Below are 51,031 nucleotides of genomic sequence, written 5' to 3'. Positions count from 1 at the left end.
TGAATTTTGTGCTTCATATATTTCTTAATATAGCTACTTGAATTGTAATGTCAATTTTGTTTCAACTAATTTTTGTGAGTCTACAGGTGTTATTTGAAACAATGGCACATGTGAAATTCTTGTCTGTGTTGGTTAGGGTTGCGAGTTTGAGTTATTTTACTCTAGTTATCTCAATACACTTGAGTTCTTAAGTATATGACGGCTCAAATTTGGTTTGTATTGTATATTAGGTATTTCTTGTATGATCATTTGGTGGTTATTATGGCACAATCAACAAGAGCTTCCCGATCAAGACTGACATATTCATGTTCATCCCTAGGACTCATGGTGGGACCAGAAATCTTATTCATGGAAGTTGTTCTCTCACTCCACATCTTTGCTGCACACACACATATGTTCACAAAAACTCATAAAAATGTATCATATATGCTTTGCTCTAAGGAAAAGTTTCGGCGTAACTTTGCCCCTTTGGTGTCCTCTCACCTTAAGATGGAAAGGGGTGCTGTTTAGTGTTCCAGGAGACCATTCGTCTAAATGAAGACCATTCGGGGCGTCTCTGTGTTATAGCCATTGTGACTTCTACTGTTAACAATGTGTCTCTGAAATTTCTCTCAGTCATGGACCTATTTTGTCAGCCTAAGTTTGTGCTTCACAGTGCCTTCAAAGTCAGGATCCATGGATACATCTCCCCTTCTGCCCAACATTCCTGTATAGAGGATCTTTCTACCAAAGCCAATTACCCAAAACAGCATGTGTATTTTTCTAGCTGTGTCTGACTCAAAGTTTGTGATCCCTGATTGCTGCCTTTTCTCTACTTGCCCTGTGACTTCTGTGCAGTTTGAGTCGACTCACACTCTCTGCCCCACAGTGGCATATTGTCCTCAGCTCTCTTCTTCTTCTTCCTCTTCTTCTCCTCCTTTTCCTCTTCTTTTTTTAAATTATTTATTTATTTATCTATTTATTTATTTATTTATTTATTATGTATATATCACATGTGACTGTAGGCCAGAAGTGGGCGACCAGATCTCATTACTGATGGTTATGTGCCACCATATGGTTGCCTGAAATTGAACTCAGGACCTCTGGAAGATCAGTAAGTGCTCTTGACCTGGCAGCCATCTCTCTAGCCTCCTTAGCCATCTTCTTGTACCCCACTCCCTGGGAGTGCTCACCATATCTTCATAACATCAGCACTCACACAACCTGTGGTGTTTGTTTGCTTTTTAGCGCCCTATATCCAACAAGGTAGCTGCTCTCATTTCAGTGGATTCATCAGAAAGGCTTTTTTGTTGAGCAGTGTGCACATGGCCAGAGGTCAGAATCTCAAGAATCCCCAGATATCAACATCAGAAGACTCTAAGATCTGTAGTAAAGTGTAAATATCCCAGTTTGTCCCTGTCAGATATAAGTGTTTGAGTTTTTTCCCAATACTACTTTTGTGATCAATATTTTTCACTGAGTGCTTGCTGTGCCTGAAGTTGGGAGGTGGAAATACAGACCAGAAGACACAGTGATAGCAAGTGATTGCAGTGCCTCTGATTGCCTGTTAGTTACCCAGAAGTTCGGACTTACAGATATTTATCCAGTTTTACTTTAGTAGTGGATACTGCAAACTCTCTGTCTTTGTCCATTTCAAAATTGAGCAGAAGAGCCTTGAGGGGTTCTACCACATAATAGAGGTTCAGTACTGCCAATGTGTATAATTACTCATTTAATTTTTGTATGGTGATGGAGGCTCCATGGTGGATGTCATTTGTCTCTTGAATTTTCTTTGCATTGAATATTTTGTTACTTTTTTTTCCCACTTTCCTAGAGAGAAGATACTGACGTTGTTGGTGGCATTGAACTGAAATTGTGGTGTCACTTGAAATGAAATCAAAAGAAGGAAGTGTTGTCATCCCAGTGGGGAAGCAATAGCAACAACTTTCTGCTGCACATTGGTACAGTGTCCTCAGCACTCTTCTTGTGCCCCATTCCCTGAGAGTGCTCACCATATCTTGATGACATCAGTACTCACACACAGAGTGGTGTTTGCTTCGTTTCTAACCTCATAAATCCTTGAAGATCACTGCTGTGGTTTCAGTGGACTCATTCGAAAGGCTTTTGTGTTCAGCAGTAAACACATGACGAGAGGTCAGAGTGTCAAGGATCCCCAGATGTTTTGCTTTTCAAGAGTTGCCATGGTCATGTTTCTCTTCACAGCAATAGAAACTAACTAAGATGCTCTCTTCACATCATGGTCCTGTGTCAGTTTCTTTATTCCTGTCTCTTGATTCCCCAATTCTATTGAACCAAAGCAGATTATTATATCTAACATGTAGAAAATGATATGGCTGTACATATTTTCTGGGCAAGGTGATAGTATGGAACTGCTTTAAAATAATTTATACTATTATGTAAACATAAAGATGATTAATGTTACCTTCAAAATAAGGACCAAGGAAAGAATGCAGAAAGTCATGTCTAAAAGATATTGCACAATGTTACACAGACTCTGGTTTATCCATAATCATACTCCCTGACAAAGTCTTCTACAATTACAAGCTCTGCAGATCAACTTGGTATCAATCAATTTTCCCCTAATACGTGCTCCACAGTGTGTGTCCCTATATATTGTATAATCCTTTCTCTATTCCTGTGATTCTCCTGATGACTCCAACATGGCAACCTTCATGTGGGCATGTCCCACAAACAAAGTAACAATGACAACTTTCTCCTGACCATGAAGTTGAGTGGCTAGACCTGACAGAAGGAAGGACTTTGTAATTGATAAGTTACTCTTAAGAAGGAGTTGATGAGACATATTGACCTGAGTTACTCCTGCAGGCCATGTCTGGGTCCATAGTCCTGCTGCACTGGTGTGTGTGTTGATGTCCATGGCCACTGTCACCACAGAGGTCCATAAGAACTGTACATGTTTTAATCCAAGGGCCATGCTGGGCCCACCCTGCCCTTCACTGATCCTGGAATGACTAGCCCTGCCCCTCTCTGGACACTGCAACAGGAGAGCTTCCTCAGTTCCTCTTGGGATGTATAGTACCACACCCCTGACTGTGGGCACAGGAGAGGAGTCCCCAATGCAATTGGTGTAGGAAAGCTGTCTCTAACCCCGACCTGAGGAGGCTGGTCCCAGCTGCCCAAATGAGGAGCTCAGCTGTAGCTAGAGTTTTTCTGCCATGTCCACAGTCAGGACAAATCTTTGAGTCCCAGAGCCGCTCAGAACCAACCAAGTAAACACAGAGACTTATATTGCTTACAAACAGTATGGCCGTGGCAGGCTTCTGGCTAACTGTTCTTATAGCTTAAATTAATCCATTTTTATAAATCTATACCTTGCCACATGGCTGGTGGCTTACCAATGTCTTCACCTGCTGCTGTTCATGGCGGCAGCTGGCAGTGTCTCTCTGCCTCAGGCTTCTGCTTCTCATAATTCTCCTCTCTCCTTGTCAAACCTACTTCCTGCCTGGCCACTGGCCAATCAGTGTTTTATTTATTGACCAATCAGAACAATCTGACATACAGACCATCCCACAACACTCAGCTACCACTTAAATCCACATCCTTGCCCTTGGGTTGGCCCCCCCTATCATCTATCCCATTTATGACCTGATGACTGGTCCTACAGAATATTAACCTGTAGCTGGAGTTTTTTCCAGTTCTGCCTGCCCCATGGTCAGGACAAATCTCTCTCACTGGCCTGTCCCACAGCCACTGAGACTCAACCAAGTAAACACACAGAGTCTTTTTTTTTTTTTTTTTTTTTTTTTGGTTTTTTGAGACAGGGTTTCTCTGTGTAGCTTTGTGCCTTTTCCTGGAACTCACTTGGTAGCCCAAGCTGGCCTCGAACTCACAGAGATCCGCCCGGCTCTGCCTCCCGAGTGCTGGGATTAAAGGTGTGCGCCACCACCGCCCGGCCACACAGAGTCTTATATTGCTTACAAACTGTATTATTGTGGCAGGCTTCTTTCTATCTAATTCTTCCCCCTTAAATTAACCCATGTCTCTTAGTCTATAAGTTGCCACATGGTTCTTGGCCTTCTGCTACCTTATATCTTGCTTGTCATGGTGGCGGCTGGCAGTGTCTCTCTGCCTCAGCCTTCCACTTCCCATAATTCTCCACTCTCCTTGTTCCACCTATACTTCCTGCCTGGCTACTGGCCAATCAGTATTTTATTTATTAACCAATCAGAACAACACTTTAACATACAGAACATCACACAGCAATAACCCCAGGATCTCTATGACTGACTTGGGGAAATAACAGGATATTAGGGGAGTTTCTATATGTAGGGTCCAGTAATGATGGTGTGCCAGAGGCCAGAAGTCTTGAACCAGACCAATGACTCATTGCAAAGAACATTTGAGGGTGAGCCTGATTGAAGAAATAGGTATACTTTGTAACATACTGAATCTCCTGATGTCATTAGGACAAATGAAGAAGGGTTGGGGAAGTGGGAAAGACAGTGGATTGAGGTGGATTTATATGTGTTTCATTTTGTTTTTAATTAATTTTTGTCATAGGTCATTGCTGAAGGGGTGAGTGATAGATATGGGAGTGCTGTGAAGGTTGCAGGATTGGGGTGCATGATGTGAAATTCCCAAAGTATTATATATATATATGTATATATGAAGTGGATGAATCTCTAGGGTTACTCTTGTAGCTGTACCTACAGATGGCATTGTCTTCCTCCCTTATATGTCCTGAAGAATCCAAAGGGGCTGTTGGGTGAAGATACTCTGGGCTGTTGATCTGTGACCCTGCAAAACACAGATCTCAATCCAGTGTGAATAAGAGCTAGTTCACTCTGTACCGGTTAAGAGTGACTGTAATAATTGTCTGTAACAAGGATTCAGATTGCGCCTCGTGACATGATCTATCGTGGTGAGGTAACCTGAACTTTTGAAGTCACCCTTTAAACAACAGTCATAAGTCAGTGCATTTCCCAAGTCCAGTGTTGCTGGTCTCAGTAGGCAATGCAGCAGGGAGAGAATCTCCTTTGAGTGTTCAGACATTATTTTACATCATTCCAAGCTGGGGCATGGTTTGCTCAGTTACATGACACATTTGTTACATTACAAATGTTTAAGCTACTGGTCAAAATGATGTGAGGTGAGACACAGAGCTTGGTTGTAGTTATCAACTGAGGGGACTATATACAGATTTCTCCTTCTCCAGAGAACCTGCTCTGGAGAAGACTAGAGGGAAAAAAGCCTTAGTGACTGTTTTGTGCATGTTGAGCAGACCACTGTCCAGAAGGCATGACCCGTGTGGACCTGGGAGGGGGCTCCCTCCCTCAGGTGAGAAGTGACGGGAATTGAGTCTTCCAAACTGATGTCAGTTTTTCTGGGGAAAATTCCTGTTTTAGTTTTGGAGAAAAACTCTTCTAGGAAAAAATTTCTAAAGAAAACACACCAGAGTAAAACTGTTTCTTCTTTGAAAGTGATGGCCTGTAGGGGGCTCTCTTCCTCTCTAAATGTTTGCCAGCTTGGCAGATTATTTCCTCTGTCCCTGCCCCTCTCCCTCCTCCTCCCCCTGCTCCTCCCCTTCTCTCTCCCACTGCCTATTACTAGCTCCACCCTACCCTTCCACCTACCCCTCTCTGTTTTTGGCCATAGTTAGCTATGGTTCTTTAGAAGAACACTCTCATTTAAATAAAACAAAAAACAAAAAGAGGAAACTCTCTCACAAAACTTGAATTGCTTCATATTCTATTTCAGCTGGTGGTTATGCATTTCCATAAATATAATAATCAGAAAGCAAGATGTAATAGATATCAGTTGTAGAATGGCAGAGCTGGTTGATGAGGACAGAATGAGGAGCAAACACTGTGTCTTCCCATATCAGGGAGGAGGAAACCAGGGATATGAGGCTAAAATATGGGGTCTGGGAAAGCAGGGAGGGACTGTGAGTATATCAGAAAGAAAGCTGTGTGCACATATATGTACATTATTATATATAGCATGTGCTATTATTAAATAGTGCATCATATATAATATATACGTTTATACATACTTCCCCTTCAGTGTTGTGTTAGGACACTGTTCCATATATAAAGTATTTGTAAACCATCAATTCCTTACTGATTTCAGTGGCTAATACTCAGTTCTAAGGGGACTAATTGTAGTGAGGTTCCGGCTATTTTCAAAGACAGGGAAGGCTTTCAGTACTTCAACTGTCTATACTTTTCCAGTCACTCTTCCTCTCCTTTCTTTAAGCATTGGTTTGACGATAGATGTCTCCATACCCGCTGTGTTTTTCTTTTCTTCTTTCCTCGGAAGAAAAACCTGATGTTGGCCATGGCAATGAACCAAAAAATATGATGTCATTGGAAAATCAAAGCTGTAGAAAGAAACCGGTGTGTCATCCAAATGAGACAGGAGCAGCAATAACATTACCTACTAAGATTCAGTGGAAAAGATCTATGTTGATTAAATACAATGATGCTCTGAAAGTGACTCTATATCCTAGGGATCTTCAGGTTCAATGCAATCTGTCTTAGTTAAGGTTTCTATTGCTGTGAAGAGACACCATGACCACAGCAACTCTTTTTTTCCCTTTATTTTATTTTATAATACCATTCAGTTCTACATAACAGCCACAGATTCCTTTATTCTCCCCCTTCCTGCCCCCTCCCTTTCCTCCCCGCCAACCCCCAATTCCCACCTCCTCCAGGGCAAAGCCTCCCCCGAGGACTGAAAGCGACCTGGTAGACTCTGTCCAGGCAGGTCCAGTCCCCTCCTCCCAGATTGGGCCAAGCATCCCTGCATAAGTCCCAGGTTTCAAACAGCTAACTCATGCATTGAGCACAGGACCTGTTACCACTGCCTAGATGCCTCCCAAAGAGATCAAGTCAATCAACTGTCTCACCTATTCAGAGGGGCTGATCCAGTTGGGGCCCCGACCTACTCTGGTGATGGGATGGCCAAACACCCTAATAGTTTTACCAGAAACCCCTCCAAGGACTAAGGAATCTGGATGCAGACATCTTCGGCTAGGCCCCGGGTGGAGCGCTGGGAGTCTAATTAGCAAGAAAGAGCAGGGTTTATATGAGCGAGAATTGTTGAAACCAAGGTTGGATAAAGCACAGGGACAAATAGCCAAATGAATGGAAACACATGAATTATGGACCACAGCAACTCTTTTTTTTTTTTTCCATCACAGGCAATTTATTTTGTTCTATTCATTCACAGTTAATACAGAAAATACTTGGAAACATTTCCATATAATGTTTGACACAGAAATCATCAAATAGAAGTATACAATGTTGACAGGAGGCAGTACATTTATAATTTATAACCCCAAATGTATTTATAAATTAGAAATGGAAAGATCTACAAATGAAATCATGAAGGTTCACCAAAGTCATTTAATCTGTCAGTTTCTCATTCATTTTTATGTCTTAATAATATTCTATTGTATGAATAAGCCACATTTTATTTCTCTCCAGTATTTGATAGCTATTTAAGTTGTTTTAACTTTTTTACTATTAGCAACACACTGCTGTAAACCTTCATGTACATGTTTCATAGGTGCACATTTTCAGTAGTTTGAGGATATATTCCTAAGGGTAGAATTGTTGAGTAACAGAGTAACAATGTTTTGCATTTTCACCAACTACCAAACTGTTTTGCCAAAGTGGCACACCATTTTATAATCTCACCAAATCCTTGTTTTTAAGGCTCTGATTTTTGTACAAAAGCATTCAATCATTCTGTCAGACCAAACCAGGAAAAGTAAGCTATAGTTCGGAGCTGTTCTATTCCATTTACTATGCAAAGCCATTCTTGGCGTTTGCAACTCTCAGCCCTTTTGAGTATTCTTGCAGTGTTCACCTTTTCCTCCACCCCCTTTTTTTTCTTCTTTTTTTCTGGTTTATTTCTATCTATTGCAAATGTATAAAAAATCCTCCATCAACGCTGCTGATAGCAGCAGAACCTTGAGAAATATACCTTTGGTTTGCCTCAGAAAAGGAACACATATTGTACTGTAAAGTTTATAAAATTGGCGCAAAACATTGTGATAATGTTACAATACCAGTTTTAAGAGTTCAGTGACTAATGGGGAGCCGATGGGATACATGCAGAACTGTGAAAGCGATCTCACTTAGCCAGCTGTACACGTAGATTGTAAATCTACATTCAGATCATTTCTGAACTAATACTATCATCTCAGTTTATCTGTTGAGATCAACCAGGAAACCCTAGAATATACCTTGATTTTTGCAAAAAACAAAATAGGGGGAGGGGTTTCTTCAGCATTTCAGTCCACGAGTAACAGTATCCTAACAGGCAAAGTGTTCTCTCACTGTCAACATAGAAGGAACTGCTGCTGGAGGTCAACTTGGGCTTTAATTTGCATTAGCACTTACATGCATAGTAGTCCAAGTTGTTGACCTCATGACTTTAAAAAGTAACTCTAAAAAACTAAAATGGCCCTTCTTGGAAGACTAAAGAAAGACATCCAGCCATAGTTGTAAAAAGTCTCATCAAAACAATATACCCTTTTATGAATTACGCCTCAATTAAAAAAAAAAAGTAGCCCCAAATAAGAAGCAGCTCTGAAAAAGAAAATATAACTTAAGATATTTGAAAAAAACAAGGTGAATACAGGTTCAAAAATAATTAAGATACATTTTCTTAAGGCTACCTAGAATTAGGCTTTAAAGAATTCTACCATTTCAAGTTTACCACTAGTTACTAGATACCTATTTACAAACAAGATGTTCACCTTTTTTGTTCCTTTATCAAGAGAAAAATCTACCTTCAGACTATGAGGGTGGTGATGGGGAGGGACTAGAAAACAAGATTCAAACAATCCCATGCAAATACCACATTTTTCAAATGGAAGAACTCCAAACTGCACTAGAAGATCCAATCACTAAGACACTTTCCATTGAAATGATTTAAGTACAACTACATGGCACCAAGGTTTAGGCCTAATATAGGCCTGACAACCAAGTCCTTGTTTTCTGGAAGAAAGGCCTCAAAAGTCCCACTCAATTCCACATAACAATACTTCAAAGATGAATTAGGTTTTCCTTTCCTTAATATTTTTGTTTTTGACTTCTAATCTTAAAGACTAGATTAAAACTTAGCTCATTTCCCAATAGGCATTGCTTCCCTTTGCTCTATGAAAGAGTCCACCAAGACCTCTTCCTCAAAACCATCTAGCCCCCAGCCTCCAGCCTGTGCTTGTGATGCATCTTTCTCAACATCCTGAAAAGGTAATGTAGGTAAAATATGCTCATAAACATTAAAACTAGTTGTTAGAAAGACGTAACTAGCTTTCTAATTTAAGTTTTAGAACATAAATACTTGCAGCTTAATCTGCACTGACAATGATTGTTGAAGCCTAGAATTCAACATTTACAAATTCTCATTCACACACACAAAACACACTATTATCACACAACTTGTGTCTTGAGATAATCTTCTGCTTTTTAAATCTTTGGCCTCCCAGTCAATCCCAAGTTCAACCAACTTTTCCAAGTTCTGGTAGTTACCTGGACCACTGAGGCATTGCCACAAGACTTCTTCTCTTTTGAAACATCCTTTTTCTCTAGATATTAGGATAGCTACACCAGCTTGTTTCTTCTGTGGTGTATGTTGGTGTGGGATTATCTATTGCTTGATTTTTCATGGATGTGTTTAGCTTCTTTGGGTTGAATTTTCCCTTCTAGTGCTTTCTGTAGGGCTGGGTTTGTAGACAGGTATTGATTAAATCTGGTTTTATCCTGGAATATTTTGTTTACTCCGCCTATGGTGATTACGAGTTTTGCTGGGTATAATAGTCTGGGTTGGCATCCGTGGTCTCTTAGTGTCTGCATGAGATTTGTTCATGATCTTCTAGCTTTCATAGTCTCTATTGAGTAGTCTGGTGTTATTCTGATGGGTTTACCTTTATATGTTACTTGGTCTTTTTCCTTTGTGGCTCTTAATATTTTTTCTTTATTCTGTGTGTTTAGTGTTTTGATTATTATGTGGCGAGGGGACTTTTTTTTTGGATCCAGCCTATTCGGTGTTCTGTAAGCTTCTTGTATCTTCATAGGTATTTCTTTCTTTAGGTTAGGAAAGTTTTCTTCTATGATTTTGTTGAATATATTTTCTGTGCCTTTGAGTTGGTATTCTTCTCCTTCTTCTATCCCTATTATTCTTAGGTTTGGCCTTTTCATGGTGTCCCAAATTTCCTGGACGTTTTGTGTTAGGACTTTTTTTGTCTTTAGTATTTTCTTTGACTGACGAATCTATTTTCTCTATCGTGTCTTCAGTGTGAGAGATTCTCTGTTCCATCTCTTGCAATCGGTTGGTTATGCTTGTTTCTGTAGTTCCTGTTCGTTTTGTCAGGATTTCTATTTCCAGCATTCCCTCAGCATGTGTTTTCTTTATTGTCTCAAATTCATTTTTCAGATCTTGGAATGTTTCTTTCATCTGTTTAATTGCTTTTTCTTGGCTTTCTTTGATTTCTTCCCATTTTTTGTTCGTTTTTTCTTCCATTTCTTTAAGGGAGTTTTTTATTTCCTCTTTAATGGAGTTTTTCATTTCCTCTTTAAGGGAAGTTTTTATTTCCTCTTTAAGAGAGTTTTTCATTTCCTCTTTAAGGAAAGTTTTTATTTCCTCTTTAAGGTAGTTTTTCATTTCCTCTTTAAGGAAAGTTTTTATTTCCTCATTGAGGGAATGTTTTATTTCTTCTTTAAGGGCCTCTATCATCTTCTTAAAGTCATTTTTTAGGGTTGATCTCTTCTGTTTCTTCTGTCATGGTATGTTTAGGGCTTGCAGGTATAGAATCACTAGGTTCTGATGTTGCCATATAGGTCTTTATGTTGTTGCCTGTATTTTTGCACTGGCGTCTACTCATCTTTTCCTCTGTGCGGTGCAGGTGGTGTCTGTGTCTGAGAGGACCTCTCTTGTTCTAATTTTTAGTCTTGGTTTAGTAGGGGTTCTTGGTTAACTTGGTGCTATTGGGCTGTTTCTTCAGGGACAGCTGATTTCAGTCGGTGAATTATATACTTATGATTCTGGTGATCTGGTTTAGTGGCTGGGTAGCGCCTTCTTCTGTGTTCCCAGGTCACGTTTTGTTCATTTGTCAACTCCTCAGCTGATCTTGTTTCTTCAGACTTCAAACTGTAGTCATCTGAATCCTCTCCCAGATGGGTTTCAGCTGAGCAGGGTAGTCTCACCAACACCTCCAAGTTGTTGGGTTTCACAGGATCAGCAGTTGGGCCCTGGGTTGTCCCCAGACAGAGTGCCTAGACTCGCCCTGGTTCTGACCCACGGAGATAGCCTCTTCCCCAGGTGTTGGGGCTAGGGGCATCCCCGTTCCAAGCTGCGTACGCCCGTCTCCATCCCCGGGCCTGTCCACCCCTGTGGCCCGCCGCCACAGGCCCACCTGTGTCCACTTGTCTCCGCAGCTGGGCCTGTATGTCCCTGTCAGCTGCCGCTGGGTCTGTCTGCCTCAACGGGCTGCCAACGGGCCTGTATGTCTCTGCCGGCTGCCGCCGCGGGCCTACCTACCTCTGCTTGTCACTGATGCCGGGCCCATCCACCTCTGCGGGCTGCCACCAGGCCTGTATGTCTCTGCTGGTTGCCGCTGGGCCTGTATGTCCCTGTCGGCCACTGCCACCGGGCCCTTCCACCTCCACGAGTCGCCGACCTGTGTCCGCCAGTCTCCGCCCCGTGGCCCGTCTACTTCTGTGGGCCCCCGCGCCAGGCCTGAATGTCTCTGTCGGCCGTCGCTGCTGGGCCTGTCCACCTCCGTCTGCTTATCTCTGCCGCAGGGCCTGTCCACCTCTGTGGACCGCTGCTGGGCCTGAATGTCTCCGCCAGCTGCTGCCGGGCCTAAATGTCCCTGTCGGCCACTGCCGCCGGACCGTCTACCTCCGCGGGCCACTGCCACAGGCCTACCTGCGTCTGCTTGTCTCCGCCATCTTTGGTCCTAAATTTAAATCGTCCACAGCAACTCTTATAAAGGAAAACAATTAATGGGGCTGGCTTACAGCTTCACTTCCCACAATCATCTTCATGGTAGGAAACATGGCAGGATGCAGGCAGACATGGTACTGGAGAAGGACCTGAGAATTCTACACCTTGATCCACAGTCAGCAGAAGGAGACTGCCACACAAGGCCTAGCTTGAGCATATAAGACCTCTAAGTCCACTCCACAGTGACACACTTCCTACAACAAGGCCACACCTACTCCAACAAGGCTGCACCTCCTATCGTGCCGATCCCCATGGGCCAAACATTCAAACACATAAGTCAATGGAGGACATTCCTTTTAAATCCTCTACACATAACAAAATTTTCTTAATTACATTTTTATTTATTTATAAGATTTGTTTATTACATATACAGTGTTCTGCCTGCATGTATCCCTGCAGGCTGGGAGAGGGCACCAGATCTCATTACAGATGTTTGTGAACAACCATGTGGATGGTGGGATTTGAACTCAGGACCACGGGAAAACAAGCAGTGTTTCTAACCTCTGAGCCATCTCTCCAGCCCCACAATACAAAATTTATGTTATGCTTCTCCCAGAAGCATCACTTTTAGAATACATACAGACTGGGAGGTGGTAGGGCATGCCTTTAATTCAAGCACTCAGGAAACAGAGGCAGGTGGATCTCTGTGAGTTTGAGGCCAGCCTGGTGTACAGAGCAAGATCCAGGACAGGCAGCAAAACTACACTGAGAAACCCTGTCTTGAAAAAAATCATAAACAAATAAATAAAAAAGGAGCACATATGGAACCATGAAGATACACAAGAATAAAAGCAGTGTTGTGGTGTAACAACACCTGAATTCACATGACAACTACATCTCTACGAGTGAGTTACTGTAGAATTACTACCCCTTACCACAGAAACCGCTCACAGTCAATGGCAATAAACACAGAGACCCACAACTGATCCATGAACACAAAATTAAGGGCTGAATTCCTGCTCGAAGTATCAGTGTAGAAGAGGGAGCAGAAGAATTGTAAGACCCAGAGGCAGTGGATGTTGACCACAGCAAAGCAGTGTTCTCCGACACAAAAGGACACTTGCACTGAGAGTTGCTATGACTGAATGGACAAGGACAGGCCAGACAAAATCCCAGCTTGGAAAATGGAGTAAAGTTCTCTTCTAGCTGAGGAACTGTGGCAGTTGATAGCTTCTGAGAGAGAGATTCAGTTGTCCTCAGTGTTTGGGCCCCTCAGAGAGGCTACCTAGGCTCCAGGAGATGGCCGTGTATCCATGCACAACTGGAAGCTCCAAGAGAAGAAGGGTGAGAAGGAGGAGGAGGAAGAGGAGGAGGAGGACAAGAAATACCCATGAAAATTGAGAGGGAATTGTGGTGTTGCAAAGGATTAATTTTAGAGGCGTTTCACTTCCCTGGTGGGATTTATTTCAGGGATGTTTCATGAGGATGTTATGAATGGGGATCATTTCCTTATTTCTTCTTGGTATGTTTGTCTGTGGTATTCAGGCAGGCTAATCACTTTTCTGTGATCTGTTTCTATCATTGTACATGATTTCACTCATATCTAGAACCCAAAACTATTAAACTCATAGAAGTTGAGAGTAGATGAAAGGTTCCGGAGGTCATGGAGGTCAGAGGGAGGATTCCTCTGGGAAATATGTGTCAAAAAGACTAAGTCACAATGTGACAGGAGATAGATTCTCTGGCTTCCTACCAAGCAGTATGCTGGCTTTACATACCAAGAATACGATATACTGGGAGAAGTAGAGGGACAGATTTAGATTTGTCTAAATGCTATGCTATGAACACTTGTATCCAGTATAATTTTCAATACTCTGTCCTATTGTAAAATTTTTATGGTTTGGAGTATCAACTAAAAATATTGAAATATATTAAAAAGACACCAAATTAATAAATCAAAAGTGTTGTATACAACAAAATTGAATGGGATTCAAAATAATTTTATGGCAGGTGATAGTTTGTTACATTAAAGAAAATACAAAACTACGAGATTTAATTTAAATAACTTAAATTACATAAATAGTAAAATAAATACACACATAATACACAGAGATACCCAAATGGATGCAGACACGAATGCCCTTACATATAGATAAAAATCATGCTGTTTTGCTGAAACATCTAGGTAGGTTGATTGAATTCATGTTAAAATAAATGAGTCTTTAAAGGATAATTTATGCAGTGTTGTAGCCCAGGAGATTTCTCACCACTTGGTGATTTACTTCTTCTCCTCAATCAATCTTGCCAGCAGGTTGGCTGAGGAAGACAGGGCTCTCCAGACTTCTGCTCTGACCACCTCCCAGGCACAGGGGCTGTGTTTCTTCTCCTTTAGGTAGACAGTGATCCTATGTAAGTAGTTTCTCACAGCCAAAAGGGAGTCTTCCTGGCTCCAGGAAGGTTCCTGCACCTCCACCTGCTCCATCAGACAATCTTGCATGTCATTGAGCAGCTGGTAGAGCTCATCGCAGAGGGTGTTTAGGAGGGTTGTATCCCAAGCAGCAGATGATTCATTGGAGGTGAAGAGGATCAGGACCTGTTGGATCATGTCACCCAGGACCTGGATGACTTGAGCCTTTTGGATCTGCTGGGCATCCACCTTCTCCAGAGGGAATGCAAAGTCCATTCTGTCCTTGAGGCAGGAGAGAGGGGAGAGTCTCCTCATTTGTGCCAGGAGTGTGAAGGCTCTCTTGTTCCTGAGGTGATGAGTTTGAGGCAGGTCACACCCCAGACAGCAGCTTGACCAGTAGTGCATCACCACCAGGATCATCAGGAAAACACAGGGCCTGGCCATTGCGAATGTTGCAGATGCTGCTGGTCTTCTGGGCTCTGTGGTCATGAACCTTGCTCTTTAGAGTCTCTGAAGACAATGCTGTGTGCATCTGTCTTATATAGGGGAAAACACCACTTTCCATTTTCTGAATGCCCTCCCTTTATTTCCCAATTGTCTTTTCACTTTCTTTAACTTATTCTCTGATTGCTTTTGGGAATTTTTTTAAGCCATTTTCGTTTTCATCTTTGCTTCCTCTTTCACTGATGCCTTCAGAAAGCTGTTTTACAGGTTTTTTTCTAAATAGAATTATCATTAACTATTACTCCACAGTAGACATTCTTTGTTTGAAATGTACACATCTATTGTAAAGACAAAATATTTCTCTAAAAATTGTATTTCAAAGTTATTGTAATTCATTTTTTTATTTTTTATTTCTATCATTTAAATCAATATTTGACATAATGTATGGTATGATGCAAAACCTGTTCCTAAGTTAAAGTATTGATGCAATGGTATACTTTAAATTTTTCCAATGATTATAGACTAAAACTTATTTTTTCAAATTGCATTCATTAATTCTACTATTAATTTATATAAAATGTTAATGGAATTAACAGTGTATCTTAGTTATTCATCCAATGATTGTCATGCCATCATCAGGTCTCAGTGAGTAAAGGCTTACTACTGCACAGCATGCTGGTTATATAAATACAGAAAAGTACTCTATACTAGAGAAATGTAATGGTTTCTTTTTCATCAATAAATGAGAAATGTGAGATGGGTATATCAAATCATCTAAATGTGTGGTGGAGAGCAAAATAGCTTGACCACACAGCTGCCATGACAGACTTTGAGGTCCAGAGACAGCTTCTGGCAGGCAACACCTGGACCCAGCTAAAGCCGTAAGCTGACCCCACCCAATGGGGCCTGTATCTAAGGGGAAATAGCTAACATTTCAAACATTCCCTATATCCCTAGACAAATGTCAGTCAATCAGGGTCCTGAACCATGGAAATGCCCTCACCCCAACCTTTGCTATGATTAAAAAAAAAAAAAAAAAAAAACCACCCTGCCTTGGCTCTGGGTTCTCTGCTGTCACTGGCTGCTGTTTTGGACAGAGTCTAAGCTCGAGCTTGAAAATAAAGGCTCTTCACTTTTACAAAAGTGATTTGGTCTCTTACATATGTGATTTGGTCTCTGGTGGTCTTTAGGGGTTCCTCTCCATCTTGGCATAACATCTGGGTGCTTGCCAGGATCCCTCAAGCCAGCTGAGAACACTGACCATGGAGCCTGACGCTGGCCAACAAGTTTTCTGTGATTGTGTGTGTGTGTTTTCTTGCTTATTTTCATTTGAATATCCTTTTGTAAGGAAGTACCTGCAGAAGGTTCTTTGGATGAGTTTGAATTCCTTTGGTTGATTTGTATCTGATTTTGATTTGTATAGACCGGGAAGGCATGATGCCAGCATCTTCCCTTTGGTTTTGTCTCCAGGTGCCAGGAGAGCTGTTTTGTTGTCTTGTGTGTTGTAATTTTGTTCTTTTCCTGACTAACAAGAACTGTAGACTCTTATTTTAGAGTTTTAGTTGGTCAGCTGACACTGTTGCCCTGGGAAAATTGTTTGTCTTTTTGTTGGAATGTCCTGCCTATATAAATGTGTGAATGTGTGAGAAATGTGGACACAAGTGTGCATGTTTTATGCCTGGTTTATGCATGTGTTTTGACTCCAGATAAAAACTGTACATGGACAGACTTTGGGACCGGATGGCCAGCAGAAAGGACAGAGGGTCCCTTTGGTTGAACTGGGACCGACTGAGAGTACTTCTGTCCCCCATTGCTTCCTTGCTCTCTGACCCAGAGCACATGCAGCAGCAGGTGGGGAGAACACTGTTGTGAAACATGTCTGGCAGTGGCAGTCAGGTGGCCCAGGAGCTGCCATGGGCACTGGGGGCGCCACCTAGCTGCTGGTAGCTAGGGCAGGCCATGAGCACCAAGGGGCCAGACATGGCAGGTGTGAGGCCAGGCCCCCTTGCAGGGAGCCTCTGGTGGAAACTTTGCAACATGGCATGCAGAAGGCAGGAGCTGCCTGGGGCGTCACATAGCTCTGAGCATGCCTGACCCAGTGCACTGTGGGGCTCCAGGCTGATGGAGAACAGTCCCTGTTGGGGCCACTGGGGGCTTCCTCCTGAGGGGCCCGGTAAGGATATGAAGTTCCATCCAGTATGCCACTCTTGTGCACTTGATAATCTGGGATTTACAACAGTTTTGTCCCCATGCTACACACTATCCCATCTCATCCAGTGCTGATTGGCAGTGCTCCCAAGACCTGCCATGGGGCTGCCCACCAAAACTGGAACCCATGGTGGGAGTGAAAACTCATTCATAGAAGATGTTTTCTTACTCCACATGCTTGTTGTGGCATGATCTAGCCTGCACACTAGTAGACACACACACTTATGTGCACACACATATGCCTACACACTCATTTTTATACATACATGTACACACACTGTCATAAAGTTTATCATATGCTTTGCTCTGAGGACCAAGTTTAAGCATATTCTTCACACTGTTGTTTCTCTGTCCTTAGGATGAAAAGGGATGCTGTACTGGTCTGTGGGTTTATTTGATTGTTTAGTACTGCAGAAGAGCATTCAGCAGAATGAAGAACAGACAGAGCTTCTCTGTGTTATAGCCAGTGTGACTTATACAGTTAAGAGAGCTTCTCTGAAATTTCTCTCTCTCATGGACCAGTTTTGTCAGCCATGGGGATGTGCTTCACAGTCAGCATCCATGTATATTATTCTCTGTCCACATTTTACATATTGAGAGGTCTTTAACCTAAACAATTACACAAACACAGAATGCGGGATCATTCAAGATTTTTATGAGTTTAGAGATTGAGATCCCTGGTTGCTGCCTTTTCTCTAAGTGCCCTATGACTTCTTCAGTGAATTTTGAGTCTACAAAAACTCCCTACTGCACAGTGGGGCACATTGTCCTCAGCCCTCTTCTTGTATCTCACACCCTGAGAGTGATCACCATACCTTGAATACATCAGCACTCACACACAGTGTGGTGTTTGCTTGGTTTTTAGCATCATAAGTGCTAGAAGAAGGCTGTTCTGGTTTCAGCAGATTTATTAGAAAGGCTTTTGAGTTTAGCAGTGAACACATGGCCAGAGATCAGAGTGTCAAGTAGTCCCAGATGTCAACAGCACATGACCCTGTGATCTGCAGTGATGTGTAAATGTCCCAGTTAGTCCTGAGGACATTTGCACTTGGTAAGTATTTGAGATTTTTCCAGAATCTGCATTTGTGATCAATATTTGCTCACTGAGTGCTTGCTGTGCCTGAAGATAGGAGGTGGAAATACAAACCAGAAGACACAGTGATAGCAGTGCCTCTGATTGCCTATTAGTTACCCAGAAGTTTGGACTTACAGATATTTATCCAGTTTTACTTTAGTAGTGGATTATGCACAAACTCTGTCTTTGTCAGTTTGAACATTGAGCAGAAGACCCTGAGGGATTTCATCACATAGAAGTGTTTCAGTATTGCCAATCTGCATAATTTTTCATTCAATTTTTCTGTGGTGATGGTGGCTCCATTGTGGATGTCATTTCTATTTTGAAATTTCCTTGTATTGAATATTTTGTTTTTTTTTTCCACTTTCCTAGAGAGAAGATACTGAAGTTGTGGGTGGCACTGAACGGAAATTGTGGTGTCACTTGAAATGAAAGCAAAAGAAAGGAAGTGATGACATTCCAGTGGGGAAGCAATAGAAACAATGTTAAGAGTGTTCAACTTAAAAGTTCAATGGCCATAAAATAAAGTAATTTTTTCATCAAACTGAGTGCAATTAGGAACGTGAACGGCAGAGTCAATGCAATCATAATCAAAATTTCAATGATTTTCTTCCCGATAACATCAATCTTAAGACATCTGTGGAAACAGGAAGCGGGTGGAGAGCAGGAATGTCAAGAATAAGAGCAATGGCTGTGGTGTCAAAAGGTCTGATTTTGTACATCACCTTCTACATCTCACAGCGGATCAGTGCATCTCTCAGTGCTCCTCAGAGGAGGTTCTTCTGCAAATAGGTGACTGGGCACAGACTCTTAAAAGTGGTCAATGTACAGGGAATAGGTGTCTGAGCAAAGATCAGTATGGCTTTCCTGGCTTCCATAGGGCAGTACTCTTTACACAAAGCTGGCAGGAAGATGCGGATTCCCAGAGACACTTTCTGACTGCAGGAAACAGGGGTTTGTATACACAATATAGTAGCTGGGGGTCCATATTGATAGTAGCTGTGAGTGTATGCACAGTCTGAGTATGATGCAGACAGACAAAATCCCAGTTTCAAGCAGGAAGCATGTCAGAAAAATCCCAGCCCAAGCTGAGAAACTATTTTCAACTGATGGCTGCTGGGAGTGGAAGATTCAGTTATCCTCAGTAATGGGGTCCCAAGAGGTTGCCCTTGTTCCACTAGATGGCAGTGTATCCATGCACACCTGGCAACAGTTAGCAAAGAGATTCAATGAACTGGCCTGAGGTTCTGGATCAGTAGAAGAGAGGGAGGTGGGATCCTAGAAGCAAAGGGGGCAGGGAGTCAAGATCATGATGGGGAAAACCAGAGAGACAGCTGACCTGAGCTAGTGGGAGCTCTGGGACTCTGGACTGACAGCTGGCAGACCTGCATGGGACTCAACTAGGCCCCCTGAATGAGTCTGACACTTGTGTGGCTTGATCTGTTTGTGAGGCCCCTGGCAGTGGGACCAGGACTTGTCCCAAGTGCAAGAACTGTCTTTGGGGAGCCCAAACCCTGTGCTGGGACACCTTGCTCAGCCTGAAGCAGTGGGGAGCTATGCTCAACCTGGTCTGCTACTCTTTGTTGACTCCTAAGGGAGGCCTTATCTTCTCTGAGGAGTTTTTGGGTGATGGGGTTGATGCCCATAAGGTGAGGACCAGAGAAGGGGAGGGAGGGGCACCTGGGCTTAGTATGTGAAATGACAAAAATTGAAATAAAGAAAACTTACCAAATGAAATTGAGAGGGATGAGCTGTGGTGTTTTAGGAGATTTCCATTCACTGCCCTTGTTAGATTTATTTCAGGGTATGTTTTTTGAGGCTATTATGAAGGGAATTTACCCTGGATAATTCTATGTTCAACCTGTCACCAGGTAGGTTTATGTGGGAAGAAGGGATCTCACCAGGGAAGATGTCTCTACAGAATCGCACTGGAGACCAGTCTCTAAATCACATTAATAACTGATGATGCTGTAGGAGTGTCTAGCAAACTATGGCTGATTCATACCCTGGGCAGGTGGTCCTGATGAGTATTTGAAAGCAGGCTGAGCAGGCCCTGAGGCATCAAGGCAGGAGACAGTGTGTTACTCCATGACCTCTATATGAGCCACTGCCTCCAGGTTCCTGCCTTGTTGAAGATCCTGCTAAAGTTCTCTCAGTGATGGAATGTGCTGTGATTTTAAACTATAATAAAATATTTCTACCCCAAAATGCTTTAGGTCATGATATTTTGTCTCAACAATTGAAGCCATCACCAAGACAGGCTCCATTTTTTCTTTTCTTATGTCTCACTTTTTTAATGGTATGTAGGAAGATCCTCATTTGTTTTGTACTTTATTTTATTTTGGTTTTATGGTCTCCCTCATCTTTGGAATCCAATCGAGTTCATCTGATAAAAGTTAAGGGAGGCCAAAGAGGTCAGGGAGAATTGTAGTTCAGGAGGACTAAGGCACAATGGAACACAAGCTAGATGTTCTGGTTGCCTTCTCTACAGCATGCTGGCTATCCATCCAGAGGAGTACTGTCTAATGGAGAGATGTATGATTTTTACCATCAGCGAAAGGAACTACAAGATGGCTGCATCAAATCACCTCTTAAGTCTAAGCAGTACACATTGCTTCAGTATTATTTCCTACCACGTCCAGTTGTGTTACATTTATAATGTACAGAATGAGTTTAGAAGCATCAAACAGTTTTCAAAAGGTCATGTGAGTCATTTCCCGACGGTGTGGAACCGGGTAGCCAACAGCCTGCGGAGCAACATGCCTAAGTTTTATTGTTACTGCTGTGATACGTATCTGACCCATGATTCTCCATCTGTGAGAAAGACACTGCAGTGGTCGGAAACACAAAGAGAATGTGAAAGACTACTACCAGAAATGGATGAAGAGCAGTCCCAGAGCCTGATTGACAAAACAACGGCTGCATTTCAACAAGGAAAGATACCTCCAGCTCCATTCTCTGCTCCTCCTCCTGCAGGGGCCATGATCCCACCTCCCCACAGTCTCCCGGGTCCTCCTCGCCCTGGCATGATGCCTGCACCCCACATGGGAGGCCCTCCCATGATGCCGATGATGGGCGCTCCTCCTCCTGGGATGATGCCTGTGGGACCTGCTTCTGGAATGAGGCCACCCATGGGAGGCCACATGCCCATGATGCCTGGGCCTCCAATGATGAGACCTCCTGCTCGACCTATGATGGTGCCCACTCGGCCTGGCATAACTCAGCCAGACAGATAAGAGCAGAAAGGCTCTTTATCACTTTTGTACTTCTTGCTCTGTTTCACCAGGAGATGGCGGTGCTGAGCCTGAATATTTTCTAGCTGATGACAGGAAGGCTTCCCCTTCCAAACAGAGAGAAGTGGGGCAAAAAAAAAGTGCAGCTTTCACTGATATTGTGAAATGAGAAAATAAAATTGTCAGCTGTTTTAGTTAAAGGAAATCATGTGAATGACACATAAGATTAAGCATGTGTAGTAAAAATGTTATTGAATAGAAGAAATCAATTAAAAATAAAGGTTTGATAATTTAAAGGAAATATAAAATACTATGGTATAAAAAATAAAATCATTAGATAGAAAAACAAGCAGAAGACCTAATAAATAAATAAAACAAAAAAATATACCAACCAACAACCAAAACATCTGAATCAATAAGCAAATGAGCTTACAGATTAACACAATATAACCCAATATTAGGATAACTATCCAGGCACATTTGATATCAAACTCAAAGAGTTCTTGGAGAAGGCCAAATCTGAGCAGTGAGGTGCAGGATCCCAGCCCAGGAGAGTCCTCTCCACTTTGGCTCAGGACTTACTCCTTCTCCTCAGTCAGTACTGCCAGCAGCTTGGCTGAGGAAGACAGGGCTCTCCTGACTTCTGCTCTGACCACCTCCCAGGCACAGGGGCTGTGTTTCTTCTCCTTCAGGTAGACAGTGATCCTGTGGAAGTAGTTCCTCACAGCCACCAGGGAGTCTTCCTGGCTTGAAGAAGGTTCCTGCACCTCACCCTGCTCCATCAGACAGGCTTGCAGGTCTTTGAGCTGCTTAAGGAGGTCAGTGCAGAATGTGTCTAGGAGGTGTGTCTCCCAAGCAGCAGATGAGTCCTTTGAGCTGAAGAGGATCAGGACCTGCTGGGTCAGCTCCTGCAGGGCAGGGATGGCTTGGGCCTTCTGGATCTGCTGGGCATCCACCTTCTCCAGAGGGAATGCAAAGTCCATTCTGTCCTTGAGGCAGGAGAGAGGGGAGAGTCTCCTCATTTGTGCCAGGAGTGTGGAGGCTCTCTTGTTCCTTAGGTGATGAGTCTCAGGCAGGTCACATCCCAGACAGCAGCTTGACCAGAAGTGCATCACCACCAGGAATGTCAGGAGAGCACAGGGCCTGGCCATTGTGAATCTGGCAGATGCTGGTGGTCCTCTGGCCTCTGTGGTCCTGAACCTTCTCCTCTAGGTTCTCTGAAGTCCATCCTGCCTGGGTCCATGTGTCTTAAATAAGAGAAAGCACTAGTTTCCATTTTCTGAATGCCCTCCCAGTAGTCTCCCATGTACTTTTCACTTTCTTTCAGTCATTCTCTGCTTGTTTCTGGTCATTTTTTTCTTGCCATTTTTATTTTCATTATTGTTTCCAATTTTAATGCTCCCCCTCAACAAACCTTCTCTAGAGTTTATTCCTGAAAGAAATTGTGGTTGATTTTTATATTACAGATATACCTTTCCTGTGTGAAATCACTTGTCTGTAAAGCATAAAACCGTACCTCTAATACTTGGCCTGGAAATTTCTTGAATTTCATGCTGCAGTTGAATTTTGTGCTTCATATATTTCTTAATATAGCTACTTGAATTGTAATGTCAATTTTGTTTCAGCTAATTTTTGTGAGTCTACAGGTGTTATTTGAAACAATGGCACATGTGAAATTCTTGTCTGTGTTGGTTACGGTTGCGAGTTTGAGTTATTGTACTCTAGTTGTCTTAATACACTTGAGTTCTTAAGTAGATGAAGGCTCAAATTTGGTTTGTATTCTATATTAGTTATTTCTTGTATGATCATTTGGTGGTTATTATGGCACAATCAACAAGAGCTTCCCGATCAAGACTGACATATTCACATTCATCCCTAGGACTCATGGTGGGACCAGAAATCTTATTCATGGAAGTTGTTCTCTCACTCCACATTTTTGCTGCACACACACATATGTTCACATAAACTCATAAAAATATATCATCTATGCTTTGCTCTAAGGAAAAGTTTTGGGGTTATTTTGCCACTTTTGGTGTCCCCTCACCTTAAGATGGAAAGGGATGCCGTTTAGTGTTCCACGAGACCATTCGTCTGAATGAAGACCATTCGGGGCTTCTCTGTGTTATAGCCATTGTGACTTCTACTGTTAACAGTGTGTCTCTGAAATTTCTCTCTGTCGTGGACCTATTTTTTCTGCCTGGTTTGTGCTTCACAGTGCCTTCAAAGTCAGGATCCATGGATACATCTCCCTTTCTGCCCATCATTCCCGTATGCAGGATCTTTCTACCAAAGCCAATTACCCAAAACAGCATGTATATTTTTCTAGCTGTGTCTGACTGAAAGATTGTGATACCTGATTGCTGCCTTTTCTATACTTGCCCTGTGACTTCTGTAGACTTTGAGTTGACTCACACTCTCTGCCCCACAGTGGAACAGTGTCCTCAGCTGTCTTCTTCTTCTTCCTCTTCTTCTCCTCCTCCTCCTTTTCCTCTTCTTCTTTTAAATGATTTATTTAATTATTTATTTATTTATTCATTTATTTTGTATATATCATATGTGACTGTAGGCCAGAAGTGGTCACCAGATCTCATTACAGATGGTTGTTAGCCACCACGTTGTTTCTGGAAATTGAACTAAGGACCTCTGGAAGATCAGTAAGTGCTCTTGACCTGGCAGCCATCTCTCTAGCCTCCTTAGCCATCTTCTTGTACCCCACTCCCTGGGAGTGCTCACCATATCTTCATAAAATCAGCACTCACACACACTGTGGTGTTTGTTTGCTTTTTAGGGCCTAAATCCAACAAGGTGCCTGCTCTCATTTCAGTGGATTCATCAGAAAGGCTTTTTTGTTGAGCAGTGTGCACATGGCCAGAGGTCAGAATCACAAGAATCCCCAGATGACAACATCAGAAGACTCTACGGTCTGTAGTAAAATGTAAATATCCCAGTTTGTCCTTGTAAGATATAAGTGTTTGAGGTTTTTATCCCAATACTACTTTTCTGATCAATATATTTCACTGAGTGCTTGCTGTGCCTGAAGTTGGGAGGTGGAAATACAGACCAAAAGACACAGTGATAGCAGTGCCTCTGGTTGCCTGTTAGTTACCCAGAAGTTTGGACTTACAGATATTTATCCAGTTTTACTTTAGTAGTGGATACTGCACACACTCTGTCTTTGTCCATTTCAAAATTGAGCAGAAGAGCCTTGAGGGGTTCTACCACATAATAGAGGTTCAGTACTGCCAATGTGTATAATTATTCATTTAATTTTTCTATGGTGATGGAAGCTCCATGGTGGATGTCATTTGTCTCTTGAACTTTCTTTGCATTGAATATTTTGTTACTTTCCCTCCCCCCACTTTCCTAGAGAGAAGATACTGACGTTGTTGGTGGCATTGAACTGAAATTGTGGTGTCACTTGAAATGAAATCAAAAGAAGGAAGTGTTGTCATCCCAGTGGGGAAGCAATAGCAACAACTTTCTGCTGCACATTGGTACAGTGTCCTCAGCCCTCTTCTTGTGCCCCATTTCCTGAGATTGCTCACCATATCTTGATGACATCAGTACTCACACTCAGTGTGGTTTTGCTTCATTTTTAGCATCATAAATTCTTGAAGATCACTGCTATGGTTTCAGTGGATTCATTTGAAAGGCTTTTGTGTTCAGCAGTAAACACATGACCAGAGGTCAGAGTGAAGGATCCCAAGATGTTTTGCTTTTCAAGAGTTGCCATGGTCATGTTTCTCTTCACAGCAATAGAAACTATCTAAGATTCTCTCCTCACATCATGGTCCTGTGTCAGTTTCTTTATTCCTGTCTCTTGATTCCCCAATTCTATTGAGCCAAAGCAGATTATTATATCTAACATGTAGAAAATGATATGGCTGTACATATTTTCTGGGCAAGGTGATAGTATGGAACTGCTTTAAAGTAATTTATTCTATTATGTAAACATAAAGATGATTAAAATTACCTTCAAAATAAGGACCAAGGAAAGAATGCAGAAAGTCATGTCTAAAAGATGTTGCACAATGACACACAGACTCTGGTTTATCCATGATCATACTCCCTGACAAAGTCTTCTACAATTACAAGCTCTGCAGATCAACTTGGTATCAATCAATTTTCCCCTTTTACGCACCCCACAGTGTGTGTCCCTATATATTGGATAATCCTTTATCTATTCCTGTGATTCTCCTGATGACTCCAACATGGCAACCTTCATGTGGGCATGTTCCACAAACAAAGTGACAATGACAAATTTCTCCTGACCATGAAGTTGAGTGGCTAGACCTGACAGAAGGAAGGACTTTGTAGTTGACAAGTTACTCTTAACAAGGAGTTGATGAGACATATTGGCCTGAGTTACTGCTGAAGGCCATGTCTGGGTCCATAGTCCTGCTGCACTGGTGTGTGTGTTGATGTCCATGGCCACTGTCACCACAGAGGTCCATAAGAACTGTACAAGTTGAAATCCAAGGGCCATGCTGAGCCCACCCTGCCCTTCACTGGCCCTGGAATGACTAGCCCTGCCCCTCACTGGACACTGCAACAGGAGATCTGCCTCAGTTCCTCTTGGGTTGTATAGTACCACACCCCTCACTGTGGGCACTGGAGAGGAGGCCCCAATGGAATTGGTGTAGGAAAGCTGTCTCTAACCCCGACCTGAGGAGGCTGGTCCCAGCTGCCCAAATGAGGAGCTCAGCTACCACTTAAACCCATATCCTTGCCCTTGGGTTGGCCCCCCCCTATCATCTATCCCATTTATGACCTGATGACTGGTCCTACAGAACATTAACTTGTAGCTGGAGTTTTTTCCAGTTCTGCCTGGCCTGCGGTCAGGAAAAATCTCTCTCACTGGCCTGTCCCAAAACCATTTAGACTCAACTGAATAAACACACAGAGACTTATATTGCTTACAAACTGTATTATCGTGGCAGGCTTCTTGGTATCTAACTCTTCCACCTTAAATTAATCCATGTCTCTTAGTCTATGAGTTGCCACATGACTCTTGCCCTTCTGCTACCTTACATCTCGCTTGTCATGGCGGCGGCTGGCAGTGTCTCTCTGCCTCAGCCTTCCACTTCCCAGAATTTTCCTCTCTCCTTCTTCCCCCTATACTTCCTGTCTGGCTACTGGCCAATCAGTATTTTATTTATTAACCAATCAGAGCAACACTTTTAACATACAGAACATCACAAAGCAATAACCGCAGCATCTCTATGACTGACTTGGGGCAATAACAGTATATGAGGGGAGTTTCTTTATGTAGGGTCCAGTGATGATGGTGGGCCAGAGGCCAGAAGTCTTGAACCCGACCAATGACTCATTGCAAAGAACATTTGAGGGTGAGGCTGACTGAAGAAGAAGGTATACTGTGTGACATACTGAATCTCCTGATGTCATTAGGACAAATGAAGAAGAGTTGGGAAAGTGGGAAAGACAGCGGGTTGAGGTGGATTTTTAGGTCTGTTTCATTTTGTTTTTAATTAATTTCTGTCGGTGGTCAATGCTGAAGGGGTGAGTGATAGATATGAGAGTGCTGGGAGGGGTACAGGATTGGGGTGCATGATGTGAAATTCCCAAAGTATTATGTATATATGTATATATGAAGTGGATGGATGTCTAGGGTTTCCCTGGCAGCTGAACCTACAGATGGACATTGTCTTCTTCACTACATCTGTACTGAAGAATGCAAAGAGGCTGTTGGGTCAAGATATTCTGGGCTGTTGATCTGTGACCCTGCAAAACACAGACCTCAATCCAGTTTGAATAAGGGCTAGTTCATTCTGTACCGGTTAAGAGTGAGTATAATATTGTCTCTAAAAAGGATTCAGGTTGCCCCTTGTGACATGATCTATTGTGGAGAGGTAACCTGAACTTTTGAAGTCACCCTTTAAACAACAGTCATAAGTCAGTGCATTTCCCAAGCCCAGTGTTGCTGGTCTCAGTAGGCAGAGCAGCAGGGGGAGAATCTCCTTTGAGTGTTCAGACATTATTTTACATCCTTCCTAGCTGGGACATGGTTTGCTCAGTTACATGAAACATTCCTACTGGTCAAAATGATGTGAAGTCAGACAGAGAGCTTGGTTGTAAATAGCGACTGAGGGGACTACACACAGACTCCTCCTTCTCCAGAGAACCTCCTCTAGAGATGACTAGAGGGAAAAAAGCCTTAGTGACTGTTTTGTGCACGTTGAGCAGACCACTGTCCAGAAGGCATGACCCGTGTGGAACTGGGAGGGTACTCCCTCCCTCAGATGAGAAGTGAAGGGAATTGAGTCTTCCAAACTGATGTCAGTTCTTCTGGGGAAAATGCCTGTTTTAGTTGTGGGAAAACTCTTCTGAGAAATATAATTTCTAAAGAAAACACACCAGTGTTAAATTGTTTCTTCTTTGACAGTGATGGCCAGTAGGGAGCTCTCTTCCTCTCTAAATGTTTGCCAGCATGGCAGATTATTTCCTCTGTCCCTGCCCCTCTCCCTCCACTTGCCCCTCCCCCTCCCCTTCTCTCTCCCACTGCCTCTTCCTCTCCCCACCCTACCCTTCCCCCTACCCCTCTCTCTGTTTTTGGCCATAGTTAGAATTTGTTCTTTCGAAGAACAGTCTGATTTAAACAAAACAAAACAAAAAAAGAGGAAACTCTCTCACAAAACTTGAATTGCTTCATATTCTATTTCAGCTGGTGGTTATGCATTTCCATAAATATAATAGTCAGAAAGCAAGATGTAATAGATACCAGTTGTAGAATGGCAGAGCTGGTAGATGAGGAGAGAATGAGGAGCAAACACTTGTCTTCCCACATCAGGCAGGAGGAAACCAGGCCTATGAGGCTAAAAGGTGGGGTCTTTGAAAATAGTTAAGTTCCTGCAGTATATCAGAAAGAAAGTTGTGTGCACATATATGTACATTATTAAATATAGCATGTGCTGCTATTAAGTAGTGCATCATATATAATATATATGTTTATAAATACTTCCCATTCATTGTTGGCCAGGACAAGGATTCCTATATAAAGTATTTGTAAACCATCAATTCCTTATTGATTTCAGTGACTAATACTCCATTCCTATGTGAATAATTGTAGAGGGGATCAGGCTATTTTCAAAGACAGTGAAGAAATGCAGTACTTCAACTGTCTATACTTTTCCAGTCATTCTTCCTGTCTTTTCCTGAAGTGTTGTTTTGATGATATATGTCTCCACATCAGCTGTATTTCTCTTTACTTCTTTCCTAGGATGAAAACCCTGATGGTGGCTGTAGCAATGAACCAAAAAATATGTTATTGGAAATGAAAGTTGAAGAAAGGAACTGGCTTGTCATCCAAATGAGACAGCAGCAGCAACAACATTACATACTAAGATTCAGTGGAAAAGATCTATGTTGATTAAATACAATGATGCTATGAAATTGACTCTATATCCTAGGGATCTTCAGGTTCAATGCAATCTTTCTTAGTTAAGGTTTCTATTGCTGTGAAGAGACACCATGACCACAGCAATGTTATAAAGGAAAACAGTTAATTAAGGCTGGCTTACAGCTTCAGTTCCCACCATCATCTTCATGGTAGGAAACATGGCAGGATGCAGGCAGACATGGTACTGGAGAAGGACCTGAGAATTCTACACCTTGATCCACAGGCAGCAGAAGGAGACTGCCACATAAGGCTTAGGTTGAGCATATAAGACCTCTAAGTCCACTTCCACAGTGACACACTTCCTACAACAAGGCCACACCTACTCCAACAAGGCTTCACTTCCTATCGGGCCAATCCCCATGGGCCAAGCATTTAAACACACAAGACAATGGAGGACATTCCTTTTAAATCCTCTACACAATGCAAAATTTCTTAATTACATTTTTATTTATTTATATATTTGTTTATTACATATACAGTGTTCTGCCTGCATGTATCCCTGCAGGCTGGGAGAGGGCACCAGATCTCATTACAGATGTTTGTGAACAACCATGTGGATGGTGGGATTTGAACTCAGGACCTCTGAAAAACAACCAGTGTTTCTAACCTCTGAGCCATCTCTCCAGCCCCATAATACAAAATTTATGTTATGTTTCTTCTAGAAGTATCACTTTTAAAACACATATGAACCGGGAGGTGGTGGTGCAAGCCTTTAATTCAAGCACTCCTGAAGCAGAGCCAGGTGGATCTCTATGAGTTCGAGAACAGCCTGGTTGGTGTACAGAACATGATCCAAGACAGGCACCAAAGCTACACTGATTAACCCTGTCTCAAAAAAAATCATGAACAAACAAACAAACAAAAAAAGAGGGCTTATGGAACCATGAAGATACACAAGAATAAAAGCAGTGTTGTGGTGTCACAATACCTGAATTCACATTACAACTACATGTTTACAAGAGAGTTACTGTAGGATTACTACCCCTTACCACAGAAACATCTCATAGTCAATAGCAATAAACAGAGACACACAACTGATCCATGAACACAAAATAAAGGGCTGACTTCCTGCCCAAAGGATCATTGCGGAAGAGGGAGCAGAAGAATTGTAAGACCCAGAGGCAGTGGATGATGACCACAGCAAAGCAGTGTTCTCGGACACAACAGGGCAGTGGCACTAATGAACCAAGAGTTGCTATGACTGAATGGACAAGGAAGGATGGACAAAATCCCAGCTTGGAAAATGGAGGAAAGTTCTCTTCTAGCTGAGGAACTGAGGCAGTTGATAGCTTCTGAGAGAGAGATTCAGTTGTCCTCAGTGTTTGGGCCCCTCAGAGAGGCTACCTAGGCTCCAGGCGATCGCCATGTATCCATGCACAACTGGAAGCTCCAAGAGAAGAAGGGTGAGAAGGAGGAGGAGGAAGAGGAGGAGGAGGACAAGAAAAACCCATGAAAATTGAGAGGGAATTGTGGTGTTGCAAAGGATTAATTTTAGAGGCCTTTCACTTCCCTGGTGGGATTTATTTCAGGGATGTTTCATGAGGATGTTATGAATGGGGATCATTTCCTTATTTCTTCTTGATGTGTTTGTCTGTGGTACTCAGGCAGGCTAATCACTTTTCTGTGATCTCTTTCTATCATTGTACATGATCTCACTCATATCTAGAACCCAAAACTGTTAAACTCATAGAAGTTGAGAGTAGATGAAAGGTTCCGGAGGTCATGGATGTCAGAGGGAGGATTCCTCTGGGAAACATGTGTCAAAGAAGACTAAGTCACAATGTGACAGGAGCTAGATTCTCTGGCTTCCTACCAAACAGTATGCTGGCTTTACATACCAAGAATACGATATACTGGGAGAAGTAGAGGGACAGGTTTAGGGTTTGTCTAAACACTATGCAGTGAACACTTGTATCCAGTACAATTTTCAATACTCTGTCCTTTTGTCAAATTTTTATGGTTTGGAGTATCAACTAAAAATATTGAAATATATTGAAAAGATACCAAATTAATAAATCAAAAGTGTTGTATACAGCAAAATTGAATGGGATTCAAAATAATTTTATTGCATGTGATAGTTTGTTACATTAAAGAAAATACAAAACTATGAGATTTAATTTAAATAACTTAAATTACATAAATAGTAAAATAAATACACACATAATACACAGAGATACCCAAATGGATGCAGACACGAATGCCCTTACATATAGATAAAAATCATGCTGTTTTGTTGAAACATCTAGGTAGGTTGATTGAATTCATGTTAAAATAAATGAGTCTTTAAAGGATAATTTATGCAGTGTTGTAGCCCAGGAGAGTTCTCACCACTTGGCGACTTACTTCTTCTCCTCAGTCAATCCTGCCAGCAGGTTGGCTGAGGAAGACAGGGCTCTCCAGACTTCTGCTCTGACCACCTCCCAGGCACAGGGGCTGTGTTTCTTCTCCTTCAGGTAGACAGTGATCCTGTGGAAGTAGTTCCTCACAGCCAAAAGGGAGTCTTCCTGGCTCAAGGAAGATTCCTGAACCTCCACCTGCTCCATCACACAGTCTTGCAGGTCATTGAGCAGCTGGTAGAGCTCATCGCAGAGGGTGTTTAGGAGGGTTGTATCCCAAGCAGCAGATGATTCACTGGAGGTGAAAAGGATGAGGACCTGTTGGATCAACTCACACAGGACCTGGATGGCTTGAACCTTTTGGATCTGCTGGGCATCCACCTTCTCCAAAGGGAATGCAAAGTCCATTCTGTCCTTGAGGCAGGAGAGAGGGGAGAGTCTCCTCATTTGTGCCAGGAGTGTGAAGGTTCTCTTGTTCCTGAGGTGATGAGTCTGAGGCAGGTCACATCCCAGACAGCAGCTTGACCAGTAGTGCATCACCACCAGGATCATCAGGAAAACACAGGGCCTGGCCATTGCGAATGTTGCAGATGCTGCTGGTCTTCTGGGCTCTCTGGTCATGAACCTTGCTCTTTAGAGTCTCTGAAGACAATGCTGTGTGCATCTGTATTATATAGGGGAAAACACCACTTTCCATTTTCTGAATGCCCTCCCCTTATTTCCCAATAGTCTTTTCACTTTCTTTAACTTATTCTCTGATTGCTTTTGGGAATTTTGTTAAGCCATTTTCGTTTTCACCTTTTCTTCCTCTTTCACTGATGCCTTCAGAAAGCTGTTTTACAGTTTTTTTCTAAATAGAATTATCATTAACTATTACTCCACAGTAGACACCCTTTGTTTGAAATGTACACATCTATTGTAATGACAAAATATTTCTCTAAACATTGTATTTCAAAGTTATTGTAATTCATTTTATATTTTTTATTTCTATCATTTAAATCAATATTTGACATAATGTATGGTATGATGCAAAATGTGTTCCTAAGTTAAAGTATTGATGCAATGGTATACTTTAAAGTTTTCCAATGTTTATAGACTAAAACTTATTTTCTTCAAATTGCATTCATTAATTCTGCTATTAATTTATATAAAATGTTAATTGAATTAACAGTGTATCTTAGTTATTCATCCAATGATTGTCATGCCATCATCAGGTCTCAGTGAGTAAAGGCTTGCTCTTCACCCTTGATGAGCTGTATTTTATTCCTAGAACCCATTGCTGAAATAAAGAATCTGACTCTTATAAGGTGGGCTCTAATCACTTCATTCACAATTTGACAACCTTGTGCCTGCAAACACACACTCAGTGTATGCAGGTACACACAGAGCCCCCCAAATGACAACCATGACACAAATACACACTAACACAGAAATACACACTCACACACATACCATCAAACACAGATACATACTCACAGACAGAGGAGAGCATTGATACACCAGCACACAATTATGCACATACATACACCAACACACAAATATCCACGCATATACATACTCACAGATGGACAAACACATGCACACATATACACATATTCCCACAATATGCACACATAAACAGACTCACACACACATGCGCACAGACACACACATACACATATTCTCACACTTAATACAGATTTTCAACACATATACATACACAGCTATACATGAAAACACACAAGTACACACCAATGTACACATCCCAACCCATACAAGTATAAACACTCACACACATGCACAAATTTCCACATACACACACACATTTGTACAAGCACACATATGCACAATCACACATTACACCCATATATACAACATACACAACCTAACACAGAATCACACATGCATATCCTTACACACATTAGCATACATACTTTTTCACATATATACACAAACACAATACATACACACAGACACACATGCACACACACTCAGATACACATGTATAGTCACACACAAATACTTGCATAGACACACACTCACATACACAAGAGTGAGAAGCTATTAAAAATGTCAAAGCTTAATTTTCACTTATTTTGTCTCACAAGTTTGAACGTTAACTACATGAATATTTGGGTCCACTGCATAGTAGGAAGACAATGGGACTCACAAGTCACTCACTTCATGGTGGCCAAGACGCAGACAGGGACGAAGTGTGTCCTTAGATAGAGCCCCCAACCTTCCTCCAGCAAAGCCTCACTACCTAGTAGTCCACTCATCTCCAACAATCAGCAGGCTTTCACTGATACAGTTTGTTCCTTGAGGATGATGAAGGCTCATGTTCCCTGTGAACATTGCTCCCATGAGTACCAGTCTCCAGCACAGGAAACCTGGAGAGACACTCCAGATCCAAACCACACATGGGTAAAGTGTCTGAACACTCGATTTCAAAGGCTTAGGTTCTCAAATACTGTGCCATGAGTACTATTACAATCATACCAAATTTATAATCATTTTAATCAGCAAGTGATGTTTATCCTCATGCACAGGACACTGTAGCATTGTTGAGTCCCTATAAACAATGTTTGTGTCAAATCATAAGAGAAGCAGTTCTAGCTCCTCAATGTCTCCTACAGCAGCTAGGGATCTGCAGGGTCATTTCTGTGTGTGTGGAACATCAAATCCTTTGTCTTCATTCTGTAAATAATAAATTTATTAATTTAAATAACCACAAAATATAATGTTATATTTGTTTTATGTTATGTAAAAGCCCTTCTGTGTAGAGAACATTAGAGTCACTGTTCCCCTCACCTTCAAACTGCATCTACCTACAATATTTGCTTCTCTACTGTTGATAATTTCTTTGGAAACATGTCCCCTCATCTCTGTGTCTACTGACCCTGGGGATGCTTTCCCTGGTTGTGCAGAACCTTCCTAGTGCCCTTTCCTCCCCCTCAGTCCTTGGCCTTCTGATGTCTGTCTTGGAATCCTTATCCAGGAAGTCTGTCATTCTGTCATTCCTGTGGATGCACATGGATAACAGCACTAACGTGAATTTCAAACGTTTAAGAAGTTGAAAGAAATGTCGGAATCTGTTAAGCATGTTCATACGGATGGTTTACTGACAGCAGAGTTCTTTAGCATGTGCTTCTGTCTAAAAGTTCATCAGTCCTCTAGATGTAACCAACGGTCTTATTAAATAAGAAACACAGAACCAATGTAAAGAAGAAAGCCAAGATTTCAGAGCTAAGAGCCTTACCTGCCTACTGCAGGTAGCCAAGAGACCTCTCCGAAAAAGAAAGCTACTTCCTGTGTGTTTGTCTTTATATAGTCTTTCTGTTCTGCCTTCTTATTGGTTGTAAATCCAAACACATGACTGCCTCATCACTGCCTGATTGTACAGCCTTCCAGGTCTTCTATGGTATTAAGATGGAAGGCATGTGTCTTCAATGCTGGCTGTATCCTTATTTTTTCCTTTTTATTTTATTTTACAATACCATTCAGTTCTACATATCAGCCACTGATTCCCTTTTTCTCCCCTCTCCTGTTCCCCTCCCCTTCCCCCCAGCCCACCCCTCATCCTTGACCACACAGAGATTTACCTAGCTCTTCTACCAAGTGCTGGGATTAAAGACATGTGCCACGAACGCACAGCCTCTGCTATGGCTTGCTATTAGCTCTGACCCACAAGCAACTTTACTTATTAACATGCAAATAAAAGCACATTTCAGTACAAACAAAATACCACCATAGTCCTCCATTTCAAGAACACAATTTTGTGTCTGTGCACAAAAACATGCACACATATGTATGTGCAAAAGCACACACTGAGTTTTTTAATTCGTTAAATATGTAGGTATTTATCTTTGAGGGATAAGTTTTACAACATAGTTTTCTCTCCTACTTTAAGTGGAAAGAGATATTCCATGGACAATTGTTCTTCCATAACTGGGTAGTTATTTGTCAGAGCCTTCATAACACAGTCTCTTCGGAATGGAGAACCAGATGGTGCTTTTCCTCTTTATTTCCACAGGTGACTCATTACGAAGGGGTTCTCTGACATTTCTCCTCTCAGGAATAAATTGTCCCTCTCAAGAACAACATGGCTGTGCTTTTTCTGGTCCCTCCAAGTCAGGATCAGTGGTGACACCTCCCTTTCTGCTCACCCCCTGTGCACTGAGGTCTACAGTGTTCTTCAACCTGTGACAATCACCCAGACCTGCAGTGCTGGTTCCTCCTTGGTGTGTACGTGTGTGTGGAGTCTGACCCCAGGATGGTGTTACTTCTAATACCATGGGACTTACTCAGTAGCTCTCATGTTCATTACCACTCTCTGCTGCACAGTGAAATCTCATCCTCAGCCCTCCCTCTTGTACTTACTCCATGACAGAGGGCTTCAAGAATGACTTCAGAAGTCATACTGGAAGTCATGGCCTCTGGGTTTACGTTTCATGAATCCTAGAAGATTACTGCTTTCATCTCTAGCTGTTCATGTGAAATATATTTGTTTTCAGTTAAACCCACAGAATTGAGAGTAGAACAGTAGAAATAGGTCAGGGAAGTCAGGAGCAAGAATGTCTGGGTAATATTTGGTCAAAGAGGACTAAGTCACCATTTGACAGGAGCAAGACATTCTTACTACTGCACAGCATGCTGGTTATATAAATACAGAAAAGTCCTCTATACTAAAGAAAGGTAATGGTTTTATCACCAAAGAATGAGAAGTGTGAGATGGGTATATCAAATCATCTAATTGTGTGGTGGAGAGCAAAATAGCTTGACCACACAGCTGCCATGACAGACTTTGTGGTCCAGAGAGAGCTTCTGGCAGGCAACACCTGGACCCAGGAAAAGCAATAAGCTAACCCCACCTAAGGGGGTCTGTATCTAAGGGAAAATAGCTAACATTTCAAACATTCCCTATATCCCTAGACAAATGTCAGTCACTCAGGGTCCTGAACCATGGAAATGACCTCACTCCAACCTTTGCTATGATTAAAAAAAAAAAATACCCACCCTGCCTGGGCTCTGGGCTCTCTGCTCTCACTGACTGCTGTTTTGGACACAGAGTCTAAGCTCTAGCTTGAAAATAAAGGCTCTTCACTTTTACATAAGTGGTTTGGTCTCTTACATATGTGATTTGGTCTCTGGTGGTCTTTAGGGGTTCCTCTCCATCTTGGCATAACATCTGGGTGCTTGCCAGGATCCCTCAAGCCAGCTGAGAACACTGACCATAGAGCTTGACGCTGGCCAACAAGTTTTCTGTGATTCTGTGATTGTGTTTGTGTTTTCTTGCTTATTTTCGTTTGAATATCCTTTTGTAAGGAAGTACCTGCAGAAGGTTCTTTGGATGAGTTTGAATTCCTTTGGTTGATTTGTATCTGATTTTGATTTGTATAGACCGGGAAGGCATGAGGCCAGTATCTTCCCTGTGGTTTTGTCTCCAGGTGCCAGGAGAGCTGTTTTGTTGTCTTGTGTGTTGTAATTTTGTTCTTTTCCTGACTAACAAGAACTGTAGACTCTTATTTTAGAGTTTTTGAGTTGATCAGATGACACTGTATCCCTGGGAAAATTGTTTGCCTTTTTGTTGGAATGTCCTGCCTATATAAATGTGTGAATGTGTGAGAAATGTGGACACAAGTGTGCATGTTTTATGCCTGGTTTATGTATGTGTTTTGACTCCAGATAAAAACTGTACATGGACAGCCTTTGGGACCGGATGACCAGCACAAGGGACAGAGGGTCCCTTTGGTTGAACTGGGACAGACTGAGAGTACTTCTGTCCCATTGCTTTTTTGCTCTCTGACCCAGAGCACATGCAGCAGCAGGTGGGGAGAGCACTGTTGTGAAACATGTCTGGCAGTGGCAGTCAGGTGGCCCATGGGCTGCCATGGGAACTGGAGGTGCCACCTAGCTGCTGGGAGCTAGGGCAGGCCATGAGCACCAAGGGGCCAGACATGGCAGGTTTGAGGCCAGGCCCCCTTGCAGGGAGCCTCTGGTGGAAACTTTGCAACATGGCATGCAGAAGGCAGGAGCTGCCTGGGGCGTCACATAGCTCTGAGCATGCCTGACCCAGTGCACTGTGGGGATCCAGGCTGATGGAGAATGGCCCCCTCTAAGGCCACAGGGGGCCTTCCTCGTGAGGGGCCCGGTAAGGATATGAAGTCCCATCCAGTCTGCCTCTCTTGTGCACTTGATAATCTGGAATTAACAACAGTTTTGTGCCCATGCTACACACTATCCCATCTGGGATTAACAACAGTTTTATCCCTATGCTACACACTATGACATCAGCACTCACACACAGTGAGGTGTTTACTTGGTTTTTAGCGTCATAAGTGCTAGAAGAAGGCTGTGCTGGTTTCAACGGATTTATTAGAAAGGCTTTTGTGTTCAATAGTGAACACATGGCCAGAGATCAGAGTGTCAAAAAGTCCCAGATGTCAACAGCAGAAGACCCTGTGATCTGCAGTGATATGTAAATTACCCAGTTTGTCCTGAGGATATTTGCACTAGGTAAGTATTTGAGATTTTTCCAGAATCTAATTTTGTGATCAATATTTGCTCACTGAGTGCTTGCTGTGCCTGAAGATAGGAGGTGGAAATACAAACCAGAAGACACAGTGATAGCAGTGCCTCTGATTGCCTATTAGTTACCCAGAAGTTTGGACTTACAGTTATTTATCCAGTTTTACTTTAAGAAGGGATACTGCACAAACTCTGTCTTTGTCAATTTGAACATTGAACAGAAGACCCTGAGGGATTTCATCACATAGAAGTGTTTCAGTATTGCCAATCTCCATAATTTTTCATTCAAATTATCTGTGGTGATGGTGGCTCCATTGTGGGTGTCATTTCTATTTTGAATTTTCTTTGCATTGAATATTTTGTTTCTTTTTTCCACTTTCCTAGAGAGAAGATACTGAAGTTGTGGGTGGCACTGAACCGAAATTGTGGTGTCACTTGAAATGAAAGCAAAAGAAAGGAAGTGATGTCATTCCAGTGGGGAAGCAATAACAACAATGTTAAGAGTGTTCAACTTAAAAGTTCAATGGCCGAGACAGGCCCGGCGGCAGAGACAAGCAGACGCAGGTAGGCCTTTGGGGGCGGCCCACAGAGGTAGACGGGCCCAGCAGCGGCCCGCTGAGGTAAACGGGCCTGGCGGCAGCGGCCAACAGGGACATTCAGGACCGGCGGCAGCCGGCAGAGACATTCAGGCCCAGCAGCTGCCCACAGAGGTAGACAGGCCCGGCGGCAGCGACAAGCAGACGCAGGTAGGCCTGCGGCGGCGGCCCGCGGAGGTAGACGGGCCCAGCAACAGCCCGCTGAGGTAGACGTGCCCAGCGGCGGCAGCCGACAGGGATATTCAGACCCGGAGGCAGCCGGCAGAGACATTCAGGCCCAGCGGCGGTCCACAGAGGTAGACAGGCCCGGCGGCGGAGACAAGCAGACGCAGGTAGGCCTGTGGCGGCGGCCTGTGGAGGTAGACGGACCCAGCGGCAGCCCGCTGAGGTAGACGTGCCCGGCGGCAGCGGCCGACAGAGACATTCAGGCCCGGTGGCGGCCCCCAGAGGCAGACAGAACCAGCGGCAGCTGACAGGGACCACAGGCCCGGCGGAGGACCGCAGAGGTAAACAGGCCCAGGGACGGAGACAAGCAGACGCAGCTTGGAACAGGGACGCCCCTAACCCCAACAACTGGGGAAGAAGCTATCTCCGTGGGTCAGAACCAGAACGAATCTGAACACTCCATCTGAGGACAACCCAGGGCCCAGCTGCTGATCCTGTGAAACCCAACAACTTGGAGGTGTTGGTGAGACTACCCTGCTCAGCTGAAACCCATCTGGGAGAAGATTCAGATGCCTACAGTTTAAAGTCTGAAGAAACAAGATCAGCTGAGGAGTTGACAAATGAACAAAAAGTGACCTGAGAACACAGAAGGCGCTACCCAGACACCAAACCAGATCACCAGAATCATAAGTATATAATTCACCGATCGAAATCAGCTGCCCCTGAAGAAATAGCCCAATAGCACCAATTTAACCAAGAACCCCTACTAAACCAAGACTAAAAATTAGAACAAGAGAGGCACTCTCAGATACAGACACCACCTGCACCTCACAGAGGAAGAGATGAGCAGACGCCAGTGCAAAAATACAGGCAACAACATAAAGACCTATATGGCAACATCAGAACCTAGTGATTCTACACCTGCAAGACCTAAACATACCATGACAGAAGAAGCAGAAGAAATCAACCCTAAAAATGACATTAAGAAGATGATAGAGGCCTTTAAAGAAGAAATAAAACATTCCCTCAATGAGGAAATAAAAACTTTCCTTAAAGAGGAATTGAAAAGCTACCTTAAAGAGGAAATAAAAACTTTCCTTAAAGAGGAAATAAAAAACTCCCTTAAAGAGGAAATAAAAACTTCCCTTAAAGAGGAAATGAAAAACTCCATTAAAGAGGAAATAAAAAACTCCCTTAAAGAAATGGAAGAAAAAACGAACAAAAAATGGGAAGAAATCAAAGAAAGCCAAGAAAAAGCAATTAAACAGATGAAAGAAACATTCCAAGATCTGAAAAATGAATTTGAGACAATAAAGAAAACACATGCTGAGGGAATGCTGGAAATAGAAATCCTGACAAAACGAACAGGAACTACAGAAACAAGCATAACCAACCGATTGCAAGAGATGGAACAGAGAATCTCTGACACTGAAGACACGATAGAGAAAATAGATTCGTCAGTCAAAGAAAACAATAAAGACAAAAAAGTCCTAACACAAAACGTCCAGGAAATTTGGGACACCATGAAAAGACCAAACCTAAGAATAATAGGGATAGAAGAAGGAGAAGAATACCAACTCAAAGGCACAGAAAATATATTCAACAAAATCATAGAAGAAAACTTTCCTAACCTAAAGAAAGAAATACCTATGAAGATACAAGAAGCTTACAGAACACCGAATAGGCTGGATCCAAAAAAAAAGTCCCCTCGCCACATAATAATCAAAACACTGAACACACAGAATAAAGAAAAAATATTAAGAGCTGCAAAGGAAAAGGACCAAGTAACATATAAAGGCAAACCCATCAGAATAACACCAGACTACTCAATAGAGACTATGAAAGATAGAAGATCATGGACAAACCTCATGCAGACACTAAGAGACCATGGATGCCAACCCAGACTATTATACCCAGCAAAACTCTTAATCATCATAGGCGGAGTAAACAAAATATTCCAGGATAAAACCAGATTTAATCAATACCTGTCCACAAACCCAGCCCTACAGAAAGCACTAGAAGGGAAAATTCAACCCAAAGAAGCTAAACACATCCATGAAAAATCAAGCAATAGATAATCCTACACCAACATACACCACAGAAGGACAACACAACACAACCAAAAAAATAACAGGAATTAACAATCACTGGTCATTAATATCCATCAATATCAATGGTCTCAACTCACCTATAAAAAGACACAGGCTAACAGAATGGATTAGAAAACAGGACCCATCCATATGCTGCATACAAGAAACACACCTTAACTCCAAAGACAGACACTACCTCCGAGTAAAGGGCTGGGAAAAGGTTTTCCAAGCAAATGGACCTAAGAAACAAGCTGGTGTAGCTATCCTAATATCTAATAAAATAGACTTCAAACTAAAATCAATCAAAAGAGACCAGGATGGACATTACATATTCATCACAGGAAAAATCCACCAAGATGAAGTCTCGATTCTAAACATTTATGCTCCAAATACAAAAGCACCCACATTCATAAAAGAAACACTACTAAAGTTTAAAACGCACATCAAACCCCACACATTAGTAGTGGGAGACTTTAACACACCACTCTCACCAAAAGATAGATCTACCAGACTGAAACTTAACAAAGAAATAAAGGACCTAACAGATGTTATGACTCAAATGGACCTAACAGATATCTACAGAATATTCCATCCTAACACAAAAGAATATACCTTCTTCTCAGCACCCCATGGAACCTTCTCAAAAATTGACCACATGCTTGGACACAAAACAAATCTCAACAGATACAAAAAAATTGGAATAACCTCCTGTATCTTATCAGACCACCATGCCTTAAAGTTAGAACTCAATAACAACAAAAATTATAGAAAACCCACAAACTCATGGAAACTGAATAATACCCACCTGAAACATCAATGGGTCAAGGAAGAAATAAAGACAGAAATTAAAGAGTTCCTAGAATTCAATGAAAATGAAAGTACAACATACCCAAACTTATGGGACACTATGAAAGCAGTGCTAAGAGGAAAATTCATAGCTCTAAATGCACACATAAAGAAGATGGAGCAATCCCATACCAATGAATTAACAGCACAACTGAAAGCTCTAGAACAAAAAGAAACAAACTCACCCAGGAGAAATAGATGCCAGGAAATAATCAAATTGAGGGCTGAAATCAACGAAATAGAAAACAAGAGAACAATACAAAAAATCAATGAAACAAAGAGTTGGTTCTTTGAAAAAATCAACAAGATAGACAAACCACTAGCCAAATTAATCAAAAAGCAAAGAGAGAACACCCAAATTCACAAAATCAGAAATGAAAAGGGAGACATAACAACAGACAATGAGGAAATCCAGAGAATCATCAGATCATACTTCAAAAACCTGTACTCCACAAAAATGGAAAACCAGGAAGAAATGGACAATTTTCTGGATAAATACCAAATACCAAAATTAAATCAAGACCAGATAAACCATTTAAATAGACCAATAACCCCTAAAGAAATAGAAACAGTCATCAAAAGTCTCCCAACTAAAAAAAGCCCAGGACCAGATGGTTTTAGTGCAGAATTCTACCAGACTTTCAAAGAAGAACTAATACCAATCCTCTTCAAAGTGTTCCACACAATAGAAACAGAAGGAACACTACCAAACTCTTTTTATGAGGCTACAATTACCCTGATACCCAAACCACACAAAGATGCAACAAAGAAAGAGAACTACAGACCAATCTCCCTCATGAACATTGATGCAAAAATACTCAACAAAATATTGGCAAACCGAATCCAAGAATACATCAAAACAATCATCCATCACGACCAAGTAGGATTCATCCCAGGGATGCAAGGATGGTTCAACATACGGAAATCAGTCAATGTAATACACCATATAAACAAACTGAAAGAAAAAAACCACATGATCATCTCCCTAGATGCTGAAAAAGCCTTTGACAAAATCCAACACCCCTTCATGATAAAGGTCTTAGAAAGAATAGGAATACAAGGAACATTTCTAATCATAATAAAAGCAATTTATAGCAAGCCAACAGCAAACATCAAATTAAATGGAGAGAAACTCAAAGTGATACCACTAAATTCAGGAACAAGACAAGGCTGTCCACTCTCCCCATATTTATTCAATATAGTACTAGAAGTTCTAGCTAGAGCAATAAGACAACAAAAGGAGATCAAAGGGATACAAATTGGCAAGGAAGAAGTCAAACTTTCACTATTTGCAGATGATATGATAGTATACATAAGTGACCCCAAAAACTCTACCAGGGAACTTCTACAGCTGATAAACTCCTTCAGTAAAGTGGCAGGATACAAGATCAACTCAAAAAAATCAGTAGCCCTCCTATACACAAATGATAAAAGGGCTGAGAAAGAAGTCAGAGAAACATCACCCTTTACAATAGCCACAAATAATATAAAATACCTTGGGATAACACTAACTAAACAAGTGAAAGACCTTTTTGATAAGAACTTTAAATCTCTAAAGAAAGAAATTGAAGAAGATATCAGAAAATGGAAGGATCTCCCATGCTCATGGATAGGCAGGATTAACATAGTAAAAATGGCAATCTTACCAAAAGCAATCTACAGATTCAATGCAATCCCCATCAAAATCCCAACACAATTCTTCACAGACTTGGAAAGAAAAATACTCAACTTTATATGGAAAAACAAAAGACCCAGGATAGCTAAAAGAATCCTATACGATAAAGCAACCCTTGGAGGCATCACCATCCCGGACCTCAAACTCTACTATAGAGCTATAGTAATAAAAACAGCTTGGTACTGGTATAAAAACCGACATACGGACCAATGGAATCGAATTGAAGACCCTGACATTAATCCATGCACATATGAACACCTGGTTTTTGACAAAGGAGCCAAAACTATACAATGGAACAAAGAAAGTATCTTCAACAAATGGTGCTGGCATAACTGGATGTCAATATGTAAAAGATTACAAATAGATCCATATCTGTCACCATGCACAAAACTCAAGTCCAAGTGGATCAAAGACCTAAACATAAATCCAGTTACACTGAACTTGATAGAAAAGAAGATAGGAAGCACTCTTGAACGCATTGGCACTGGAGACCATTTCCTAAATAAAACACCGACAGCACAAACCCTGAGCACAACCATTAATAAATGGGACCTCTCAAAACTGAGAAGCTTTTGCAGGGCAAAAGACACAGTCAATAAGACAAAAAGACAGCCAACAGATTGGGAAAAGATCTTCACCAACCCCACATCTGACAGAGGATTGATCTCCACAATATATAAAGAACTCAAGAAACTAGACATCAAAGCACTGAACAGTCCAATTAAAAAATGGGCTAAAGAGCTAAACAGAGAATTCACAAAACAAGAACTACAAATGGCTGAAAGACATTTAAAGAAATGCTCAACATCCTTAATCATCAGAGAAATGCAAATCAAAACGACTCTGAGATACCACCTTACACCTGTTAGAATGGCTAAGATCAAAAACACCAATGACAACCAATGTTGGAGAGGATGTGGAGCAAAGGGAACACTCCTCCACTGTTGGTGGGAATGTAAACTTGTACAACCACTGTGGAAATCAGTATGGCGGTTTCTCAGAAAATTAGGAATCGAACTACCTCAAGACCCAGCCATCCCACTCTTGGGCATATACCCAAAGAATGCTGATACATACCATAAAGATACATGCTCAGCTATGTTCATAGCAGCACTATTTGTAATAGCCAGAACCTGGAAACAACCTAGATGCCCATCAACGGAAGAATGGATGAAAAAAATGTGGTACATATACACAATGGAGTACTACTCAGCAGAGAAAAACAATGAAAGCATGAAATTTGCAGGCAAATGGATGGAACTAGAAAAAATCATCCTGAGTGAGATAACCCAAACCCAGAAAGACAGTTATGGTATGTACTCACTCATTGGTGGATTCTAGATATAAAATGAACAATCAGACCACAACCCATAGAACCATAGAGGCTATATATATAGCATGGAGGTCCCTAGGATGACTGTGGCATATAATCAATTTCAGTTTTACTCAATTATTGAAAAAAAATAGCCAAATGAATGGAAACACATGAACTATGAACCAAAGGCTGAGGGGCTCCCAGCTGGATCAGGCCCTCTGAATAGGTGAGACAGTTGATTGGCTTGATCAGTTTGGGAGGCATCTAGGCAGTGGGACCAAGTCCTGTGCTCATTCCATGAGTTGGCTGTTTGAAACCAGGAACTTATGCAGGGACACTTGGCTTAGTCTGGGAGGAAGGGACTGGACCTCCCTGGACTGAGTCTACCAAGTTGATCACAGTCCTCGGGGGAGGACTTGTCTTGGAGGAGGTGGGAATGGAGGGTGGGCTGGGGGTAAGGGGAGGGCGTGGGAGGGGGGAGAATAGGGGAACCCATGGCTGATATGTAGAACTGAATGGTATTGTAAAATAAAAAATATATATCACAAAAAAAATAAAATAAATCAATAAGATCGCAAAAAAAAAAAGTTCAATGGCCAAAAAATAAAGTAATTTTACATCAAACTGAGTGCATTTAGGAAAGTGAACTGCCGACTCAATGCAATCACACTCAAAATTTCAATTATTTTCTTCCCAGCAACACCAATCTTAAGATACCTGTGGAAACAGGAAGCTGCTGGAGAGCAGGAATGTCAAGAATAAGAGCAATGGCCGTGCTGTCAATAGGCCTGATTTTATACATCACCTTCCATATCTCACAGAATATAAGTCCATCTGTCAGTGCTCCTCAGAGGAGGTTCTCATGGCAATAGATGACTGGACACAGACAATTCAAAGTGGTCAATGTACAGGGAATAGGTGAGCAAGACCAGTATGGCTTTCCTGGCTTCAATAGGGCAGTACTCTTTAGGCAGAAAGATGGGGATTCCCAGAGACACTTTCTGACTGCAGGAAACAGTGGTTTGTAAACACAATATAGTAGCTGCAGGTCCCTATTTATAGCAGCTGTGACTGCATGCACAGTCTGAGTATGATGGAGACAGACAAAATCCCAGTTTCAAGCAGGGAGGATGTCAGGAAATCCCAGCCCTAGCTGAGTAACTATTTTCAACTGATGGCTGCTGGGAGAGGAAAATTCGGTTATCCTCAGTAATGGGGTCCCTGAGAGGTTGCCCGTGTCCACTAGATGGCGGTGTATCCATGCACTACTGGCAACAGTTAGCAGATTCATTGATCCAAGTCCAAGCACTGGGCTACTAAGTTCCTGGACATCAGAAGAGGTGGAGATGGGATCCTAGTAGCAAAGGGGGCAGGGAGTCAAGATCATGATGGGGAAAAACAGAAAGACAGCTGACCTGAGCTCCTGGGAGCTCAGAGACTCTGGACTGACAGCTAGAGCCCTGCATGGGACCCACCTATGTCCTCTGAATGCTGCTGACACTTGTGTCGCTTGATATGTTTGTGAGGCCCTGGCAGTGGGACCAGGACTTGTCCCAAGTGCAAGAACTGGCTTTGGGGAGCCCAAACCCTATGCTGGAACACCATGCTCAGCCTTGAAGCAGTGGTTAGCTATGCTCAACCTGGTGTGCCACACTTTGTTGACTCCCAATCGAGGCCTTAGCTCCTCTGAGGATTAGAAGACATGGGGAGGTGAAGGATGGGAGTGGAGGGCAGGAGAAGTAGAGGGAAGGGCAAGTGAGCTTAGTATGTAAAATAAAAAAAATTGAAAAAAAAAAGATAACAAATGAAATTGAGAGGCATGAGCTGTGTACTTTTAGAAGAATATCATTAGTTCCCTCGTTAGATTTCTTTCCGGGTATGTTTTTTGAGGTATTATAAAGGGATTTTACCCTGGATAATTCTAAATTAAAATGACCCCAGATAGTTTCATGTGGGAAGAAGGGATCGCACCAGGGAAGATGTCTCCACAAAATCAAACTGGAGACCAGTCTCTAAATCACATTAATAACTGATGATGCTGTAAAAGTGTCTAGCAAACTATGGCTGATCCATCCCCTGGGCAGGTGGTCCTGATGAGTATATGAAAGCAGGCTGGGCAGGCCCTGAGACATCAAGGCAGGAGACAGTGTGTTCCTCCATGACCTCTATATCAGGCCCTGCCTTCAGGTTCCTGCCCTGTTTAAGATCCTGGCAAAATCTCTAAGTGATGGAATGTGCTGTAATTTTAAACTATAATAAAACATTTCTACCTCAAAATGCTTTATGTCATGATATTTTATCTCAGCAATTGAAGCCATCACCAAGACAGGGCTGACACTCCATTCAGGTTTCACGTTTTTAATGGTATGTAGGAATATCCTCATTTGTTTTGTGCTTTATTTTACTTTGGTTTCATGGTCTCCCTCATCTTTCGAATACAATTGATTCATCTCATAGAAGTCGGGAGTCAAATGTTAGTTATGGGAGGACAGTGATGTCGTGGAGAATTGTTGGTCAGGAAGACTAAGGCACAATGGAACACAAGAAAGGTGTTCTGGTTGCCTTCTGTACAGCATGATGGCTATACATCCAGAGGAGTACTATCTAATGGAGAGAAGTAAGATTTTTACCATCAGTGAACAGGAAACACATGATGGCTGCATGAACACACCACTTAAGTCTAAGCAGTGCACATAGCTTTCAGTATTTTTTCCTACCAAGTCCAGGTGTGTTGCTGGAGGGCTTCTCTCCAGGTTCCCCAAGCCCTGCAGTCCCATAATCCACATATAAAATAATCACTCAGACGCTTATATCACTTACAAACTGTATGGCCGTGGCAGGCTTCTTGCTAACTGTTCTTTTATCTTAAATTAACCCATTTTTATAAATCTATACCTTGCCACGTGGCTGGTGGCTTACTGGCGTCTTCACATGCTGCTTGTCCTGGCGGTGGCTGCAGTGTCTCCCCCCTCCGCCTTCCGCTTCCCAGAATTCTCCTCTCTCCTTGTCCCACCTACTTCCTGCCTGGCAACCTATTTCTTGCCTGGTCACTGGCCATCAGTGTTTTATTTATATAGAATGATATCCACAGCACTTCCCTTTTTCTTCTTTTTTTAAAAAGGAAGGTTTTAACTTTAACATGGTAAAATTACATATAACAAAACAATTACCGAGCAAGAATTATAGTTACAATATTAAAGAAGATGTCCTATCTCTCTTATATTTGTGAGTTTAAGGTTTTATATCTAACTTATCTTTTATCATAACTGAGGAAATTACAACTATCTAGTCTTTAACCCAACGGCTCCAGTTTCCACCTTAAACCTGACAATGTTTAATAACCAGTTCTAAACAGAGCCAAAACCAGGTTCCTGCTTCTTGTCTCATACGGGCAGCTAGACGCCGCAAAACACAGGTTTGAACACTGGTGGGTTCCTGGCGGGTGCGTTTGACCGGCAGTATGGCGGAAATGAGGCGTCTGCCAGCGGCGCATTAAGCTGTGTGGTAGATTTAGTCTTTACTAGTATTAAAAAAAAAAAAAGGTTTCTGGGCCACACGCTGCTTTGATAAAAGCTTAGACCACTATTTCTGAGACTTGATGACTCCCAGAGCTGGCAGAAAACGTACCACTGCCATGTTGGGAAGCTAAAGTGGGCGGAGCCAGCATCCACAGCGCCTTTTCAGTCTTAGAATGGTGCAGTTTAAATCAATAGGCTCAAGGTAATATAAAACATAAGCCACATAAAGATGGCTACCACACAGAGAATCTGGATTATGTTCTTGCTGTGGGATGTTCTGTATGTCCTGTGGGAGCCCATTCTCAGGTTCTTTGTGGCGTTACACAGCAGGTCCGTATAGAGGATGATTAGGACCATGGGCCTGAGTGCAGGTGTTTGAGATGGTCTGCACTTGGCTGTGCTGGGGGATGGTCTGTATGTCAAGTTGCTCTGATTGGTTAATAAATAAAACCTGATCGGCTGTGGCTAGGCAGGATAAAAGGACAGAAAGGCAGAAGGAGACGCTGCAGCCGCCGCCATGACCAGAGAAGCTGCAGCCACCGCCATGACCAGAGAGGCTGCAGCCGCCGCCATGACCAGAGAGGCTGCAGCCGCCGCCATGACCAGCAGCATGTGAAGACGCCAGTAAGCCACCAGCCACATGGCAAGGTACAGATGTATGGAAATGGATCAATTTAAGATAAAAGCACAGTTAGCAAGATAAGGACAGTTAGCAGGAAGCCTGCCACGGCCATGCGGTTTGAAAGCAATATAAGTGTCTGTGTTTACTTGGTTGGGTCTGAGCGGCTATGGGACTGGCGGGTGACAGAGGTTTGTCCTGACTGTGGGCGAGGCGGAAAAATCAAGCTACATGTTCTCTTTGATATTCGTAACTAAAGAAAAACATTTGATTACAAAAGCTGTTGAGTTATGCCAAAATGTATATTTTAAAGGTACCTTGACTTCAAAATTTGGATATAAGGATATGTTACTTTGGAAAAGAGGTTCTGCTTTTGTTTCCACAGAAATCCAGAGGCTGTGGATTTGTTCCAGATTAAGATACATCAGGTTTCACCAGCCAAGACCCCCTGAAAGGTCTCGGATGACATCATGGCCCAGATGATCCAACATCCAGAGCGGTTTCAAGGCAACTGGTTCACACAATACGGCCTCACGGACTACCCCATAGGTCTAAAATTTTCTTTGTGTCCCCATAAGATACAGCGCCCCCCTCCAGCAGGAAGTAGTAAGAGATGCTATGCCCAAATTCCCAAATATACCAAGCTGGCTTTAGAGGTGGAATTGGCTCACTCCCCCTCTAAACCCAGACATACTGCTTTAAAAAAAATGGTTAAGAGATTCTTGTGTCCCAAATCAGAAGAGCCCTCTGGTGTGGGACAGAAAAAAACCAATATTTTTATTTAAAACAGGTTGATTATAAATGTGATCTCTTTCTAAAAAAGAAAAGGGGATATGATATGGATATATAGGAGGATATAGAGATGATAAGATAAAAGGGTAGATTAATGAACATACTTTTAAAGAACAACTTGTTTAAAATGTTTTACATTGGTATAGATTTTAGTTTATGTTTAAAATGTTTTACATTGGTATAAATTTTAGTTTATTGATACAAACTTGAAGTTAATTTTGTTATACTGTATATATATATATATATATATATATATATATATTTCTATTCTTATTTGAGGTATTATGTTTATGTAACTCATTTAAAATTGTAATGGATAATTAAAAATAGATTAATAATTAGTCATCTATGATAATCATATCTGTAGCCATGTTAGTTAAGTTTTCTAGGTATACATAGATATATTTCAGATAGATAGGTAATCTTCAAACACTTCATAGACCTAGAGAATATGGCATTTAAATAACTTAGAATTCTGTTGACGTGAGACACAATTGCTCCTGGCTGCACCAATTTGATCCCGAGAGAATGTTGGGCTTCTAAGACATTTCCATTTGGAAGTTTGTCTTTTGGCACAAAATGGCCTACTGGACAAAGAACTGCCCTTGCCTTGATGGCTGACAGTACAAATATAATGCTGTCCTTTCTGGACAAGCGGGACACAAGGAAAGAGACCACTGTACTCTGCCAAGACAGGGTAAGATGGTCTTTCAGAAATCCTGCTTCTGAAAATGGTCTGTCAGATACTCTAGGCCTGTAGCCAATTTGAATGCACCAACAATGCTGAGAAACATTAGGTGACTGTCCAGGCTGCCAGCTGTCTTGGTCTACTCTTGCAAGATTCCCGAAAGTTGCTTGCATCCATCTACCATTTCTCAGGGACCATTATGTTCCTTCTCAGGTCTTTGATGGGATTGAAGACTAGCAGTTATAGTTACAACTTAGTATATATAATATCTTAGATAGAACATATTAAGTATTAGATTCAGGTTCTTTAGGATAGGACACCTTTGAATGATCTTTATAACATGCTGTTTACCTATGCTCTATACTTCTCTGGATTTTAGTATGTGTTTCTTGCTTGATATTGTTTGCATTGGTTGTAGTTACATCTTATCTAGGTCATTATCTCTCATTATTTCTGGACAATATTTGATAACCATTCCTTTGTATATAGTCTTGTATTAGTTTAGAACCTTCTTATTTAGACAAAAAGGGGGAGATGTAGTGGGTAGCCATTCCAGCTTGGTTCTGGAAGTTCCAACCCCCATTGAGACTCTGGCAACTGTCACGCCTACGAGGCGGGGCGAGGGGAGGCGCCCGGGGACCCGAGAGCTGGATGGGTCAGGACAAATCTCTCTCACCGGACTGTCCCACAATCATTTACACTCAACTGAATAAATACACAGAGTCTTTTATTGCTAACAAACTGTATTATCGTGGCAGGCTTCTTTCTATCTAATTCTTCCACCTTAAATTAACCCATGTCTCTTAGTCTATAAGTTGCCACATGGTTCTTGGCCTTCTGCTACCTTACATCTTGCTTGTCATGGTGGCAGCTGGCAGTGTCTCTCTGCCTCATCCTTCCACTTCCCAGAATTCTCTACTCTCCTTGTACCACCTATGCTTCCTGCCTGGCTACTGGCCAATCAATATTTTATTCATTAACCAATCAGAACAACAGTTTTATCATACAGAACATCACACAGCAATAACCCCAGGATCTCTATGACTGACTTGGTGCAATAACAGGATATTAGGAGAGTTTCTATATGTAGGGTCCAGTGATGATGGTGTTCCAGAGGCCAGAAGTCTTGAACCAGACCAATGACTAATTGCAAAGAACATGTGAGGGTGAGGCTGATTGAA

The 51,031-nt window shown here is 42.1% G+C and overlaps 3 protein-coding genes across 3 annotated transcripts; all 3 read right to left on the bottom strand.

Moving 5' to 3' along the window:
* Nucleotides 1–14,197: 14,197 nt before the first annotated feature.
* On the bottom strand, nt 14,198–14,770 carry LOC143271675 (interferon alpha-12-like). The gene has a single exon (XM_076563562.1). The coding sequence runs from the start codon at nt 14,768–14,770 to the stop codon at nt 14,198–14,200; it is 573 nt and encodes a 190-aa protein (XP_076419677.1).
* Nucleotides 14,771–21,864: 7,094 nt separating this feature from the next.
* LOC102918338 (interferon alpha-12-like) lies at nt 21,865–22,437 on the bottom strand. The gene has a single exon (XM_006973989.2). It carries the CDS (start codon nt 22,435–22,437, stop codon nt 21,865–21,867), a length of 573 nt encoding a protein of 190 aa, XP_006974051.2.
* An 8,605-nt stretch (nt 22,438–31,042) lies between these two features.
* Nucleotides 31,043–31,615, bottom strand: LOC102917710 (interferon alpha-7-like). The gene has a single exon (XM_006973988.1). It carries the CDS (start codon nt 31,613–31,615, stop codon nt 31,043–31,045), a length of 573 nt encoding a protein of 190 aa, XP_006974050.1.
* Nucleotides 31,616–51,031: the final 19,416 nt, after the last annotated feature.

Source organism: Peromyscus maniculatus, chromosome 2 (genome assembly GCF_049852395.1).
Source record: "Peromyscus maniculatus bairdii isolate BWxNUB_F1_BW_parent chromosome 2, HU_Pman_BW_mat_3.1, whole genome shotgun sequence".
Taxonomy (NCBI): Eukaryota; Metazoa; Chordata; class Mammalia; order Rodentia; family Cricetidae; genus Peromyscus; species Peromyscus maniculatus.
This window is presented reverse-complemented; position numbering and strand designations above follow the sequence as displayed.

What these genes read in the sequence shown, in the direction of transcription:
- LOC143271675 (XM_076563562.1), bottom strand. Translation starts at nt 14,770, where the DNA reads ATGGCCAGGCCCTGTGTTTTCCTGATGATCCTGGTGGTGATGCACTAC.
- LOC102918338 (XM_006973989.2), bottom strand. Translation starts at nt 22,437, where the DNA reads ATGGCCAGGCCCTGTGCTCTCCTGACATTCCTGGTGGTGATGCACTTC.
- LOC102917710 (XM_006973988.1), bottom strand. Translation starts at nt 31,615, where the DNA reads ATGGCCAGGCCCTGTGTTTTCCTGATGATCCTGGTGGTGATGCACTAC.